At 37.4% G+C, this 72,089-nt stretch overlaps 6 protein-coding genes across 9 annotated transcripts in view; 3 read left to right on the top strand and 3 right to left on the bottom strand.

The window, feature by feature from the left end:
• The first annotated feature begins 13,197 nt into the window (after window positions 1–13,197).
• On the top strand, window positions 13,198–17,681 carry LOC108776523 (toll-like receptor 3). Its single transcript, XM_018543172.1, has 4 exons — window positions 13,198–13,222; window positions 13,343–13,443; window positions 14,893–16,559; window positions 16,623–17,681. The coding sequence occupies exons 1-4, from the start codon at window positions 13,198–13,200 to the stop codon at window positions 17,290–17,292; spliced, it is 2,463 nt and encodes an 820-aa protein (XP_018398674.1). The 3' UTR covers window positions 17,293–17,681.
• An 11,426-nt stretch (window positions 17,682–29,107) lies between these two features.
• On the bottom strand, window positions 29,108–31,211 carry Fis1 (Mitochondrial fission 1 protein). The gene is made up of 4 exons (XM_018543479.1): window positions 30,954–31,211; window positions 30,260–30,466; window positions 30,067–30,172; window positions 29,108–29,363 (listed from the first exon to the last, which is right to left on the bottom strand). The coding sequence occupies exons 1-4, from the start codon at window positions 30,996–30,998 to the stop codon at window positions 29,272–29,274; spliced, it is 450 nt and encodes a 149-aa protein (XP_018398981.1). The 5' UTR covers window positions 30,999–31,211; the 3' UTR covers window positions 29,108–29,271.
• A 1,584-nt stretch (window positions 31,212–32,795) lies between these two features.
• Window positions 32,796–35,749, bottom strand: LOC108776859 (maf-like protein CPR_2112). Of its 2 annotated transcripts, none has more exons than XM_018543592.1 (4): window positions 35,552–35,749; window positions 35,189–35,430; window positions 34,978–35,124; window positions 32,796–33,068 (listed from the first exon to the last, which is right to left on the bottom strand). In XM_018543592.1, exons 1-4 carry the CDS (start codon window positions 35,639–35,641, stop codon window positions 32,930–32,932), a joined length of 618 nt encoding a protein of 205 aa, XP_018399094.1. In that variant the 5' UTR covers window positions 35,642–35,749; the 3' UTR covers window positions 32,796–32,929. The 2 variants fall into 2 exon arrangements, with proteins under 2 accessions (XP_018399094.1, XP_018399102.1); XM_018543600.1 differs by having other exon boundaries at window positions 32,950–33,068; window positions 34,988–35,124.
• Window positions 35,750–50,316: 14,567 nt separating this feature from the next.
• On the top strand, window positions 50,317–62,517 carry CPR14 (cuticular protein 14). 3 transcript variants are annotated; one of them, XM_018543293.1, is made up of 4 exons: window positions 50,430–50,585; window positions 57,793–57,929; window positions 60,149–60,423; window positions 62,094–62,517. In XM_018543293.1, the coding sequence occupies exons 1-4, from the start codon at window positions 50,571–50,573 to the stop codon at window positions 62,096–62,098; spliced, it is 432 nt and encodes a 143-aa protein (XP_018398795.1). In that variant the 5' UTR covers window positions 50,430–50,570; the 3' UTR covers window positions 62,099–62,517. The 3 variants fall into 3 exon arrangements, with proteins under 3 accessions (XP_018398781.1, XP_018398795.1, XP_018398787.1); XM_018543279.1 differs by lacking the exon at window positions 62,094–62,517 and having other exon boundaries at window positions 50,317–50,585; window positions 60,149–60,449; XM_018543285.1 differs by lacking the exons at window positions 50,430–50,585; window positions 62,094–62,517 and adding an exon at window positions 53,421–53,450 and having other exon boundaries at window positions 60,149–60,449.
• A 2,975-nt stretch (window positions 62,518–65,492) lies between these two features.
• On the top strand, window positions 65,493–65,891 carry LOC108776513 (endocuticle structural glycoprotein SgAbd-8). The gene has a single exon (XM_018543161.1). The coding sequence runs from the start codon at window positions 65,493–65,495 to the stop codon at window positions 65,889–65,891; it is 399 nt and encodes a 132-aa protein (XP_018398663.1).
• Window positions 65,892–71,092: 5,201 nt separating this feature from the next.
• The window catches only part of LOC108776701 (endocuticle structural glycoprotein SgAbd-4), a 4,418-nt gene continuing 3,421 nt past the window's right edge, over window positions 71,093–72,089 (bottom strand). The window contains exon 2 of the mRNA XM_018543396.1: window positions 71,093–71,826. Coding sequence (XP_018398898.1) covers window positions 71,446–71,826 — 381 coding nt within the window. The 3' untranslated portion in view covers window positions 71,093–71,445. The remainder of the gene's footprint in view (window positions 71,827–72,089) is intronic.

The raw sequence follows: 72,089 nt of genomic DNA, 5'->3' as shown, positions 1-72,089 counted from the left end.
AAAATTTATACATACGAGCATTTCAATGTTGAAACGGCTTATTTCGTGACTACTATTCTCAGTTGAAATAATTAAATTTTCTTTTCTAACCGTCGCGTGACAATTTCTCGAAATAAACGATACACGTTGAATAACGCGCGCGGAGCGATTATCGATTCTCGACCATTTCGGTAATTTCGAATTTTCGCGTTCCTCTGTATTCTTTTTTTTTTCCACTGCTTGCGAGCGTTCCAATTAGCGCTCGCATTAACATCGCCGATCGGCGTGCTCGCGAACGAGCGAATGAACGAACGATACCATTCGCGTCGTAAATGTGAGAGAACGTGTAACGCGCGAAAACGATCGCAAAATCGCGTCGATAGTGGGACAGGTCGTTTCATGCACGCGGTTTCAGTACGGCGAAACGCAAAAATCGAACAAAAGTTATTTGACAGTGAGGCTTATTTCCGCGTCGTGCACCCGAAAACGGTCCCGAAGTTTCGACGTGTCGTTAGAATCGATGATCATCGACGTATCGGCGGAATCGACGGCATCCATGCGTATTGAGAGGTAAAGCCGATGCGGCGAGCCGATCGGTCGGAATTTTCAAAAGCAATCGAACGGGTTTGTTCGCCGTCGTGACCGTTAGTCCAATTGAAATTACGAATAGTAGTGAAACAAATGGATTTGGAGCGCCGCCTGCCCTTTTCGTCCTATTATTGCCGTCGAGGACGATTAATACTCTACCGGAGGAAGAAAATGGAAAACGAATACACGAGGCGCTCCATTACTGCCGAGCGAAATTTTAATGCGAGAGATCCTTTGATGAATTTGCGGTCGATTTCCCCGAAAGAGTATCTGATGGATTTGATGGCGGAGAGGACTCTCTATAGACGGAGAAGAGCGTGTTTGATGGAAAAAAAAAAATTTCGAGCCGCAACGTCGTCGGCTGTGGAAAAATTCGAGGGTGTTAGCGAATAACGAGAACGATACCTTCCCTCTTTTTTTGGATGAAATAACGATATCGGCTTGACAAAAATCACTGCAGCTTTGTCAATGCGCATTATTGTCAGAATATTATCCTAGTATTTTTTCCTGTAATTCTGTGCACGGCCTATTGTCATATTAGAGGGAAAAAAAAATTAGAAAATAAAATCGTTTCGTCGAAATTTCGGTAGAAAACATTCAAAAATTCTTTTTAGAATGTGCATTGGAATCGGACGAAAAAAATTTCAATTGAAAACGGAAGCTAAACTAAAAAATTGTCCTCGTAACGCTTTGTCAACGGAATCACGTTGGCGGAAAACGTCAAGGATTTAATCAGATACGTTAATATCGAGTATATGTTTCAATGCTCATCTGCAAGCTGATAAGCGTAATTCGTAGCGGTGGACATGTCCGAAACACACGCGGGAATTAATTCGAATGGTCGAGAGGGAGTAAATCGGATGGCGCGAAAAATTAGCCATTTTCGCGCGATCGCCGAAATTCGAGCAGGACATTCGGTGAACAGCCGACCGTCCGGTGGGACCGATTCCCGAATCAGGGACAAGGATATCATTATCCAATCGACTGGCAGGCAGAGCTCGAACCTGTCGGCGCGGTACGACTATATCATTGTGCAGTGAGTAACGCTCGGTGCACACAGTCGATATATGCATCGCTGACAGATGATTGAGCGCGACGATTGCCGGATGGATCCGAGAATGTGGAGTCGGCAGGATCGGTAAAAGCCGACCAGCGAAACATCTCGCAGCAGTTGGAGAAACACGACGGTCAACGATCGTCTATGAAATAAATTGCAGACATTTGTAAGTGATTTGCAATTTCGGAATACGATTTTGATCGTGAGTCGAAATCTGAGATTTAGTCCTAATTTTTTAGTCCTTATTTTTATCTTGAACAAAAAGAAAAATAAAAGAAAAGATCATTTTAATTTAAAAATAAATCATTTATAATTGTACACAGAAAAAAACGGTTTTACTGTAGTATTAAATTTACATTGAGAGAAATGTGTTTGTTTAGGAACAAAAAAAGAGATGACAAATGTAATGGTTTGGTTTAGGAGAACGGTCAATTATTGTTACGAATAATTTCTCATTTGTTAATGTAACAAATAATTCACGATTTACGATACAAATCAAAATAATCAGTATTGCTAGCAAATAAAAGTCTATCAAAAAGTAGGTTGGATTTTACATAAATTGCTTTTATATAAATTGCTTTTATTACTAATAATTTGTTGGAATAGCAAATTAGTATCAATACAATAAATATTAAAACAATAATTTATTGTAACTGTCTACAAATCATTTGTTAAAAGTATTGATGGCTAGTTCCATTAACAGAATCCTTTCTTTCAGTATAAATACAAATCTGAAAATAATTTTGTTGGACATCAAAATGATTACGTAAGACTTCCAAACTGATTGCTAGAATGTCGTAACCATTTCTAGCATTGTTTAAAATACCTACTATTTTGATGATCGAACAAAATTATTTTCAGATTTGTATCTAACTAAATTTTTAGATACTTCAGTAAAATCGTTTTTCCATGTATGATATATTCAAATTAATGATTATACATTCATACATCTCGCACAGTAAACAAACGGCAATTTAATGTATTGTATCGCTACGGGCACGAGCCACTTTTTGATTGTGTAATAATTTCCCCATCACCGCGTCACCGTTCGTGCTTCATCGGCCTGTTCATGACACTATCAGAATTAACGTATGTTATGCGGGATGTTCGTGGGATTATGATTTTGGAACAAGTATCGTCAATTTCGGTAATGAAGCAATAGTCACGTTGTAACGGAGAGGAGTTTTCGGCCACGACTAGGAACCGCGGGTATCGACCGGCGAGTTACGAGACAAGCCGAAAAAAATACGCAAGCGTAATTGCGAGACTTAATTGAGACGCGCGCAGGTGCGCGGGCTTCAATTAAGTGTCGCCTTTCGGACATGTACGCGATTTAATTAAATTTACAGAGGACGGTAATTTTTTAGACGACCCGTAGATGCGCCCGGGCCATTTAGAGCTGCCGCAGAGTATATGCATATTTACGCGCGAATTAAAATCGCCGGGCGGATCCGCTGAGCGTGGACGGAACTGTTATTTCTCGCGTTGCGACCGTCTAAGCCCACGCGAGACACTTTACGTAAAAGTATTACAGCACCGAGTAAAATTAAGATTAAATGTAATAAGAAGAATTATAAACGCGCGTTACGGGAAATGGAAAGATAATCTTTTGTGCTTGGTACAAACCACTCAAGGTAAAGAATTCTACACAAAAAAAAAAAACGATTTTGCTGAAGTACATATCTTAATTAGTTAAGATATAAATTTGAAAATAATTTTATTCAACTATCAAAATAATACATAAGAATTTCGATTATAACGAACAATGCTATAATAGTTTTTTCTAATCAATCTGAGCTTATTTAGATGGTTTAACAAAATTATTTTTACATTTGTATCTAGTTCAATTTTCAGCAAAACCGTTCTTTTCACGTATCTCTTTTTAGAAGAACCAAAAAGCAACATAAAATTGCGACTTTTATGAGTGTGTAGTTGCAAAATGATTACATCTGGTATAACCGAGTTCGATTAACGATTTAGTGTCACTGACCTATGTATCAAAGGTCTCTTGTGTCCTCTAACAAAAAATGACCGAGCGACATCTACATCAAAAGTTACAATAGCTCACCGCGACAGGGTAATACGCAGCGTAATATTCTCGTTCGAATTTTTGGCATAAACGCTGCAGATGCCCCGAGGGGTAGTATTCAACGCGACGGGGTGGCTCGAAGGGTCAAAGGGCGTCGTTAACGCGGTCAGCGCACTCCGGTCGCGTATCAAAGTGCTCGAAAGTTCAGCGGTTTCAGCCTCGACGGAGGATTACTCCCCGGAATTAAATAAAAAAAAAAAGAGAAAGGAATGGAGTGGAAAGAAGAAACAAACAAAAAGGTAGAGGCGCGTGGATAAAGATCGCCGCGCGAGTCTTTTATTCGTTTACACTCGGCCGTTTCGTAGCGAAAAACGGCCACAAACTCGTTTCGCGCGTACAATTCCCATTCGAAGTGCTTTGCTTTCGGCTTGTTCCGAGATTTAATTACAAAAAAAAGAAAGAAGTACGCGAAGTTTCCCGCGCATCCATTGCCTACTCGTTAGAGAAACGTGATGAAGTCAATAAGGTCCAAGATCGATCGTGCATACCGTGTTTTGAATAAGCAATACTCTTGCAATACCATTGAATCTTACGTCTACAAAATTAAACGTGTAAAAGTAAATTTTTACTCTTCGAATTAAGAGAAAAAGATCATGTTGTGCACCTAGAAAAAAGACTTGGTAATAACTATCATATGCTTTTTGTTTAGCATATTAATCTAATATTTAATTGCGTACCAAACATTGTAAGCGATGGATAATAATTAGATACATTATAAATATTTAGAAAATAAAAATAAAAAGTTTATTAATTTAATTAAATCCTAAGTTTTTGGTTATATTAATTCCGAACATTCGATTGAAATTATTTTACTCATTTGGTAACTATTACCAGACTTTCTTCAATGTAGTCATGAAGCGTGCAACTTATTATCGCTATTTAAATAAAAAGAAAGCAACGTGGTGAAAAGTCTGAAAATTGAGAATCGCTACGTTAAAAGTGGTTATATTCTAATAATAGTTATTCACAAGTCGTTCTCTCTCTTTCTCTCTCTTGCCGATTTCTGACGAATAGCTGCGAATTAGCTGAGACGAAAAAGGTGTCAGCGAACTCCTCAGAAGACCCGATCGACTTCCGCGTTATTTCCAGGTAGGATCCTATCGATCGGATCGATATCGTGGTCGTGGATCGCTCGTCTGAAAGACAGGTTCCGGCGTACGGTCGAACGCGCTCCTTCCGTCGCTCGCACGACGAAAGTAATGGCTCTTTGAATTTAGCTGGCGCAGAAAATGGAGACCCGCTCGAGGAAAAAGATAGAAATGCAAATGCCCCGTGCACTCGAGACTCGAGATGACGACGATGACGACGACGGCGACGGCAACGGCGACGAGTTCACGTTGCCGCCGCGGTAGCATCCCGTACAATTGCAGTCGTGCGCTTTTCCCGCAATATCGTCCTTTTCCACGGGGAATTTTAGGACGAGAGTAAGACGTTTATTATATATCTCCGGAAGCTCCAACATCATCACTAGGAATATCATGACAAAGATAAATATAATAATAATAGTAAAAATGATGATGATAATAATAACAACAATGATAAGATTACCAAAGAATAAAATTTATTACATATTTCTTCAAGATCTTCTTTATATGTAATACAAAATATTTTGTCAATCTAACCGCTTACGTATAAATTAATAAGATGAAACGTAAATTATAGCTTGCAGCACTAACGGTTTAATCTGCTACTAATTAGTAGCTTTAACGTAGCCTCTGGAGAGGAATATCTGCTGCCATGTTCGCAGATAAAATATCTTCTATTCCCTTGGAATATCCCCGTGCCTGGTAATGCCAAAACTGTTACGCAAAATGTTACGTAAAATTTCACTAAAACTCTCGAAGGACCGTTAGCTGCTCGGGTATCATAAATTGTTATTCTATTCTACTCGATAAATTCTGGCGAGTCACGAACGAAATTTTGCACGGTGAAAACTTCGCCTTCAGGCCTTACTGGACCACGTAAATCGCGGGTAAAGAATGGAAAAGCATCCACCCAACCACATCAAAAACTTAAGAGAGGTCAAGCCCAGTGGTAACTACGGTAGACGGATGCGAAGAAATTTATCAAATTTCTCGATGGTACCATATATCGTATTCATCAATATTGTAGTTTTTTTTACAAGCTTCTATAGGAACATGAATTTGATTTTAAACATTAAAAACTCAACTAATATTTATGCAGAAATTCTTTCTTTAAAACAAAACTAAATTATTATTGCAAAATATAATATTATAAAAACTGTAAACATGTACAAAATTAAGTTATGAAATTCAACAAATGATTTTAAATTTTAAAAACATTTAAATTCTACGAGTTGCAGGAATATAATACGTCATACCTAATACACGCTCTCAGTTCTTACGAAAAAATTCTCAAATAATAGAAAATACATACAAAATCTAAACTATAGTAGATTTAAATTCGAAACGTACCAATATCGTCGAGTATCATTTCTTTCACCATATATTTACTTAACTCATTGTTAAAGCATTTTTCTGTCGTGCATGTAGTGGAAATAAATTGCAAATAAATGGCTGTCGCAAGAAAAGCTCGGGCAAGCTTTCGCGAGGTAAAAAGTACGTGCGCGCAGGAGGAAGAGACAGAGATGCGTACTTAAACTTCAAACTTGCCTCTGGTTGCACGTTTACTCAGTTACGCCACCGACGACCAGGCCGAGCTCTCTCGTGTTCTTGGCGCCACGCAAAAAGCGAATTCCATTTCGCGCACACCCGCGCGTTTTGCACATCCGGCCCGTTTGTAAACGCGAAATCTGCGCGCTGCAAATACCGCGCGCGTCCAAGCATCGGACGAGCGCTGCCGCCCCGGGGGCGACGTCGAGCGTCGAGAGAGCGGAACGAGATTATTAACCCTCAACAGGCCAGGTTGAGGGAAAAAAATCGCGTGTGCAACACGAAATGGCGTGACAGTACCGATCACGGTATGTATGACTGATCCGTTAACGAAATGGAAAAGGATGTTGGATTGTTGCATTTTTTTTTGTCGCTAACACCCGGGTTGCGTCAAGCCGAATTGTGGGTTCCCGTAACGATTAAACCTTAAAATGATAACCTGCTTGACATACGTCGCGCGGAAGATAATAAAAACTATAGAAAAATGGTAGCGTATTTTTCTTGACAAGAGAGTTGAAATATGACATGGCTCTAGCAGTGATGAATTTTAGAAATTAATCCGGGAATAGTCATCTGATTCTTTGTTACGTAAACGATCACCTGGCGTATTTTTACACTTCATTAATATCACTATTATTATAACATATATTATTATTGACCGTTTTTCGATTTATTAATGTTTTAAAATTGCGGACGTAGATTCAATTAATTTTCTGAAAAAAAAAAAAAAAAATCAAACAAACATATTAAACAAAATAAACACGTTAAGTAGTTATTACGACATTATTTCTAAAATATAAAATTTTTAATTAATGTAACGTTTTTTTATTATTAGCTTTCGATGGAATTGTATATTTAAACATTTAAAGGTCCGTAAATAATAGTTACTAAAAAGGAAGAAAATATGTTCAATAATATCCACACAAAACAATATTTTACAAATTCACATTTTCTCGTCATCGCTGGGGTATAAAAACACCCCTATTCCCTGGTTAATTGAAGATGCGTGATTGTCGAAAGCAGATAATTTTCCCACGCGGTACTCGAATATTATAAAAAAATAGTCCACCGTTGAAAATATTTCGAAACGTAATCCGTTGCGTCATTTCGATAAAGATGACAGGGTTCTGTGGAACACATTAAGTGAGGATGTCTCGTGTTATGTATGAATACGTAATTAACGTTATGCTGCTGGGGTTGATTTTATCAACGGCCGTGGTGAAAAATCAAATACATTTTTCAAGCGGGCGCAAAGTTCGTTTACCGAGTAATTTTGAGATATGGAAGTCGTCCATTTAATGGTCGACTATCGAATGTATTTCGCACGTGTGATTAAAAGGGTTCGGCCGCAAAGCGGTTAGTAACATACGCTCGTTAAATCCGCAGCTGGCGACATCAATTTAATGGCACAAGAAAATTAACCGCTTTCACCTAATAAGATTAGGATTTATTTAATTCTTGCCGTCGTGTGTAAATCCCTTTTCGACGAAACCCTCTTCATTAACACGAACCCCTTCCGAAGTGATTACAGCTTAAAATGTTACCGAAATCAACGGTACTATTAATGATACTAATACGATACTTCTCTTATTCACCAAACGCTAATGCAAAAAGATAGTGAATAAACATTATTATGGCTTTACATGTTTTACATTATTTAATCAGTGGCATGCATGAACAAATAAAACGTAATACAAACTCCGGTCATTAGTCTTCGATATAAATTCCGTTTGCAATAGTCATAAAAAGCACACCGAGGCACAAACGCAAATCGGTAAACATTTGGAGTCGCGTTCGGATCGTCGATATAAACCTGATCGAATTAATTATGCTCCAAAGTAGAACCGCGTGTTCCAAAATCGAGGGTTTCACTGTTGGGACAAACGTGTGTGTCGTGAAAAATAAAAACGATCGTTAGGAAACGAAAGCGAGCGAGATCGGCACGATATACGAAATGTATACGAAAGTGTGTGGCTTTAGGAAATCGGAGGCTCCGGCGGACTGAGTGCGAGCACACGCCGTAGGCTGGCGGCTCGGAGCCTCCGATTTCCGGTGAAACGCCTAATCTGTATGTATGCGACGCATTTACATGAACAGAGAGGCCGAGTTCGCCGTGCGCATATCGCGGCCCATGCTAATGGACGAAAGGGTAATCTGTAATCGCTAATTACATCGAGTTAAACCCGACGTATTCACCCTGAAACGAGGGCTGGGCGTGACGTTATATTCCATCCCTCGTCTACCCCCGTTCTCGCGACTACCGCGTTTATGATTAGTGCGAGCGATAAGTCGAGATGTCTGGCGTATTCTCCCACGCCGGTTATCCGGGAACGATTAACCCTTTTCGACCCAGCGCCTCCAATTCAATTCGCATATTTTACGTCCTATCGGGATGCATAGTCGCAACGATCGGAAAATAGCCAATATTTATATTCTGTGGACTGAAGATTTGCATCGTACTTTTTATTGCTGTTTTACGTTTACATGATATTTTATTAGGGATAGGAAGTGACGCGTTACTTGTAACGTCATTACAATTTACCTTGATTTTTTAATAATAACGGTGTTTGGTAATAACTTTAAAATTTTTCACGTCAATAACGGCATGTCACGGTGTGAAAAGTGACTTTTGCAAAATAACTCGTTACCTTTTTTAATGAGTAACGTATATAATTGTAACGAGTTCCTTTTCAAGAATGACTTTTCCAATCCTGGTATTATCGTTATATATGTAATGAAAAATTGTAAAATTATTACTAAATCGTTATTATAAAAAAGTAACTGTAATGGCGCTACAAATAACACGCTACCTTCCATCCCTGTATTTTGTAGTTTACTTGCAAACGAAATACGAGGAGCCAATTTAACAAAATGTACAAACGCGACAAATACGATACGCACTTCACACTCTTTATTTTTTTTTTTCTTTATTTAGTGCAGCTGGCTAATGAGTGAGAATAGTGAAATGTCGGAACATGGAAAAAGATAACAAGTCGATTTTACATGATGCATATGCACATGGCGACACTTTCGACACCGGCGAAGATAAATTCATAAGCAACGAATGAATATTCCAAGCTCAAAAGACTCGAGCGAACGTATCTTTGAAAAAAGTAAATAAATAAACAATTTCGCGTCGCGTGGATATGTTGGTGACTGCGTTTTACCCATGCGACGGCAGTCGTTCCGCCGTGATAGAAAAAAGAATTGTCACATGATACGCTACGATATCGATCAGGTGTTTCGTTCGAGAGCCCGTATAATTCGCGTTTCTGCAGTGGCGCGAACGTCAAAAAAAAAAAAAAAATAGAAAGAAAAAGAGGGAAAAAGATAACGACAGAGCGAGATGGAAAATAGGTTGAAATGCCGCCGTAAACATTCGTATAAATAAATGTAAATCTGTCCGGTGCGCGCGCGAAAGCGCTTCGTGTATAAAGCGGACGAATAAATGTAAATCTCACTTTTCGGAAAATGGCATGCTCGAATAAAATCTTCCGGATGATATTCCGTTTCCTCCAATAAACGCGGAAGGAGAAAAGGGTGGTCGGAGAAGGAATGTGCGTGGCCGGGCTCGACGATCGGTGTAGAGTAGTTTTGCACACGTGGTAATTGATGGTTTTGCCGCACAGAGCCGGGCTGATTACGCTATGATGATAATTAACTGCGCTTATAAGCGCGTTATGGGTGCGCGTGCTGCGGCGCGGCTTCGTGCCTTCGCGGCGCGTTGATTAAAGCTCGAGTGATGCAACGCAAAAACGACTCCGGCAACTTTTAACAAAATTCCTCCAGCCGGGTGAGATCCTGGCTAAAGGAGGGAAAAACATATTTCATCTTTTCCGAGGAGAACGCGCAAACCATTTGCTAGGAATGAAGAGGAATCCGTCACGTCGGGCGATACGCTAAACTCGTTATCGACGACGATACATACCTCATATACACCCCGCGCATCCCATCGGTGTCGGCGATAGCTTTTACGGAATTCCGCCTCGTGTTTAGAAATGTAGATGGGATAAGATGCTTAACTACGGAATATAGTTGCTCAATCCATTGGGCTGAGGAAATTCTTGCGTGGAAATTCAAATGCCTATCTCATGAAATGTAAAATAGAAGTATTAAAGGAATTCGACTTAAAAAAAGATTCTTAACGGAATATTTCAGATCTGACTGGAAAAACTTTAAATACTCGTCCTCACTTTGAAGTCGATTCTTATTTAGCAAAAGTAAAGTTGGAGGGAAGCTTCACCTGAGTTCTGAGCCATCCTTAATGTTTAACGTAGAAACCTTCAAGTAAAAGTTTGATTTGTCTCAGTTGAGACAAATATGGTAACAATATTTTGCTTTGTATTGAAAAATATATATAGGAAAAGGCGCTTATTAAGTATTTAAAGAACGTGACGGTCGTAAAATATTATAAACCATTATTCGCGCGCGTATTATATAGCAAAATATCTCGTCACCTTGCAAAAAAATAGGCAAGAAAAAAATTTATCGATTTGCATACATTTGTAAGAAAACTGCCCAATTGTTGTATGCCCAGTTATAATGTTTCGCCAAGTTCAAGATTGTCCTATTAGAAAACAGTTTAAAATGTTCAGATTCTTATTTGAGAGTCTCCAGTTTAATCTTTCGATAAATAAGTAGGTTACTAGAGAAAGCACTGCATTTGGAAAACACATCTCAACAATACCAAGAATACGACTATAGCAAAGGAATATCGTATGTAAACTATGCTTTTTACTTTAAATGGATATATGATGGCATGGAGATGCGAGCGAGACCAACCAGCATGATTATTCGAGGCGGTTATTACACGTTGCTCTATTAATTTCTCCGGTTGTCTCCGCAGCAGACGATGACGTCTGAATCGGACACCGGTGTTCCGATTCCAACCGCATGTTGTCGCATACGTAATTCGCGCCTCGTGCACGCCGATGAGTCGCGTTGCTCTCCAGCTGCCAACAGCGGCCTTCCCGAGCTGCATAAATAATATCGAGACGCGGATGGTCTCTAACCTGTCGGTTCACGCGGTACTATACATTGATAGCATCACTTTGTCGATAAGTTTGTTGCAAGTTTTAAAAAGAACAATCGGGATAGAAGTAACGGAAGTTTAAAAGGCTGGAAATAGATATAAGTTCACACAGTTATTTCGATTGTCGAAAACCGTACACAGTTGGAAAATTTGTGTGTTAAATTTAACATTCCTTTCCTTATGTCTCAAAGGGTGCACCTAATTTTTATGTTAATTTAACATAAGATGAATATGATAGAAAATAACAGAAATATTATATAAAAAAATTGACAAACACATATTGACACAATTTATAAACAAATCGTAGAAGCCATATTTCTTTGATAAAATTAACATTTATAATATGTTAAATTAACACGTTCATTCTATTCATTTATCTTATATTATTTACGTTTTAAAATAGATTATTTTTACATATTTGTTCATTTACTCAGTTTATTTAAATTGTGTTATTTTAACACTAAAAAATGTTGAATGTCAATTTAACACATAATATTCGAATGAATATAATTACATTGTAGTAAATTAACACTCGGTTATGTTAAAAATTTAATATAAATTTTAGACCTGGTTAATATAAATAAAGGATATTTTTTATTGTGTGTGTAATAATATAGTGTGATGGAAGAGAACATTAGACAAATTTTTAGATAAATACTGCGCATACAGGTACACGATAATTGAAGCGAAATCGAATTGAACGAAGTAATGAGAAAAGAGAAAACGTTCATGGAAAATAATATTACAAGAAATACAACAGTGATTTATAGCAATGAACCGAAAGACTAATTGAAAATAATGAATATGTAGGTAATGCAGAGAGAGAAAGAGAGGATGGGAGAGAAAAAGAGACAGACCGAGAGAGAGAGGGGCCGACCTAGACAGAAATTTATTGTGTTCTGTGGAGAGTCCTTTGGTGCAGATTAGAGATATAGATATATTATGCTATTCTATATTATATATATTTTTAGATATATCGTAATATATTATCTAAAATGAGTGCCAAAAATGACAATAAGAAGAGAAGTGTGGAATCAAATATTCTATTATAAAAAACTGTACTGAGAAGATAAAAGAGTGTTTTCAAATTAAAAAATAAAAGGCATTATTTCTTCTTTGAAGATGCTTAAAGATTTGGATTTGCAAATTTCTGCAGATAATAATAAATCTCTCTCATAAATCTTTCTAATAAAAATGATCGATAGATAATTCCCGTTTGAAACGTACCGATTTGCCGAGGATAACAATAGTATTTGATTCTTTCTAGTAAAATCATCGATTATCCTTTTTTTTTTCATTAAAATAATAAAGAAGATAAACGACGAATGCGAAATGAGAGAGAGAGAGCACGAGGAAAAGTCTATTTGTGGCCCAAAACCTCATTAATAACGGCCGGAACTCGTGATGCTGCGTAATACGACTGAAATGAGAAATGAGTAACGGGGTCATGCGCGCGTGGAGGACGCACGGAAGTTCCGCATTCGCGGGGATCGCATAATCCTTTCCTAATGACGCGACCGTTTTTAGCTTTAATACGCGCACCGACACGCGCGGCACTGATATGCCGGCGAATATCCGGCTCGCGTATTTCGTCGCACGGATTAGCAGTCCGCGTTGAAACGTATGTAAAGTCGCGCGTTATGTACAGCGAAAGGGGACAGACTTCATGTGCTCCAGATTTGCTTTGGACCGTCCGAGAGCAAATACCTGCTGCGTCCAACTACGCTCATCCGTTTAGATTTCGACATTGAGTAACTCGGCAATTAAAGTCTCACGAATTTCTGCTCCGCTCGGCGCTCGAGAAAAGAGTGCCGAGAGTATGCACTTCCCCCGTGTCCTCGAGAGTTTGTTAAAACATTTTATGTCGTTTATGTCGCACGAAAACGGTCTCGAAAGGTAGATATATCTCTTAGATTTAGTTTTCGACGTCTGTCATGTTGACACATATATTGGTGATTTCTGAGCACTGTATATATGTGGCTTAATACGGACGTACGGAGTGCATCAGCGCCGACACTGGTTCGACGAGGCGAGGCGAGTTTTCGAAATAAATCCTTCCGTCCGCGTAAATCACGCGAGCTCTTTTTTTTTTTCTCTCGAAACGCCGTTAATATTCCCGGCATTTTCGTGCGACTGTCACGCCGGACGATCGATTTCGCTGGATTTTTAGACTTCTGTTGACCCGGATTGTTATCGCAAGAAAAATACTCTTATCAATCCGACGAATCGCGTTGCCGTGATCGCGCATGAATGATGAATCTCTAGATAAACGAGACTGAACGCAATCCATCAGATCACCAACAATCTTGATCGAATCTGCTTGATCCGCATAGAAACTCGCTTTGGTCCGCGCGAGGATTGAAACTACGTGGAGCGCGTAAAGATCGTGTTTAACCTTTCGCAAACTAAGTGAAAAAAATCAACAATGGCGAACCATGTAGGGTATCTCATATCCCATGTTATACTTCATCATAAGTATGCTAATTTAGTACGACTAGTAACTCCAGCTACATGAAACAGTAACTTGTGCGAGCGCAGTATTTTTTAAAAAGTTAGAAGTTTACATGTCTTACGGGGGTATGTCACACCCTACCTACTTCATCGAAGATTAACAATGTAGTATCGATTTCTAGTCACAAGTGAGGCACCTTGACAAAGAGAGAAGGGAAAACATCACCAGAAACGATTTCATTAAATTCGGAACATGCGAGGAACAATCTCCCAGGTTTACCCGATTGACATAGTGTGTCTATATCAGAACCCATCTGGGTCGATATCGAATTTTTCTTGTCGAGGAGAACCAGCTTTCTTTCCGTCCAAAACGACGCCGAGCGTCTTCGCCCATTTCGGGGATCAGCCATCCCGTTTAGGTTTTACGGCATACTTGGGGCCATAGTGCGCTCGGACGACGGCGTGCTCAGGCGTTTCCATCTCGAATAGAAGTTTTTACGCCCCGAGAGCTTATTATCCGCGGAACAGCCGCGAGCGCTCGTATTTCCGGATATAATTTAGCCAGTCGAGCGTTTCAGCTGCGCGCGGCAGGCTTAATTTCGCACCTACGTGCGCGATCGCGGCCAACGAAAACGGAAATAACTTCACCCTTACGTTACGAGCGTGGAGAGAGCAAGCGAGAAAGAGAATGAACGAGCGCGTTGCTGCTACTCGTCGGCCACGGCGCGGTGAGCTCCACAGAAAATAATTCAACGCTCTTGTCGTAAAACCGGCATAAATTGGGTGCGGTGTGCACCAGACGGTATCGATTCTCCGAGGCGACTGTCGACAACGTTCTACGCTAGACGGAGACTCGGGAAATTTGTCCACTGCACTCCCCCGACAGTGATTCTTGAGTGGACGAAACTCGAATAGGTCTTGAATTAACGCGCGAATTTTATTCGAAAATTATTCTCGATATATAAGAATTCAAGTGTATAACTATCGCAATATTTATTTGCTGCTTCAAATAAGACTTTTTATTATCTGAATTAATAAGAATTTCCTCGTTTATTATTTGCAGACGTCACGACGCAGCTTCACCGTCATCGGCGTTCTCCATCTGCTCGTCTTGGTTGGCCTTTTCGCCCTCAGCACGGCCGAGGCGCGGACTTTCTGTCCTACTGGCTGTACTTGCGACGATGACACCTTGGTGGTTTCCTGCGTGGGCGCCAATCTAGACGTAATTCCTATTGCGCTGAATCCAAGCATCCAGCGAATAGTGTTGAAGGAGAATCGCATCAAGATCGTGGATGCAGCAGCCTTCCAGTTCTACGGTGACCTGAAGAACGTCGATCTCTCCAGCAACCACCTGTTTACTATACCTAATGGCAGTTTTGACGCTCAACGACACCTTGTGGAGCTCCATCTGAAGCACAACAAGATCTCAGCGCTGACCGAGAAAACGTTCCAGGGTCTCAAATCCCTTACGGTGTTGAATCTGCGGGATAACTATCTGGAGATGCTGAAAAACGGCCTGTTCGCTTACTTGTCGAAGCTCGAAGAGCTTGATTTGGGTCAGAATCGCATATCGAAAGTGGAACCAGGGGCGTTTCAAAAATTAGGCACCCTTCGGGTACTGTATCTCGACGATAATCAATTGCGAACCGTTCCGTCGCCAGCCCTGGCACCATTGAATGCCCTCGCCGAGCTTCACATCGGTTGGAACGCTTTCTCATCGTTACCAGACGACGCGTTCAAAGGCCTCGAACAATTGTCGGTGCTGGACATCATGGGCGCCGGACTAGACAATATCAGCGACGGAGCGTTTCGCGGCCTGAATGCCCTCCGTACCCTGAAACTTGGTGCTAACAAACTGCGCGAAGTACCAACGAAACAGTTGGCCGTGTTGCCACGTCTTGAGGAGCTCACCTTAGGTCAGAATTTCTTCACGATTCTGCGATCAGGAGCTTTCCAAGGTCTATCAACGTTGAAGAAGCTCGACGTATCCGGCGCCAAGTTACTTACCACCGTGGAGAAGGGGGCCTTCTCGGACAACGCTAATCTGGAGACTCTTGTATTAAACAGTAACAAACGGCTGGCTGTTATGGAGGAAGGTTCTTTGGCCGGTTTACCAAATCTGAGACATCTAATGCTGCGTGACAATGCCTTTATCACATTCTCAGAGTCGCTGGTTGCTTGGAACGAACTGCGCCGTTTGGATCTCAGTGAGAATCCGTTAGTGTGTGACTGCAGTCAATTATGGCTAGCTGAGATACTCGTCCCGAGGAACTCGAGCCCGGTGATATGCGCCGAGCCGCCTGAATCCAAGAGCAAGCCCATCAAGGGCATGACCGCAGACGAGCTAGGCTGCGCCTTCTCGGATTCGCGCAAGCAGGTTCTAATAGTGACAGTGTGCACCACCGGACTAGGCCTTTTCTTTGGTCTTTTATTGCTCCTATACTATCGATATCGTAGACGCGTACGAGACGCGCTCAAAGATTACAAATGGAAGAACCGTGCGATATCACGAAAAGAGCACGAGTACCAGAAGACTTTCTCTGATGACGAGTACATTGTCCGTTCAGCACACGCCCACCATCATCACCATCATCATCAAACACCGCCGTCTCAGCCGGTGCCTACGCATCACCATCATCATCATCTTCAGCAGCTGCAGCAACAACAACAGCAACAACAGCAACATGCTCAGATAGCGGCTGGTATCAAGCCAATACCGGTGACGGAGCTGTAGCTAGAACTTCGGGCGGCGAGCCCCGGGACCGGTGGAGTCTGGTTTCTGCCTCACAGCAGCACCACCCTCGCCGAGGGCTTCACCTACATCGACGGTGAGACGGCGCGCCAGATGCGCCGCCCGGGGACGCTGCCCGTCACGAACAACGCATCCGGTCACCGCGGAGGAGGAGGTAGCGGCGGTAGTGGAGGAGGTGGAGGTAATGGAACGGGAGGAGGGCTCAGAGGCGTCATAGACGACGGTACAGCATCGCTGAGCGCAGCGTCGATCGACGGAGTCACGTCTAACAGCGCGAGATCCCATTACTCCAGTCACTCCCTGCGCCGAACGCCGCATTCGCAACCGCAACTCTCTGCCAGAGAGTCGGACGATCGGATACGAACTCTGGAGTCCGGACTTCAAAACGGAGTGCCAGTCGGTAGCCGCCATCAGTCGTCACCGCCACCGCTACCCTCCAGGCATCAGTCCAACTGCGGCCAGTCCTCGTATCCCACTCTGCCGGTCAACGGCCACGCTGCTCATCACTACCATCACCACACAAGAGAACGAGAGAAAGATAGATCGTCTGCTCGCGAAAGAAATCGTGAGCGAGACGGCGGTCCGCCGCCACCGCCTCCACCACCGCCACCGGTAACGTCGCATCGGTCTGATAAGCACAGGGAGACCCAACTGGAGATGGAGTTGCGCGACAATCTGGACATGAGCGTGATTGGCACGTACCGAGCGTAGATAATAAATCGAACGCGTTACGTTACAGATAGGCAAACAGTAAATGGGATCTGTAGTCGAGAAAAACCGTGATCGCACGATTACCGTGAACTTCTCCATTGTTTCATATGGTATGAAGAAATTGACAATTTGAAAAGATGAAGAAGACCAGTGGAGACCAATCAGAAGAAAGTTCCTTTCGTCGCGCAATACAAAAAGAATAAAAACTGTTAAAACGGGAAGAAGACTGACCATGCTGACGAAGAATATCAAGAAGCGAGACCAAAAAAAATCGCACTAAAGTGCGATTGCCATATCGTCACGATATACAATCTATTCAAGACTCCTATTCGTATACGATCGAAATATTAGTATCATCGTGGATCGGCCATTGTGGATCAATTTTACGATCAGTCGAAAGCCAATAATCGGTGCTAGAAAGACATTCGTTAGTTAATACTTTTATTTAAGTTTTTGAAGGGAAAGAATGAAGAAATTGAGCTTTTAGATATAATATTTAATCTTCTTTACGACGCGTATCGTTATTAAGAAAAAGAACTACATTAAGCAATGATTATATGAGACTTTTGTAATATAACTTGAGTAATGTAAAGAGTCTAAATATGAGTAATTCTTCGCAGATTACAGTTTTATATCTAAAATATTTTTCGAAATTTTCATTCTTCTAATTTTTTGGCCTGTAATGACGCAACAGACAAGCAAAAATAACCAATAGGCTCCTCATCGTAATCAAAAGGTGCGGATATGCTTTGCGTTTAGTATATCTGTAAAAGATGCCGCATCTTTTCCGGAACGAGATGGCATTCCGAAAATTATACACCTGGTCTATAATCCTAAGCGGTCCTTAATAAGTCCATCTTCCCGCGCGACTACTCGAAGATTAATATCCTTCTCTCTACGTCACCGTGGGGAGTCGTCTCAGAATCTCGAAGAAAAGAAGACCCAACGGACACGGAATGACTTTCGCCAGGATTTTTATCACGTTCGTCTTATCACTGATGACCGCAAGATCAGCACTGCCGATGAGTGATGCCAAACGGAAATCCCACGCGTGGATAACTCCTGGGAAAACAGGGTCGGTCCACGATCTCCTCCTTCCCTTTTCTTTCTCAGAAACGACGGGCCATCCGGCCACGTGGAGCCTGTTGTGTTCCATACGAGACATACATATACACGCGTAAAAATTCTATATGCGCGATCGACCACTTGATCGTGCTGAAGAACCGCCGAGCTCGATCGAAACTAAAGTTCGATAGTGCATCGGTCTACGCCGAGTCATTCTTGAAGTCGATCCGAGGGCGAGAGCTTAACGAGTTCGGGCTCTGAGAGAATCCAAAGATCACGATTCGAAGAACAGATGCGACTCGTTAAGATCCATCGATCACTACTCGATCGTTTTATTCCAAGCGGACGCGCAACTGAGAGTTCGTGTCGCGCGAGATGAGACATGTATCATATGCGAGAAGATTGACGTACTATAAGCAACGTAGGACGCAGCTATATAAATATATACATATACAGATATATATATAAATAAAAAAGTATATATATATATATACATAAATTATATATATATATTCTAAACGGTCGAATTATTTTCTAAATAAAAACACCAATGTACAGAGGCACGACGGAGACGGTATAGTTGAGCTAGTGTCAACGCGTCCTCGACTATCTTTAACTGTAAGAAATTTAGGTCGTCGTGGAGTTTCCGGGTACCTGCTTACTAAAGTTGAAAAAAAAAAGGAAGATAATGAAAAAAAAAAAGAGAGAGAGATTGGTAAGCGGGTATCCGCGTGCGATTTAATCCCTCGATCGTTGAAAGATTGCGGGAATGCAGAAACTATCAAAACGTTATCTGACATTGCGACGCGAATTAGCGATGTAAGGACGGTCGTTTCTTTTTTCCTCTGGTCGATATGTAAGTTAAGAGTATAAGATCGCGTTAAGGATTTAACCTTAAGAAGGTTTACGCTGTTATTAGGGAACCGCGCAGGTTTCTAAAACGCGGGTATCGTCCGTTCCCCGTTTCAACGGATGAGTGTCTTTCAGATCGTGAGGTCACGTCGATCTCTAACTGGATACCAGGGAATTCTCGCGGTAATACACTCGTGCACTGTTAGATATCAAATGAGCAGTGGTAACCCAATCTCTCGAATTGAGTAAAATTTTGTTATTTTTAACTTTCATGTGTGTCAAAATTAATTCATTTCCGTGGTTAGTTTTAAAGTAAACAACATCCACATATATTAATTATAATAAATTATAATGAATAAATTAATTATAATAATTATAATAACATAATAATAAACGTCCGTATGTGTGCAGTTAATAAATAATAAACTAAATTTGAGTAAAATTCAATATATTTTCTTGAGATATAAATTGTTTAACTTTATTGTTTTCATTAACGAAATATTAAGTAGGAACAATGGCACCTTCCAGAAATATTGACGTTAAAAATAACTCAATTGGAGTATAATTCGAATATTATGAATTTAACAGTGCAAAATTCGCGTTTATAGAAGCTCGATCTGAAATGCGGCATTTTAAAAGCTCAAGTCTTCGTTACCGAAGCGTCCGTTTCTCTCTCTCGAACGGTAAATAATTAATAGATAATTAGCGGCTAATAATTATTAATTATTAATCCACTCTGAATCTATTGAATTTATTATTACTAAATTAAACTTATCGACATTAATTGCTTTTATAATCTTCTGAATTTCGATTGTGTTCCTCGAAGGCATGCGTCTGTCAATCGCGGGACATAATGCATCCCATGAGGAGAAACCGAGAACAGAGACACGATTCGTTTCGCCGACGTCAGGGTTTGAATCCTCGAGAGGAAGGTTACATCCTCTCCCCCTCTCCCCTCCATCCGCGCTCTCCTGTCGCGGTACAGTGAGCCGAATTCCTCTGGTCCGCGCGCCGCCGAAATACTGCCATTTAATCGTCCGTGAATCGCGCGGCACCGCCGTTATATCCGCCGCGTGGGTAATTTTTCGGTCACTTTTACTTTCGATATTACACGGGGGAAAGGCAATTCCCGCGGTGATGGCGGTAGCGGCACATCGGAAATCCCGCGGCTCTGATAAATCGCGGTTGCATTAAAATGCACGGGGCGCGGCCGAGTTTAAGTTAGTTCGCCGACCGGCGGCGTAATGGCCGCAGTGGAGAGTACGAGAAAGCGAAGAGAGAAGGCTGTAAGAGAGAGAGACGAGGTGTACGGCGAAGATGTACTTTACGGAACGAGATTATTTTTCCGCCCGAGTGTACCCAGTGGAATTCCACGGTCACCCGGCCTGAGAAAGGTGACTGCACCTTGAATCGACTCCGGCGGCGGCGGCGCGATGCAGCCGCTCGCTCACTCGAATCGCTCGCTCGCTCGCTGCTGGGCGTGGAGAGAGTGACGGAATTTCAGCACACCGGTAGAATCTGCAATCTGGGTTTGGGATTTAGGCTTCGAGGGCATATAGCTTCGCGTCAACCTCGCGACACAGCGGAAATCAGACGGAAATTGAGCACCGTTTAGTATTTGCAGAAGACGCATGTTGATTTGCAATCGCGCTTCTTTCGGACGATCCTCAATCTCGGGGTAATAATGCGGGTTTGATTCCGTTCTCTTCGCAAACTTGATTCGCAAACTTAGCGAAATTATACGTTAAACGCGGAATAACGCGTGTGCTAAAAAGTCGGTAGAATAAATCTCGTCGAATAAAACACCGGACGCGATAACGATAGCGGGCCGTGATTTATCGGGGGTAAATTACAGATGCATCGAATGGCGAAGAAAGAGACACGGGTGGGAGTGAAAGTTACTATCGATAATGGAGTAACGCCGTCGTTCTCGGCGCCCCGCCGCTACCGCCGAAGGAAAATATATTACGGCTCCATTTTTAGGTATAACCGCGTAGAATTCTCTCTCTACCGTTGCGGATACGTCTGCACATGTCTCAAGGACACTCATCCTCGCTCGTAAAACCCTTTCCACCCCGTTGACGCCGATTTGACATCGGGAAATTTTATTATTTGATACGCGACGCGAATTTGTCGGATGAAAGCAGGATTTACGGTGTACGACTGCGTTCCAAGATAGAATTAAATGTGTACATTGTCACTTATCACAATTAATAGATTGGATTGGCGAAGGGAGAGCGAAATATATCTTTGTAACGAGTTTCGGCTGCCAGGTTCGAGATTCGCGAGAGCAAACTTTTCTATTGGCAATCGCTGGAAACTGTGAGATTTTTAATTTTTCCAATATCGATAATCGAACTATACGTCGATGATTTTTCCGAATAGTTCGATGGTTTTGTAAGCATTCCATGCTGTAAAAAAAAAACGGCGAAAAAAAGCGGTTGAGCGGCTCAAACTATATATATGTATATATTCTACACTACATATATATATATTCACAATAACTCTGATGTTCATGAAATATCGTTTTCGAGCGAACAGCTCTCAGAAATAAGTTCGATGCCAAATGAAACCACGTAATCTACGCGGTTCGATAGCCGGATACTATGAGAGCATCATCGATTCTGAAAAAGATTTAGACTATTATTTCCGCTCAACTTTTGACTGCCACGACGAAGAGCCACCAAACATTGTTTACTATACGATTTCTATATTTCATATCGTAACAATTTTCAATATTTTATATCGAAAGATACGTCTCGACGTACCATAAAACCGGTGTTAAAGATTACTTCAAAACTCGCAACCGTACGCGCTGCGCTCGTTTTGCAGAATAGGTTTTGCGGAACAAATGGTGGCGTAAAAAAAAAAAAAAAAAAAAAAAAGTAATCTTTTACTCTAACATAAATACAACTTTCCTTGAAAATACGATTACGTTTATACACACGCAGAAATATTGTTATATTTGTATACGTATGGAAAGATTGCAATATTACTACCCTACATCGTGGATTCGAGGATACATGTAATGCACGTTTGATGATGCGAAAGTGCTAAAGACGAGCGGGGCAGTATTTCCGGCGCTTCAACGTCGTGACATCGACAGAGAGAACTAGCGTAGGGACGTATCTAATTTCGTAAGTTCGAGAACCCACCGAAATATCCGGCGGAAACTTTGCAAATTTTCGCTCGACGTCTTTATCTTCGTTGAACTTTGCAAATCGAAGAGCTTCGCGCGACATGCGCGACCTGCGCAGTCTCGTCCAATAAGGCTCTCCCGAACGATAATCTCATTCTCTTCTGAAACGCTTATTTCGCCTTGCTCATTTCACACGAAAGACCTTTTTGTATTCTTATTTATGATAAGACACAATCTCGAGGCACGACGATACGAGAATTTTGTGCGCGTCTTTCACGAGATGCGACCCTTTTGTTCTTCCCGTGTATTTTAATAATGAAGAAAAATCGTGATCTCCCGTTTCTGTAATTTTGCAACGAATATAAAAAGAGTTTCATCGTAAATACGTGCAGATATGTTGCAATATGAACTAAAGATGTGCGAATCGAATTGAATCCAAATTTGATGTCAAGATTCGTATTGGTTCCCAATTTACAAATGCAGTTTTTATTTATAATTTTTTACCTATATTGCAACCTTATCGTCAAATTGTAAATAAATGTACATTTTATTAATTTTATATTAAATATTTAATCAAATATATGTATATACATATTTAAGAAATTTTATTTATCTATATATTAAAATTCAGCTGAACAATAATTATGTTGTTAATTGAAAATTATGTTTCAATGATTCGATTCGATTCGACGTCAAATATTTTGATTCGCGTATCTCTATATCATGACTATCAAATGTCTCACTGTAATAATAGGAGAAAATTCAGAAAATGATTGGGAAAAAAAAATACTTTATAGAAATTCTCACGAAAGTGACGGTAGCGTCTATTTTCATGTACTTATCTCTTATATGTAAATTATGACGCGTTTTCCATTTAATTCCTGCCAAATTCGTATTGCGGTATCACCGAGAATCGTTAACAGCGTGGACAGTGTGCAAGTGGCGCCTAAGTTAGAATCATTGCATATATTTTCTCACCCGTACAATCGGTCTGGGGCTTTCCCCGTGATTTGCGACCCTGGTTAACTCTAACCTGTACCGAGGCAAGCCATCGGATAAATCTCAAGTAGCGTGTTTGTAATTAAAATGCATTGTAAATGTGTTGGGGTTCAAGTATCACAGATAGTTCCGAACGGAAGAAAGAGAAAGAGAGAGAGAGAGAGAGAGAGAGTATTAAAAAGGCCGTCGCGATAGAAGCGAGACGGCGAAAAGTGTATATTTTACGATATGACCGTCATACTAAAAAATCATTACTGTAATGTTATCGTATATCGCTAGTCAGTCGACGCGTTTCGGAAGGAGAAGGAAAGCGAAACAAGGGAAGGAGCGAAGCGCGAAAAGCGAGGAGCGTTCGAACTATCGAATAAAATTAATTGAGATATTAAATTATTGTACAAAATTGGGCGCCGGTAGTTCGTAAGGCCTATTATATCGTTTTTCCATTTCGTATCGATTGCGTGTGTGACACGCGCTTGTAAAGTGATACGTATACGAGCAAGACGTATGAGGAACCGTTTTAGAAGGAATACAAGCTCAACATTTAAGCACGAAGAGAGGCGTCCGTTTACGCTCTCCATAAAAATATCGCAGTAGAAATGTTGATTGAAGCTTCCCAATAAAAATACGAATGAAAATATAAAAATCTCGAATCAATCGAAGATGCAGGACCACTTATACGTTCCGTCTCCTTCAGTATCGTAACATTCCTCGCGAAAATATTGCGTAATACGTCTATTCTATTTATAATGTCAAAGTGTATGTTCCATTCCTCTCTCTCACGTACGTCTCGCTCGTATATATTTCATTGTAACTCGACTCCCTAAATCGGCGCGACGTCAAAAGGCGCCGCGCTAACCTCTCTCGTCTCATATCTCGTCATAACACACGACTCATCCGAGTTCCTTCTGCCGTTCGAGAGATAAGCTCGAGTTCTGCCATTCGACCGCGAGCTCGCGACGCCCGTTATCGGGCGACGACAGGGTGTCGATTGACGAATTCCGCGTACTTAACGGCGCGCAATGCAATCTCTCGCCGGAGGTACCGGTGTGCAAGCACTGGCGCTTATCGACGTCTCCTCGATAAACTTAGTATCAATGCGCGTTCTGTGCCATTGTGATCGCGATTCCCGGATGTAAGTATGCATACGATAAGCTGGAGGGATTATACGCCGGTGAAAAGGCAAGCATAACGGTCGATTCTCTCTGTGACGCGACCTTTATTTATCTATGTATAGAGAAATCGGGACTCTCTTCGTAATCTTTTATTTTTTTACGCGACTGTGTGGATGTAATGGCGAGATATATCTCTTGCGAATCTTACGGACGACGAAGTCCGACTTCGAGTTTGCATCAGTCCTGTCTCACGTGTTCTTTGCGGAAGAGTGTAAAAATTAGGATACGAATGCGTTATACTTTCTTTTCCATACTAAGTATTCAAGTTCTTTAAACGTACACACGTTTCATCCAGGAAAGCAATTTCGCCCACAATGATTTCGCGAATGGTTAAACGAATTTCCCTTCGTTGATAATATCCCATGTATCGAATTTAAACGACCTAATCTTGTATTGTGATATATTATATGTATAATGTAGTATACTTGATTCGCGCTTGAGAGTCAAGCTTGAGTGGAATAGTTTTCATCGGATGAATCAGACGGTATGCACATTCCATGAGAGATCGTATATATCATTAGGGTGATATTTCGCGCTTCTCCAGGATGGCGGAACTTAAAGCTTCTTCTATCGATCGGATATCTTTAGGCGATTGTGTAATTCTTCAATCTCGTCTCCACGCACTTTAGATTCGGAAGACGATAACGTAGGAGGATTAAGATCTGTTCCGAATCGAGATTTGATCGGCGGACGAGCCGGGACACACACAAATACACACGACGTACGCACACACTACACTGTACATTCGTGTAAAGCATAGCGAAGCCTTATTGAGAAAGCAATATTCATCCTTAAACCGCTTAAAGTATTTTCAAGCTGCTAATCTATCGAGCGATTTCTTCCTACGCTAAAAGATAAAAAGGAAGAATAGGAGACGCCCTCCTTCGAGGCGAACGGAAAGGCCTCGGCGATCGCGGATCGGTTCCGCGATCGGCGTAGGTCCGAACTCGCGCAAGAGGAGGACTGGAAGCTGCGACCCACGGGGTAACGCTTGCGTTCGCGGATTGATCGCAAAAATGTCCCTTCGAATCTCCGATCATTATAAAATGGGGCAACTTTGGCCGAAATGTTGACAACGCGTCCCGAAAACGTCTCAAAGATGTCTTTAATTTTGAACGTGTGCCGTCTGGATCGATCAAATCTAGACATTTTTTTTTATTCAGGCCAAAGTTATTCCATTTTACAGCACAGTTATTGCAGCACTGAGGAAAACGAATGCTGAGATTGAAAAGTTTTCCTTGATTTTTCCGCGATTTTTTTTTTTGACGTTATTATATCGTCTCGCGAAAGAACGACCGTGTTATCGTCCGAAACGAATTACAGCGAGAGTAAAAGAAAAAGAGAACGCGGCGCGCAACTTCTGGCCCGTACGCCGACGTTAGAATTGGATTGGAAGGACAAGTTTAATTACCGAGGCGGGCTCTTCCGCGTTCGCGTAAACACGCGCGAAATTTCGTTCGCGCGTAAAAAGTGCTTCGAGACTGAAAAAGTTCAGGCTGTGCGTTCGTCTAAGGCACGTTGAAATACATCTCCCCGCGAGAAATAAGGAGGAAACAAAAAAAAAAAAGAGAGAAGAACCGCGAGCAAGTGAAAACTAAATTAAACTCTTAAGTCACCAGTACGGTGAATGAGGTACCTGTACATGAAATATCCGCGCGGCAAACGCTCGAGAGAAGCCTCTTTTTTTTTTACGCGATAGCCTCGATCGGAATTCGCGGGAGTTTTTCCGCGATAAGCCTGCATGGACGCGCGCTCTCTCTCTCTCTCTATATCTGCCCCTCTTTCCTGCCCCGAGAGTGATCCGTGTGCAAACGCGATCCGCCGTTTATTAATCGATAACCGCTCTCCTGCGTCCGAGAGCCGGCACTTCTGGCCGCAAACGGGCGCACAGTGGGACTTTTTTTTTATACATTATTAAACGGCCGCGTCGCGTTCCGGAGAAGAGCAGCGCAGGCCAGCGTAATCTCTCCGGCTCGATGGAGGGATGGTTATCACTTCGCACGCGCCGTATATCGATCATACAATCAACCGTCTCGCGGATTAACCGCGACGGTCGTCGACGTTGTTACACCGTGGGTATAAGTGGCACAGCTTCCCCCGCGACTCCGCCCCCGTCCCCGCTGTAAATACACCCCCGAGTTGTTCCCCGAGGGTGATAGACGGCCTGCATTCTCGCTGCGCTTTACCGAGCGCGAAAGTTGCGAAAAGTGCACACGAGAATTTTTTTTTTTTTTTTCCGAATAAAAGAGATTTCAAATTTAATTCGACGCGATCGAAACGATTCGTGTCCGGCTCGGTTCTCGTCAAAATTTCATGGTGAATGAGCCGAATTTCATTTCTCACACGCGTCATGTGGTAGATACGCTAATGGCTAAACGATAGCTATAGTCCGTCAGTGCTTTTGTTTTATTACAGTTATGAAGTTAGTTAATAAGCTGTATTATATATTTTTTTGCTTAAATTGTAAATTGTAAGATTTATTCAAAAATATATTATTAGATATAGACACCAACATTCGTTTTCATCAAATATGGCCTTCTTCGCTTATATGTGTATTTTTCCATCTATAAAATAAATAAATAGAGAAGTAAATAGAGAGAAATAAACAAATATCTATAAATAAATAGAGGAAAAAGTTTCTTGTTATTATTTACTTTTCTTACCCATTTTGTACATTGATTAGATGAAAAATGCACAAAACAGAGCATCGAGTCGGATTTGATTTCACCTTCCTGGATTTAAAAAAATTCACCGCACCGTTAAATTTAATTTACTTTAATTTTAAATTTACACGCGCCGTGAGAATGCGAGGCGACACGCACACACACAACACGCGTTTATCGAAATTCGCATTCGTCGCCTATACTCGATTTTCTCTTTAATTAACGAGAATCCTTTATTAAGATGTGTATCATAGATGCGAGTATGGCGCGGACGTGTCCCATTGATCTCGCTGCCTTCTTTTCGTCCGCTTTCCGGTGGAGGAGCCGATCCGATCGCGATCGTTCTGTGTAAATATTATTCGTCGCATTTGTGCGAGCACGAGAGAAAAGAAGGCGAGCGGGAAAAGGCGCGTGGCGCTCGTGTTTTTTTTTCTTTTTCTGGCATGGATAGAACAAGCGAACGTACTCCGACTCGTCGAACCGAGCGGAAAGAGGGCTGTTCTCTTTCGAGGAAGAGGGGGAGTCCCCATCCGGGCCATAACATAGGTCATTAATAATAACATAATAATAGTAATAATAATATTAATAGGGATATTCCAGCGTTATTTTGTACATAAACAACTTTATCAACGGATATTAAGAGAAGTCATCAATAAATCTATATATAAAAAAAGATGTTGAGAGATTTTCTATTATATATTTCCTCCATCTATCCCTCTTTTGATCTCAAAATTTTCAAAAGTCAATTACACAAACATAATTATGCTAATCGTAGAATTTAATCGCTGAATTCTAGATATTTCAAATGATTTATTTTATGCTGCTTATAAACCTGCGGTTTCGCACGCGTCACGTAAACGCTATTTACTGATAAGCAGGACCAAATATTTGTTACTAGGATTGCCAGAGTCAATGTTCGCATCTGTGTTTGACGGTGCATTTAACGCTAGCTGTGGCTACCTATATGATTCTGAGTTTCATATATCTAATATGGTAATCGTATTCAAACGTAAACACGAAGGGACTCAGACAGTTACATTTGGCATAACGCAGTTGCATTTGCGTAATACAAAAGATCACGGTGGATGGTAAACATACAATGCGAATCGGGCAGTCAGATTTTACGCTGAATGCGCGTTCAACGTATAGATCAGCACTTTACAAAGGAATCAAATTTCTGTTCTTCAACGTCATACGTGGTCTGAACTCGAGAATAAGGCCGCGCCATAAAATCCATTTGACGTGATTTGCGAATGAATGCGTTACATTTTCCGCGTAAATAAATCCCTGTGAGATGTCATAAATGAGAAGTGGAACGTTGCTCCATATTGCGCACAATTTCATTACGATGGGATCGTCAGGTTCCGGTAACGTCGAGTGAAGCTGTGTAATAATTCGCGTGAAAAAAGCATCATCCCCGATATAGTTTTAAACATTGACTTTTATTAAAAGGATCCAATAACAACATAAATCCACACATACAACCCTAATTATGTACAAAATTTATAATTCTTAGATATTATCATTCTGTAATTTAATTTAACACTTTGGGGTACGCTTTGGTTAAACATACGCGCGTGTAAATAAAATTTTAAATAGAAAAGATCATGCGAGATATATATATCCACGTACAATATATACATACCCACATGAGTGATATTATGCGTAACACAGCAATATAAAAAATCATATGCAGCTTTGGAATGTAAAAAAAATAATCGCATATAATTTCGATAAGTAATATTGGAAATTAAATAATTAATTTCACTATTAAAAATTCTTTTGATAAACATAAATATTTTGCACGATGTTTAAAACGCGATATAAATAATGTTAAATAATATTAAATAATATAAATTAAACAAATATCGTATTCATATGCTAGTTTTTCTTTTTGTTCTCCTTTTTTGAGATTAATAGAAAAATAACATTACAAATTACATTTATTGGATTTGGTCAACGTTCTAGTACATTTGAGACTCTCCAATCTCAAACAGCAATTATGACACTTCATTTCGCGCAAACACATTACATCACAATTGTAACTGCATAATCACGATTCTAATAGTTCTTTTAGGGGTAATTCTCTCTAATTTTTTTTTGCCATCGCGATGCCCAGGCCTAGAATACTTGCAACACCGATAATAACACCTCCCGCAACAGCCATACCCATAAGGCCCTCTGCAAAAAAAAACAAACAAACGGGATTCAATGCCAATTTCAATCACGAAAATATTGATTAAGCTTCTTAGATGAAGCAAGTTTAACATGTTAGTTGATGCGGTTAGTATAGCGAATCGTTAAAAGGAGAACAGTACGACATATATGACAGTACGATGTGGTATTAAATACGGGTTTTTCGTCTCGTCGGTATAAATTTTTATTACTTATTATACAGAATATACAGGTGTGGAATACTAGAGATAAAGGCAATGCAAAAAATACAAGCAACGGTTATTAACAAAATAATCAAATCTATGCTAAAGCTTTTAATTTGTATATCGCGAGATATGAAATGAAATATCTACTATCAGAAGAAATTAGGAGATTTAACAACCATAAAATTGAAAAAATGAAAATCTCTACAGAAGATTATGGAAGAGGTTATATACATTAAAAGAGATTGTGCTGCAAAAACATGCAGAAGATTAGCTATTTTTGCCAAAGTTAATGAGTTTTGGATTAATATGAATCATAAAGACACAAAATCATTAAGTGGAATCTATATAAAATTTAGCAATCCAGGAAAACAGAAAGATTAGCAGAAACAACCAGAAATAGTACGATTGCGTAAGAAAATCACAGAAATCTCTCAGCGATAATGCTCCTAGATAGATTACAAGCTTTATTCTCTTAAGTCGATAAAAAGTTATAAAAGGGAAACCTTTTTCCATCTTCTTCCTTATTAACGATTCCAAATGTTGCACTTGTACATTTGCAGGTTCAATCTGAAGGAATGCTCTGACGTACGAGAGTGCCTTGGAATATTCCTGGAAAGAGACATCAATGATCAAACATCGAGATCGCTTTATAATACAAAGTGCTTGATACATTAATTCATGATTTACATATTTTACCTTTATTCTAGCATTTCCAATTGCCAAATAATACAGGCAATCGCGTCTCTCCGTATCGTGATTGTTATAAAGATCCTCCAGCAGCAATATTCCTTTTCTAATGTCCGCTGAATATTTGCTTCTCACAAGGCACCAGGCATATTCGAATTGTGCTTTTTGCGTAACGTACGACGAATGCAACTGCTCATGGTATACCGTTTCGAATTTCTAAAATGGAATTAACGACAGTTATCACAAAGTGATGCAACACTCGTGTACATACTCTGGACTACATTTCCCGATCGGTGAGTCATCCCGACTTCGTCTCGACCCACAAATCACGAATGTCAAACTAATTACGATTTGTTCGTGAAATAAAAAGAGTACGATGTACGTTTTTCAGAAGAGAACGTTATGTATGTCATCGAGTAATCTGCTTCGCTGATGAAATTATTAAAAATCCGTAAAAAATACGTATTGAAATTCTACGCAAAGCGAGTCGCCTGAATGAATAAAAAAAAAATATGACACAAACAAAATGTATCGCGCAAATATACGTAAATATAAATAAGTACCACGTAACCTAACCTAACTTTTCGCACGTACGTCGTTGTTGCAGCTGTACAAGGAGAGATCGAGACAGGTAAGCGCGAGAAACAATGTCGGAATGACCGTGATATCGGCAAAACAAGAATTATCCTACGGGCATATTTACCTTCAAATCCTCGGAAGAGACAACTTCGTTCAAAACGTCCTCCATTTCTTTTCCAGACTAACGCACGTAAACGGCGCGCACTTTGTCACACACATACACACGCGCGTACACACCGAGAGGAGACGATTGTGCTACGTATGCGTGTAAAGTTCCACCGCGATTCCCCGATTCTTGGAACGCGGTTGCAAGTTGCAGGTGCGAGAGTGCAAGATGACCTGACTCATCGCAATTCGCAAGAGGCATAAAAATGCGTGATCTACTAGCTCGATACGGCGTCTCAGATGGCGCGGTTTATGAATCTTAAAAAAACGAAAATCGACGGCATACAGAAAAATATCATTCTATTGTTAAAAAAGTTAATTGCTCAATTTACGCCCTTCCTTTAATAAAGAATATTTTCTTGATAATAATCCTAAAATATAATTATTACAAATTTAGAAAACTCATTAATGTAAATAATAACAAATAACGGCTTAAAGCTTAAATAATTAAAAATGAATCATAAAAGAAAGGGGTACAATTAAAATACATGAATTTTATTTTTGTGAATTAATGTTAATGTATTTTAATTGGCCCTTGTTTTATGATTGATTTTACTCATTTATGTGTACTCAAAACAAACATTTATTTTCTTTTGAAAAATATTTTATAAAATCCGAAACGATTTTATATAATAAGTAAATCAAATTTATTTTAATTTAATAACCATGATTGAAGTATTAAGCTTACTAGAACTCAGAATACATTTCGAATAAATTTGGTGCTTGTGATGAACATATGACAGATTTACGGATAAATTAATTTTTGAAATACTTGAAACAAGTGATTATTATTTGCGTTACAGTATGTATTTTTCTGTGTATAACGTAATACGCAAATTGCATATTCCACAAATTCGTCCAATTTCGAAAAAGCGCTTTAACTAAAAAGTAAAATTATAAATTAACGTTTTTATTTGTTATTTTAAAAAAGATAATTAATCGTATTTATTTAATCGTATTAACACGTAATTGGAACATATGACGCTGGAATATTTCTATAGTGATACTCGGATTTTTCTGATTTTAATAATAATAATATAATAATTTGGCATAATTTTTTATGTATCAATTTTATTTTTATTATATTATATTTTTTATTTAATTTTTATTATATTTATGCTAAGTTTAAGTATCAATTTTTTATGTAGTTAAAAATTTTAAAACTTTTAAAACTGTGATAGTAAAAAACTTTAATAAATCCTAAAAACCCATATGTTTCTTTAGCATTACGAAAAATAAAATATGTTCTTACAGGGGTTAATCATATTTATATAATTATATTTCGAAAGACGATTTTATAAATCGGCACCTTTCATATTTATATCTCTTCAATATATTTTCATATAGGAATTAAACGTTTGTTATATACGATTTGAATATTATTCATTTAAAAAATAGGAATACTCTTTTAAGAAAAAGTACAGAGTTGCTCGTACAATAGTATTTTAAATACGTTTAATACAACACACCCTCGTTTTCTTAAATAACGAATGGTTATAGATAATTTCACTAAAATACATTTTAGATATGAATTAAAATAAAATTTAATTTGTTTTAAAATACGACGCTTACAAATGTGAATATCTATTTTTCGAACTTGTGTGGAAAAATTTGGCATCCGTATGAATGAAACGGAGAAAGTTTCGCCGAATGAATATACAGCCTATATGGTGGTTAATTTAATTACGATGCCAACGAGTGATCCGCTTTGTGTCTTTGACAGCGCGCGATATGATCATGAATGTTAATGAGCACGATATCAATATTAACGCAGGTTTAAATGTATGCCCATTAAGCCGCAACGTTCGGACTATTAAATACACAAATAGGGAAATTCATAAATTTATGAGGCTTTTAGCGTAATAAAATTTATTCACGTAGAGACGACGGTACAATAGTTCAGGTACTGATGGGCACAGCGCGATATTCAACTAACTACACGTTGGAGAACATTTGGTTCAGTTGCTTGGCCAACGAATACAGCGGCAGGCCCGTTATGGTGTAATAATCACCATCTATTTTTTCGATCAGGCAACCCCCTATACCCTGAAGACCGTAGCCTCCTGCTTTATCCCTGAAATAATATCTCGCTTGAATGCAAAGACTAATCGCAACAATCGAAATGCAATATTGCAAAATTTAGAGTGTTTACCGAAATCTTGTAAAAGAATTTCCTGAGAACGTCTGGATTTTCTAGATATTTAGGGAATGCTTAACATGACGTCTGAACTCTGAGATCGATGTTTTATATCGACTTACACACATGCGATTTACAAAACATCAACACGTTACTACATACTACTACATCAATATCGCATGCACATGCAATTTTTTTATAGCAAAGCTCCTAGATTCATTTCTAGAAGCACAGTATTGTTTTTTTTTATATAATCCCTAGTCCAGGTAAAACTTGTTGCCTACGTTTTATCAATCAAATGCAACAATTTTTATATGTATTACTTTTACAGAAATTTTTTAATATCTTTCTCGAGAATAAATTAGACATTAATTAAAGTGACATCTAAACATTAAATAAAAATAGACATTATTAATACAGTCTAAAATCCATATGAAAAATTAAAAATTAAAAAATTACAATTTTTTGATATCGACTTCTGGTATTGACTAGGGATAGCATATGTTTTATACACATAAAAGTTATATACTTTGTACGTTTAAAATTTTTATATATAATACATAAAGCTATTAGAAGTTAATGCCAGAAATCGAACAAAATTGTAATTTTCCAATTTCTTTTCGTTTTTCATATGGAATCTGAATTATAAAAATAATACATATAAAAATCATACATTGTATTTGATTAATAAAACAGATGACGCCAGCATCTTCTTAAAATCCTAGGATTAAAGAATTTTAAATTATTGTTTGCAACTTTGAAATAAATTGAAATGCAAGTAAAGCAAACAAATTATATATTGTAATTTATTAGTAGTATAGAAAACAGAGATTCTACAAGATTACATTTTTTCTTTTCTATAATTGAAGTTGCAAAATCTATAGGATAAGAACACACACAGAAAAACATCACTCTTACAAAGAAAAGTGATTTACTCAATTTACTTTTTTTTCTTTAAAATAATGATTATCTTTAGCAAAGAATATTTTCTTGATAATGATCAAGAATATTTTTTTCTTAATAATAATCATAAGAGATATATCTATTACAAATTTTAGAAAACTTATTAATATGTAATCATAACAAAGATTTATTTTTTAGAGGCTATAAAATTGATTTAAGAAATGACTTTATATAATAGGCAAATCAAATTTGTTTTAATTTAATAATCTTAAAGTATCACATTTATTAGAATTCAGAATATAATTGTGATGAACTCAAATAAATTTGCAGATGTATGAACTTTTGAATTATTCTGAAATAAGTAATTATTTATTTATGTATAGTAATGTCTTAAAATGTTAATGTGGCTCTCACTGGTTTGTGACAGCTTAATTTTAAATTTAAGAATTAACTGTGAATATCAACCAGAATAGTATTATATATCTTAAGGTGTTATATTTAAAACGATTTTGAAGTAAAAATGAAATATCAATACTGACCTATGTATATGTGAGTGTAAATGAGCTACTTTCTTCTACTGTGTATTGTCTTCTAACTCTTCTTTTTTTTATAAAAATGTATAAGGTACATAAGAATGTACATAAATGTACGCGTGTGTATGTTTATTTAATGCTAACCGATTGTTTTTTATATTTGTTCAGTAAAATTGTTTTATCAAGTAAATTGAAAAAATAATGAAGGAGTGTTTTAAAAAATGACAGAATTTACATTTAAAAGTAAAATTTTGAAAATTTCTCTGAATGCTGATAAAATTCTGTGACAATCCCTGATTTTCAAAGGTAAAAGTGAAATTCCTTAATAATTTCAAGTTTTTTTTTCAGATTTTGATAGTAAACACTCTGAATATTGCAATGCAATATGGCAATGCATAAGCTACACTCACATAGGCTCACCAGTTTTAATATACTCTCTGATTTGTTTCTCCGATATATCTCCAAACTTTACTTTGGCAGCCTCATAAAACTGGAGTTCGCTCTTTGGTGTTTTCAGACACACGCCAGTGTAGACAATGTGTTGTTTATTCGCTAAGCTAAGAAAGATGCATTGCATACTACGTATATTATATGAATAATCCAGAGAATAAGAGTTATTACCTGGACAACATCTGAAAAGCTTCCACTTCGCTACGAGGCTTTCCATAAATGACGTCGCCCATTGTCACCATGGTGTCTCCTCCTATTATCAGAGACGGTGGCACCAGATCCCCTTTTAGGCGCTCATACACTTCGTGTACCTTGTACTTGGCTATGTCCTGAACATATTCCCCATGTCCTTTATACTTGGACCTGTCAAGCTTTTCATCATAGAGGGACGGCACCACTTCTGCGTTTATGCGCTGGATGAATATTTATTCACGTTAATGCGATTAACAGTCTACCCGAACGATTATTGCGCAATCATCTAGATCCATCGTTTACAGAGCGCTTAAAAAAATGATTCTCTGCACGATTGTTTACCAAGTGTCTCATTATGTCTTGCCGTCTCGGGGAACCGCTGGCCAAGATCGTCCTACCGCTTGCCAGGACTTGGACAGTCGATTCCAACATCCTGCGCGACGTGTGCGACACGAAAGTTCAGTGATTATTGTTAATGACACCTGCTACAACGCAAAAAAAACACCTCGCGAAACATCTGATCGCAACACACGTGGTGAGCAGAACGCACGAACGTAAATACATTAACGGAGCGGCCGGCGCCTGTCGGTAAACGTGAACCCTTGCGAGCCGCTTTACATTTTGATAATGCCGCAGAGGGCGCTGCAGTCAAAGAGAAAAGTGCACTCTTGTTCTTCAAAATAGTGGCTTTTTTTACTTTACTATACAGAGTATTTAAAAATTTGCGAATTAAAATATATCATAATAACAAAATTTTCAAAAAATTAAGAAAAAGTGTTTGTGTACATTTTACTTTAATAATTTTGGGATATACAGATTTAAATATAGCCAATTATAGATACCTACAAATTACATTCAGATCACGGCTACCTGTCCATGAATTGCGCGTGCGATACACTGAGAAAAAGGTACTTAAAAAATTTATTTATGAGAAATATATTATATTTATGTCACTAAAAAAATTTATTTAAATATTTAATATTTAAATAGGGCGAAATAAAGCGCAAAGCCATCTATTTTATTTTTTACAATTAATGAGATATATTTTACAGGAATATATATTTCATCACAATTAAATTTCTTATAACTAATAAATATCGAAAACATCATAAGTAATATTTGCTTCGTAATACTTGATTGACGTTTTTCTCACAATCAGTGCAGTGTATTAATAGATAAGCATGCACTTCAGTCAATACTTAAATAACGCAGTCTGTCTATAAACATAATTATTCATAATTAGCTATACATAGATATATTTGTATTCCTATTATTTCACAAACTACTGAAATAAAAATTTACAAATAACTTCTCCCTTCATTTTTTTTTTTGAAAACTAATTATATTTTAATTCACGAATTTCTGGATGTCCTGCATGAGTATATCATTGCGTAATAAATTTTAGCGTCAGAATTAATTTTAATACATCTAGGTTTGTCAGTTTACAGTTGAGATACGTATAAATAACACAGTATATATATTCGAGCATAATAAATTTTGTATAATAAAAGAATCAATTACTGGAATATTTAAGTAATTGTATATATACTTAAATATTGAAAGTTGAGTTTGTGCATTAAAGTATACGTATCTTTTTAAACATTCAATGCAATCATTTCAAAATTGATGGAATTATATAACTAATTGGAATCAATTTTATATCAATTAATCGTGTTATTTAAAATTAATATTAATTATATATTATATATAAAATTATATATAATATCAAAATTTTAATTATACTTTAAAACCATATTAATTATATACAAAATATGTTTTAGATTGACAGAATTATTTCTCAGTATTTAAATAAATTAAAGTTTTGATGTTAATTTTTTAACGCTTTGTCTGCAATCTTTTTTGTTTTAACTCATGCAGCACAAAGTCAAAAATTATATAATGTAAGACATCTTAAAAACATCTTTATTATATCTTTCATAAAAAAAAGTCTTTAAATATCTTTAAGACGTATTATACATTTTATGTCTCGTTTTTTAATATACATATTGTCTGCAAAGTTTATTATTATTCCAGATTTTTCAAAAAAAGTGGAAAAACTCAAGGTTACTGTTCAACCTCTCTATTACATCACCAAATAGTTCCTAACTCAAATGTTATTTAATAAGAATTGAAATTTGAGCAAAAAATAAGGATGAAATTTGTAATTGAATTTTCCTTATGCTATGAAAGACTTATATTGCGGAAAGCTATTAACCCTAAGTAAAAGAAAGGAAGTAGCATTAAACATAAACATTTATAAATAATATCTATAAATATCCATAAATAGAGCAATGTAGTTCGCCAGTTCTCTGCTATATTATTTACTCCATCATTATCATTGACATCAATCTTCCTTTCTTTATTCCTTTCTCCAAGGCAAGATCAAAAACATTGTTTTGCTCGATTAGAAAGAGTACTGAATTCCGCATAAAAGATTACTACGTCGATTGTTCACAGATTGTATAAATGCATTTATATGTCGTGTATACACACACAAACATATCCAGATTATATATATAAATTATAGATATATAGTACATATAAGTATATGTATAATATAATATATGCATTCTTATACTTAATTCAGAAGATAAATGCGTGCTATAATCTGGTGCACGTTTGAAAATATAACGGCGTTAGAAGGAGAACTCTTCTCCAGGCGCAACTCAAGCCAGACTCTAATACATCGTAATCGGTAAATTACGTAAATGCCGCATGCCATGAACGAACCTAAAGGTCAGTCAGTCCGAGGTCTTACATAATCGCAAGGCGAAAGGTTGACCCATCTTTGAGCAGCCTTCCAGTTGAACAAAGATTTAGCGGAATTCTTTTTTTTTTTGCATGTCATTCGCGATCGTGTTCTACCTTTAACCGATTATTTGGTGATCTAATTGCTCGTATGAAAAGAAAACCTTGCAAGAGATACTGCAGCTTTATATTTCAGCGAGAATATATAATCTTTCGAGAAGAGGATAAATAAATAGCTATGACATTTTAATTTTTAACAGATTAATTTGCGATAATGTTCGTGAAATATGATACGGAGTTCTTTAACAATCACTCATTCTTTCATTGAGAGATTCTAGATATATAGATAAATGGATAAATAGATAGATAGATAATGGAGATGTTTATTCCAGGGCAAATCTTTTTAAAAAATAACAAATAAAACAAAAGTAAAAATCGATAACAAAAAAAATACAAAATAAGACAATACATAAAACCAAAATACAAAATAAAACAATAAAGATAGAGAATTATGAATAAAGTCAAATAGAAATAACAGAGAGAGAGAGAGAGAGAGAAAATTTCGTTATAATTTCGCTGAAATAGCATTGCATCGGGTATCGACAGATTTGTTTAATTACATTTGTTTTCCGAAATTCGGTTTACACACCGTTCTGCTAGAATAAATATCCAACGATTATGTATTCGCAATTATTCGTTCGGTTGAAAATCAACAAACGTACACGTCCGTCTGCGGTAAACAATTCTTGTAAACAAGTAATCGCTTTAATTTAATATAATGCGAATACAAGCAAGTAATAAACGGCGCAGGGTCAAGTTTACTAATGAGTGCACGTGGCGAGCGGCCTGCCGGTGTTATTTATGAGATAATTGCTGCTTAGAGCCGAGCGAGGATGAAATATCACTTTGTTATCCCTTCGATCGGCGGCGGGTCTTCAGCTTGATCTGCAATAATTGACAATCGCGTTTATGTAACCGGCTGCAACCGGGCATATCTGAAATCTCGAATGATAATCGACGCACGATGATGATTATCGCGTGAGTATTTGTAGGTGCGAGCCTCAGTATAATTATTAATGTTTCAAGCTGGCACGACGTATTGTCATATGTAAATGAAGTGTACTTATGATTGGTAGATAAAAGAATAAAAATATTTTCAGATTATAATGTCCCCCAGGGACTTGAAGAATGGGAAAAACAATGTAAACGAAATCACGCGATGTTTACACGATCTTCTTCTGTAGATATTGAATAATTCTTATGAAAATGTTGTTTTGTGCGCAAAACCCTATTAGATTCCGTCTCTTTATATTCTTGTCTCGAAGGATTAGAAAGGAGCATGCGTTAGGATTATTACTTCGCGATGTAATAAATAACGTGCATCTTTTAATGCGCTTTTAATAGAAACATAAACAAAAAAAAAATAAAATTATAAAATTATTATATTCTCAACATATTTATGTATGTATTTGAAAAGTAGTGCTTGGTTAATGATGTTCACTCCCCGTAATCAACTTTTCCATGTAAATCTTATTTCCCCGGACACTAAACGCATAATTAATTAAAGATTCGGATAAAAATTCGGTCGACTGTGCGGAATATAATGAGCGAGAGGGGCAGCAAATCAAATCGCAGGTGTTAGAAAGGAGAAACACAAAATACATAATTCACTTGCGTGCAAAGTGCATCAGTTATTTATGCCGAAGCTATAAGCCGTGAACAGGATATCGCGCAAACCAGTTATTAAAAGCACTTTACGCGGCCGTACTTCTTCTCGCTTTTTGATCAAGTCGCTTCGGCGCGGATGGCTTGGCATGTTTATTTATATGTATGTATCTCGGCCGACATTCATGAAATATCCGAGCCCGGTTCAACCCTCGCGTGGCAGGTGTACGCGATGTACACCGAATATCACCGAGGATTACGTCATTGGGGTAACTCACACGAAGGACGTTTAACGAATATCCAAGAGCGGTCGAATAAATCGAATAATCTGGGACGAAGTAGTTTATGAGAACTCGGCAGAACACGTACCAGTTTCTTAAACGCAAATTTCTCTCTCGACTTACCGTATAATCGATCTTTTTCACGAGAAATTTTATCCTAATAATTTAAAATGCAAGCAACGTGAATCAACATCTTTAATTAACTTCATATATCAGATGTTTGAAGAAATATAGCCTTGGCGATAAATACAAAGTAACCCCACAAATTAACGTAAACGTAATACTGTTTGAACGAAAAATAAATTTAAAACAATTGAAACAAATTAAAAACAGTTTTATTGAAAAATAATATTTATTTTTATAATAATTTTGATATTTTATTAGCCTTCTAAGAGGACTAACAATTTTTCAATAAAACTGCTTTTTAATTTCTTTTTCTTTAGAACGCAACGTTTACGTCAATTCCTCCTTTAGCTTTTATTACCGTTTTTTCCAAGAAAATACAATAAATCGAGGATGCAGCTTTATACTTAAAGTCAAAGCTGTATGTTAATTAAAAAAATGTTTTAATTTCAATTGACCGGTTCAAAATTCATTCTACATATTATAATAATCGAAGTTTTGTCGCAGAATATAATATGGCATGCGCTTATCAGCGTTCTTTAGAAGATTTTTTTAAACAACATGCAGCTAACTGTAAATTATCATATGAATTGATGCATAAATAACTGTGGGAGGATTCACACATGTGGCTGAAATGCGTGCCTGTCTAAGCAGTAAAATTAACGAGTTGGCCAACAGATAAAATTACTAGCGCAGACTTCCACTTTTACGCGTCGAATGAGAAGTGGCTTTTGCGCCGTAAAAAGTTTTCAGCGATCAAAACTGATGTGAGTGGTAATTGCAAGGATTATATATTACAGTACGCTTGTCGCGAATTATGCAACGATATTAGGCGCTTCTCGAGGTGGCAGAGGAGTGGCCGCCGGTCATGAACCGGCCAGCTGTCGATGTCACTTCGGTCGCGCGACTATTTTTGCACGATTATATTAAAATAATTACAAAGGCATATATACACGCGAGAGAGGTAAAAAAAAAAAAAAAGAGACATAAAGAGAAAATCTCGGTCATTGGCCCAATCGAGCGCGACATGGCTTAATTCGACAAATGTTGCAACGCGCACGGGTCGTGTAAATTTTTTGTGTAAATTCACCAGCTGAAATTTATTCGACGCGTTCCGCTGTGAAAATCCGTTAAACTGTCATAAGTGTCCGCGCGAGCTGCAGCGAGCACGGTAATCATGCCGGGGCTGACGTTATTAAATGCGATTGCGCAAGAAACCGCGCGCGAGAAGCCGCTCCAAAGGACGCGCGCATTATGACACCGCGGCATGTAACGCGGCCTCTATGGTACCCCCGGCTACGTCACGCCTGCGGAGTGCCTGTGGTTTTGTATTACATGTAATACGCCTGCACACGATCATCAGGGACGTACCTCGATTCGAATCCCGATCCCGAATCACTTTTCTCTTTGCTCATTTTTGATCGCGATGCTGCGTCTCCAGTAATGAGACCCTGCTTCGATCTGTTATACTAGAATAGCGGATTGATCAGAAAATTCTGTTCGTCTCTCATATACCTATTTCTACCAATGTAGATTAACTCTTCGGTTTAATTTATTTTTGTTTTATCTTAAAAGAAAAGAATAATTTTGCCAAATTATTTAAAAATTTAACTAAATACAGATCTGAAAATAATTTTGTTGGACTATCAAAATAATTATGCAGAACGCTCAAGCAATACTACCAAAAATTTTGATAATCTAACAAGCTTGATGAGCGCCCTACATCGTTATTTTGACGCGTTCCAACAAAATTAGATACTTCAATAAACTTTCATTTTTTTTTATGTAATTCTAAAAATTAGAAAAGGTAAATTAAACTAAAATTTAAATCAATCTACATTGGTAATAAAAATGGCAATAAACAGAGATTTACGCATGTAATAATTAAACCAATTGCTTCTTTTACAATTTGAACGCGAAATAGGTAAAGAAATATTGAAATTGTTCATTTAGGCTTTCACAATGATTATAAGGACAATTTTTTGATTACTTTTATATAATCTTACATTGTCACATTGTCAAACCTTTTTTATTGCAGTAATAATTAAATGTCTAGATAACGGAAACATCCGCATTACGATGTATCCGCGCGATTATTAATAACGCAATCCGATATCGATGTCTTTCTATCGTCGAAGGAGGAAGCGATCATTCACGGCATACATCTTCTAGACACCTGTATTTAATTAATTCAATTGTCATTACTGTTTTATCACCTGACATTGTACATACAGTAATTTAAAAAGACGGACTTCCTGCATTCCCGCACGAATGTCTTGCCTGCCGTATACATGGAAAAACGTCTTTACCTCGAATTCTTTTTATTCAACTCGCAATAGGTGTTTGCGCCTTGTCATGGAAAAATTAACCGACATGATATTACGTAGTGCATATTACTATTTGTAGCCTATAGCGAGAAATACCGGTGTACGTTTATAACATCCTAGTTAAGGCAAGCTCCGTTGCAAATCAATCGGAAAATCTACAACTTTGAAATGAAGCAAAGGTGCGTATATATCCTTGGTAATAATTCTTACAAAATTCTTCAGTTTCTTCCATGGCAATAATTCATATTGTCAAGGAGTAAGTGAAGAATCTTGTCTGCACTGGCATTTATGTAATATAAAAAAAATAATCTCTCAAAAAGAGAGAGAGAGAGAGAGAGAGAGAGAAAGAGAGATACCTCCAACACATACGCTTGTACCAAATATTGACGCGGCGCGCTCGACGCGGGCTTAAAGTTAAGAGCACTTGGTATAACAATCGGATCGCCGTCAGAGGATGGCATATCCTCGTTCCTTCATTTGCATGTCGATTCTCTGAGAGTCTAATCCCGTCGCGGGATTGAAGCTGCCGCTTCGTTAGCTCGATCCTGCGATACGCGTGTACGACACGCGTGTACACACGTATGTTATACCCACACGGCATCCCTTGTAAGTATGGTACACGCGCGACTTACGTGACCGTCTCGTCTTCTCAGCTGACTCCTCTCGATTTGCGGCACGGCGATTCGTTCGCGTGTGCATGTGCATAGTCCCGACCGAGTAATACCACGGGGGACGACGAGGCTACCACCCATCGGAATGCAAATTGTGACTTTAAACGTTGCGCCGATAGTAGAGTCGGCCTGAAATGTTTCAACGGTCGCGCCACAGCTGCACGTTTTTTCACGATGGATTATGCATCTCGTCTCCTACGAGGTGCATCTCATCTCCTACGAGGAACGCCTTTCATTTTCCCTCCATCGACATTCTTGCCAAAGTTCTTCCAACGATCTCGCATTATCCGCGTTGGATTTTTGTATCGCTGACACTGATACCGCGATTAACATAATCTACGTGTGAACTTGTATGTATATACTATTAGTATTTTGAATTTTAGTCAACTTGGGATATCAGTTATTAAATAATTTTTATACACAAAGGTATACCCTAGTAAACTCTAGAGAGAAACGAAAAATAATTTTATTTTAATTTTTATGATATATATAAAAACATAAAAAAATATATAATGCGTAAATACTCTTTATGCACCTATATTTTTGACACAAGATGAAATATTTATGAAAAGTTTAAACGTTTTTTACAAATGTATATTTGCAAATTGAGAAAAATGTTATTAACTTTTATACACGATGATTTTTCGGTCCTTTACTAGACAATATATAGATTATGCATGTCTTGGATCAATTTTCATTATTTACAAGAGTATACAAAAATTGTTAATTAATTCTTACATACTTTAATATTTTTGAAAATTTTTGAAAAGTTGTGTATTCAAAAAAATTATATATAAAAATGTCATAACTTATTATAATTACTTGATTGACACGATTGACCTCACAATTGATGACGCAAATGTATCTAAGAATTATCTAACTATATCAGTAACATTTTAATGACATTAATTATCTTCAATTGTATATAACAAATCGTGAAATAAAAATTATATATTTTTATTATAAGCTTATAAAGAAATGGGGGATAAATAAAAATAGGTTGTTCTCAGTAAACAAAATCTCTGATTTTAAAATACAAGAATGATTCATCCGATATTATTGCAAAAAAGATCACTTATTAATTCATGATGCGTCTTAGGTTTCTGTCTGCCAACATTATATATCTACATATATATATATATGTATATATACATACTTACATATACGAAACGTGACCTGTGCGAATATCCATTTTGAAGGACCTGTACAAAATGCTCGGTGGAGCTTGACTCGTATTCGCGAGTTTATTAAATAGTAAGGATCATTCTCGCGCATACCTTTCCTTTAGGAGATCTCGATTTATTTCTCGTTTTTCTTACCAGCATCCCCGACGGAACAGGAATGCTCGTCGATTTAAACAGCCGGGTGCAATCTTAATTAGAATTTTTCAGGGGGATTTATGTCTCAATCGCATTCCCAGCGCGCCTTCACGATTGAAATGTGTCGGCGAGATGAAACTGATTGATACCAGAGGATAACTATTTTAATCGTTTGCTCATCGCCGTTGACACCGAATGAAGATTCGATGAAACATTATTCACTAAAAACGCATTGATCTTCTAATCTTGTTGCTGAAGAGGCTATGTCACCCACAATTTTTCTTGGTTGTCAACGTAGATAAATCGAAGATCTATTAATCTTCCAATTTTGAAAGCTCCATTCACTCTTCTTTTATTGTGAGCCGCTCAGTTTCGCCCATGACATTCTATCCTCCACGTGGACAAGATCGCCGATGTTGATACAAGCAGGTCTGATAAGAACGAGGCGGGACAATCGCCACGCGCGGCTTGAAGAACAAATCCTTTCAAGCCTTAAAGGCAGATCCTGTCCCAGCGTGCTCGGACAAATCGCCTTCCGAGAGAGATCGCGCGCGGTATCCTCGTGATGCCGCGTCACACGAATGACACGACGTAAATGTCGATGTATGACCGTGGAGGCTCACGAGAAAGGTACGTTCGACATGAAGATTAATAAAAGGGATTGCGTCGCGCGAGCATCTCGCTCGAGCTACTCGATGATCACCTCCGTTCGAAGGGCGAGGTGAACGATCTTATCTTTCAGCAGCCATTATATTGTTAAATTCATTATGTCATATTATATTTTTTGAGTTTTTTAATTTGAGTTACCTTTAATCACTTTTAATCATTTCTATAGGTCGTCATTGTTTCTACTCAATGTTATGTTACAGGTACGTTTATTTCAGTGCTGGAATTTACTTGTAAATTTCAGTCGATTTTCAGCTTGTTTTTTTATCCCAACTCAAGCTGAAAATTGGCTAAAAGTTACAAATAAATCTTAGCACTGTTTATTCTATGCATTTAGGCTGTGGCCTACCACAAATTTGATTTTTAATTATTTAAGCTCCTTCTAGTAAACATTTGGTAGGTGACTTAACTTGTTAGGTTACATCTCGGTTTTGACGATTTGACTTAAAATAGGCCGCCTGTTTGATAAACGCATGTTATTTGACCTAAAGACTTAGGTACTAATTTTTTAAGGCTTACTAAGAAAACTAATTTTCTCGCTAAGATAAAAGTACAACAGCTTATGAAGGCGTAACCTGAAACAGCGCTGAGTCCGCAAAAATACTTTAGAGTACTTATGATTAGGGTTGCCAGGTGCCCGGGATTTCCGGAAAGAGCCCGGAATTCGTCGGCCGACTTCATGTCGAATAATTAAAGTTTTATGTTCTTGAAATGCATAATTGTAACAAAAACTCAGAAAAAAATATATTTTTAAGTCACTTCTCGTGAAACGTCGAGATATTTAAAGTAAAGATTTATATAACGAAATTATGTAATTTACGCTCTTACGAGCATGTTACACATGTGCTTTATGCGTTCTGGTATCATTGGTATACCTTCATTTAAATTAAAGTAATTTTTATATTTTTAAAAGTAGAAAGAGACGAATATAAAACATTAGGATGTATAGTACCCTGGAAAGTTTTTTTTTTCTAAATAATATCAGAAAAAAACTTTCAAAATACTTCCTAGTTTTCAAATCGCCTTTTTATCTTAAAAAAAAATTTCAGTTTAAAGCATTAGAAAATGATCACAATTTATGTACGTCACAGTTTATATGGTACTATTAATTGATACGAGATTTAATTCAAATGTTTCAATAATCTATTTATCGATTATTACCTCAGACGTCTCCTGAACATGTTCATTTTAGATATAAAATTCTATTCACATGCGGTGTAAACAGTTGATGCCTATAGACTTTCCTGAATGACGGTGTAAATCACGTTGCGCATATATACATATGTTATGTCTCCTGATGTGAACGTAGCCTGTAATTAAATTAATTAAAACAATTTAGCGCAAGAGATGTTATTAAATTTGACTCAGTCGTTTAATTTAATATTTAATTCAGTTTATTACATTTACACTTATAAGAGAACCTCTTTTAAAGTGTTAAATTACAAATCTGAATGGGTCAATTGACATTTTGGTACACATGAAATAAATAACAAAATGTTATTTAAGTCAAAGGATACCTCGATATCTAGCAGCGTAGACGCCGTGGAAAAATGTAAAACGCCGTTCCGTACGCGTTAATTATTCATGCGAGATTACGAAAAATGATAAGGACACGTAGTATACCAAGGCTGCTGCAGCGGAGGCGTTCATTCTGGGCCTCGTGGCACTGAATGAGTGGAAATTACGCAAAGCGCGCGCGGTATTGCTAGGGTACTTGCTTTGATATACCGCACAATATCTGCGGGCGTGTCGGTTGTTTCGACGTTATCCGCTTGTTGCGTGTACCCGCGAAACCGATGGTTCGATGCCACTCGACACGTGACTGATAAGCGGCTGTAACACCTGTCCGAGGGAACGTAGTAGCTTCTGTGTTGCAGCATCGAAATTGGCGATCCCTACGGTTCTTAAATTTTCAAGAGAGAGTCAGTCCCGTGTGTTTTTTCCCGCGACTGTTAGATAAGTGAAACTCCAGCGTAATCTAATTTTGATAAGCGCGGAAATAAAAGTAGGTATATTTCCCAATAGAATAAGAAACTTCTGTTCAATTACGTTCTCGCGCAAGCAACAGTTTTAAATTTAAACTTTATTTCTCTCTCTCTCTCTCTCTCTCTCTCTCTTCTTATGACTTTCTGCTTCAGTCGTTACGACGCTACCAGGAAAAAGAACCGGACCAATTCGAATAAGGAATTAAGTAGCGCGCGAGAAGTCGATGACGATCAGTGAGTCGCTCGAATTCTCGAGTCTTCGCGTCGTTATAAAATGTCAAAAGCGAGAGCGCAAATCTTGCTCGAAAATTCTCAAGTGAAAAGGGCGCGGCTACCGTATAAGTAAAAAGTGCTTAATTATACGAACGATAAAAGTCTGGCTGATTGCACATTCCAGAATCGAATAGTCACTCTCGCTCGCGATCGCGAGATTGCGGCTTTTCGAGACGTAGCTGGGAAGATCATAAGGAATGCGTCGCGTAACGATCAACGTAATTCGTTTCAAGGACCGTGTATACTGGTGAGATAAAAATGAATTGCAACGAATAAAACCGCTGGCAATTCGCGAAAATTGTAAATCACGACTTTTTGGAGCGGCGATGGCAAATGTCAGGGTTGAACGAATGGTTTTGAAGTCAACTATCGTCGTGTCAAGATAGAGGGGCACACAGATTTATTGAGTCTTTGTTCTTTATAAAAAAAGTTAACGTAAGAAAAACATAATAAAATAAATATTTAATAATAATACATAAAATATAAAAACATTAAAAAAATTTTAAATATAGAAATATAAAATAAATGTTTTTCATTTTATAATAGAAAAGATGAAATATCGATATTGTTTTATGTATTTTTTCTTAAAAAAAAAAAAAACCCAGAATAAACTGATGCAAGAAAATTTTACATTGTAAAGATAATTTATTGCAAACTTTTTGTATTTATTACGTATGTAATAAATCGTAATTCAAGTAATGTTTAATAAATAAGTTAACTAAATTCAAGTAATATGTTTAATAAATAAGTTAACATTTTTCAAAAATTTTTTTAATTCTTAAAAAGAAGAAATTAAAAAGAAATTTATATTTTTTACTTAAAAAACATTTTTTATATATCTTGAAGTTTGATTTTCATACTTTTATATTTAGCAACAATTATTAGAATTGTTTTTAATTTAAAAAGCATGCAATACGATAACACAATTTTACTGCGAAACGAAACGACTATGGTCAATTTCAGCGAATTGTTATGCAAACAGTTAGCAATTCTTTGCGATTTGTCGTTTTTTCTTATTGTGCTTCTCTTAATAAATCCACTCACGTATTTACGATCTGGTGATAATTGTAAAAGTCGAAAGTAGCCGATAGCGATCACAAAGGTCAACGCGTGGTTCAACATTGGACGCGTTTACATTACATTAAGGAAAGAAACGGGAAACATTTTATACGTAAACGGCCGCATCCGTACAACGAAGCTGTGAAGAATCCGATTTCCAAGAATATTGACACGTGCGCGTTGAAGCGCAACATGCGGTACTGCGCAATAATCTTTTGATTTCTACGATTCCTGAAAACGGCAAACTGTTATTGCCGTACTCTCTTTCAACACGATAACGATGTCGTAAATGCAACTTGAAAACTTCTCCTATGCACGGGTCAGCTCGGTTCAAAACGAATGAATTATCCATCTTACTCTCTCTCTCTCTATATATATATATATATACACACACACACAGAGAAAGAATCACTTCCTAAGAATGTTTGTTATCAATTTTGTAACAGATTCATAAGAAAGATATAATTTACTATAACGATAGGAACAGAAATATATTATCTAAAATTAAATAATATAATGCTTATATTTATTATATTTCTATCACTGTTGTAAATTATACTATATTTATTTAACAAACGATTTTGATAACAATCAGTACAATATAACGCGTTAATAAGTGTTTATATTTTATATATTCTACCTATTTTACTGTATATCTGTTAATTACTTTGCCTAATTTTCCTTCTTCTAAAAAACATTATATGTTTATATAATCAGCTTATAAGTAATATAAGTAATAACTTTTATATAAAGAATATATAAAGTTATAACTTATATATGTAAAATCTCTGTACAAGTTACAACTTATATATATTTTACATATATAAGTTATTATTTCATAAATTATTTGATAATACTTTATGCCAATTACTTTCTTACTCGATTAATATTAGTCTTATTCTTTCTATATTGTTAATATTTTATACGAGAATTACTTATAAATTATAAATAAGGATATTTATAATTTTTGAATTTATAAGAGAAAGAAAATATAGATAAAGCTTACTCAACAAACAAATAGAATAAAATAGATGAAATATATACGTATAAATACTTGCAATGCATTACAGTGATTGTTATCTCAAAATCGTTTATAAATATATACGCAGAATATATGTACATATAGATATAGAAACAGGTAAACACAAAATACATATATTCGTCGCGAAGAAATATACGCGCCGACCGTGTTAGGATTATCATTTGTAGGTGGAATTCAACAAGCGGCTTATCAACGACTAGACACGCGCGCATAAAGTATGCGCTTCCCGCGTGCATGCATTACCCTGACGTGCTATCTCGCTACGTGTCGTGGCGTTATGAATGGCGCGAGGAAATCGCTTCCACGACGCGACGCTACGCCGATGTAGCCGTAATCGACCTAGACATTGCGTCCCTACACGTACTTCAGGCGCAATGCGCTTTGCTCCACTTCGCGGAATCGCGATTGTACAATCGTTACGCGTCACGCGAGTCTATCGTTATTTCCGTAGAAGCGATATCAATTTATGACGATACTATATTTTTAATAACTGAGATTTTTCATGCACGAAGTGTCAGTCTGGTCGCCGGATGTTTTTTTAGTGGAGAAATCAGATCAACTTTCCTTTATTATGTCTACATGCGTATAACGTTTTAAATAAGTAATAATAATGTAACGCGCGCGCCTCTAAAAAGTCCCAACTGAGATGTTTCTGAAATAATACAGTTATAATGTACTGTCTTGTTTGGATATGCAATTAATTGATAAAAAATACTTCCGATTAATGAGCAATTGCAATTGCTTCATGCTTTGCTCTTTTCCTCCCCTTTTGCCCCCTTTCTCCCCCTTTGTCTTTCTGGTTTTTTGGAGAACACGGGCCGGATGTCCGATCAAGAAGCATACCGGAATCGATCCGGGCCGTTCATGTGCATGCGACGTGCGGAGGAGGGGGCGGGAGGTGGGGATCGATGAGCTGGAGAAGAGAAGAGGGAACGGATGATGAAGGAAGATAGAGAAAAAACCGTACGGAGTCTCCACTCCTGATTCATCCCAAGCATTTTTCCGAAGATGCACTGGTCAGAAGAAGAAGTGTATTGTGAAGAGAGGGCAGGGATGACCCCTTTCACTGCACCACGTTGGCACCGTCGCGTATATAAAGAGCCGAAGCGTCTTACGAAGAAGCACAAGTACTACCACCAACCCATCTGCATCTCAGGCAAAGCTCCTCTTCATCGTCTCGGTGCCCGTGTGACAGAGAGATTATGTATACTATTAAGGTAGGTAACGCGTATATTACTCGCAGAGTGCCGCGAGTTGGGTCCGGTATCGTTGTCGCGAGCGAGCCTTCCTTCGCGAGAATAGAGACGTAGAGAGTGCAAAAGAGGAGAGAAAGGCAAAGAGAGAGAGAGAGAGAGAGAGAGAGAACATGAGGGAACTTTTGCCTCGAAAATTTCAACTCATCCATCTTACACGAAAATGCGTCCGCGAGGCGACGTTAGGTAACGACGAATGTCAGGTCCCTCGGGTGAGGAGACGTCCTGCAGTCATGAGATTAGTTTAAGTCGCGACGTGTGTGTGTGTGTGTGTGTGTGTGTCAGACTAGACTAGATGCCTTCGAACTCACGCGCGATTTGTCGACGGCGATATGGGATGACATTTTGACGAGACGTCCAAGAGTTACGCAAATCTCATTGCACATCTTTCACGTTATGTATTTGTATATATAATTGACGGCGCTCCGTCGAGATATCGTTTTACAATCGGGTTAAGTCTGGCCGCGATAAACTATCAATTACTAATTAATTGGACGCTATAACATAGCTAAGTTTAAAAATGTTGCGCGTATCTTGTAACTTGTATCTCTCAGGGAAAAGAAATTGGTTTTCAGGGCAATAGATAAAGACAGATATTGAGTATTATGATATATACGGTATATATGAGAGAATATATCTCTTGTCTTCTAGTTAAAGCTTGATATCTGCTTAAAAAAATTTGCAACAGTTCAAAAAGATGCTTAACAATCGAATGTTCTACATAGCTAAATTTAAAAATGTTGCACGTCGTATTTCATAACGTATATCGCTCAGGATAAAAAATTGAATGACGCATTCATACGCTATTTCCGAGGTGATAAGAGAAAACAGATATCGCGTATTATTGATACGAGAAAAGTATCTCTTGTCTTCTCGTTAAAACTTGATATCTGCTTATAAAGTGTTGCAATAGTTCAATAAGGTGCTTAAAAATTGTCAGCGTTTTCTCTCTTAAGTGACTTTTTTTTGCTCTACGTATAAATGCATGTCTTCTTTCAACGTTTTTGAAGCAAATCATAATGCACGGTCAGTAATTCGTAATCTGAAAGACGTCACGGACGATTAGAGTGATGAGATTTTATTTCGCGTTGCGCGCGAATCGCAAGCTTATCGGTAATGAAGAACGTTAAATCGCCCTTTTAGCGTATTATTATATAAGAAAGAGACACCACCGTGTTTCCCACTTTTTTTCCTTTTCGCATCTCGCCCGTGCTTGTCGCGCTCGGAGGAATAAATTTAAACGATCCACCCCTCGGCTCGCGCATCCGATATCAGCGGAATTTTTCACGAGGAGTCGTTCGCGGAAACGAACCGATAAACTTTGCGCGACTTCGGCAATTTTTCCGGCTCCGCGCGCTCTCGTATATATATTAGTAAATATGAAATACGCCGTGTGCGCTATCAAGTAAATCGTATCGCGCACGAGGACAGATCGTGCGTCGGGGAGAGAAAAATTTCTTAAAACCCGGGGATCGCTGTATCGCAAATTCAAAAATGCGCCGTGCGTCTCATATAAGTTACATTTCAGAAAACGCGTGCGTCTTTTCCTTTCTTCCTCTTTCTTCTCATCATCTCTCTCTCTCTCTCTCTCTTTCTTTTTCGCGCGTCGCTACTGGAATATTATTACCTCTCCAGTTTGAAGATATAGAATTTTGTTACAGAGAGAAGTTTCAAAATTCAATACAACATTTCTACGCTCGAGAATGGAGGCAAAAGCGGAAATACGTTTTTACGAATTTGCGCTCGATCGAAGTGCAAATCATATTCTTATCTTGCATTTAACGCTTAAGTCCAATTTTGTCTGACGGGATCATATGACGTGTGAAAACGTTTAAAATTGGAATCAGACGGTCGAATTTAGTCTGATATGATCTAATAATTGGTGATAATGGGAGTCGGTATTCTCCTCGTAATTTTGCATACATTAAGCCGATTGAATTAAATAGCGTACGTTATAAAAGATTTATTTAAAATAAGAAAGTAGATAAAAACATATTCGTCATATCGCGATTATGTCATCTCATTATGCCACTTGCCGCGCTTACGTCTCCTTATGTACGTTTCTTCATCCTTTTGCAACGTTCGCCATTGCTTCTTTGCCGTCTAATTCGCGATTCCATGTTATTTCTGATGATTCTGTCTTATGCTGTAATAACTTTAATGTTCCCAATAGCCACCTCTACATTACTTATTCTTTACAATGTTTCAAAATGCATGTATCATTATTAAATTGACGTTTAATGAAATTTGTACCCGTAATATTACCACAGCTCTATAATTTATGATTGCAGTTCAAATCCGACAAATCAAATCAACGCACGGTTTGTAAAACTGAGAAATGTACTTAGAAACGTTAAAATTGTAAAAAAAATTACGGAATATTATTAAGCACTAAAATCCGTTTCTCTTGACCGAATATAAGTTTCTCTCTCTTATTTGACTTGAAAGGATTGCTTCGTAACACTGTAAACTGTAAGACTGCACCGGCTATCGTCAAGCGACGCAACAATAATTCACCAGCCATTTACATATATAATGAATTTGACTTATCTTTCACGAAGTGTGATGCAATATGTGGCGCACGCATGCCGAATAAATGCAGAATTTTATTGTGAATATAATTGCATTGTAACAAATGGGACACTTGACAAACGTTACGTCACACAACGCCTCCTTGGCGACACCTTTTTCTTCACAAATGATAATTGCCGGCGTATTCTTGGAGTTTCGGTACGCGTATGTACATTACGGTCTGTGCCGTCAAGAAAAAGAAATGACTCGGCAGCTACTGGCACGGTGCGTTATTGGTTAATCATGATTGCTTTAATGGTTAGTACGTTATAAGATTTGTATAAAACAGTATTTTGCGTTTTTAAATTTGCATTAAAATGTATGTTTAGTGAATGCAATATTCAATGAATGTAATAACTAAAATATATTATCTTAATAATATAAACAAAAGAAATAGAAAATTGTATTGTTTGGATGCATAAAAATATTTGTATATAATCGATAAATTTCTTCTAAGATCATAAACATTCATTGACGTGCAGTATTTTTTTTTTTATTTAAAACAGAACGTTATTATATATGTACTTTTCAATTATAATCTTTAAAAAACACTTTTTTTTTATAAATAAGACGTTTAAAAGATATCTTCCCGTACATATATAAATTCTTTTGCACTCATTGGATATGTTTTATATTCGTTGTAAATTATAAAATTTTCCAGAGCGACTAGTAAAAAAAAAATTCGAAGATTACATTTAACACGATACTTTGAGATTTCCAGTTGCATATGCTATAACAGTTACGTGCGTAAATGGTGTGGAGATTTTTCAAGGCGGATACGCATTTAATACGTTATGCAGCGGAAGCGCATATCCGTATAATCTCGCATAGTGTGGAGAACGTCATTGAATCGGATTTCTCAATGTCAGCTCACCGAGTAAAGGCATATCGATTTCCGCGGTAATCTTCAATGAAGGCAGCGCGCCGCAGAAAAATCACCGTCTCATATCTCGCTAATCATATTTCATTACCATCGCGTAACACAATCGGCTATACCGCGAGATTATTTTCAAATTACAGCACCATCCGCGCTATACGAATGCTTACGAAAGGCAAATCCTGATTACTGTCGTTACTACGTAACCAAGCACACTGTAAAGATCAACATTGTTAGCAATCTCGAATATACCGTCCTGGAGGCAAACGCGAAATTCCGATCTGCTCTTCGATTTTCAAATAAAATTCAAGCATATATTTATACGAAATTTTCACAGACGTGAGTGGAAAGTTTGAGAGGCGTTTTTGCCCCTCGAATCTGTCTCGTCAATGAAAAAGGTTCGAACGGAATTCTATTTACAGCTGCGTTAGAGAACCTTCTTGGAAAGTACTCGATTTTCATCTTGAATTCGCTTCGTACATGATATACATAACTTCGACGTTTGCTATCGAATGATAAACGACATCGAGAGAACGGCTATCGATCTCGTAAACGATCTTGTCGTTAAACGCTTAAATCGGCTGACGAGGCACTCAACGTCGGACGCGCATTTCGAACGAGCGTGCATTTCTTGCGCGATTCTTGCGACTTTATGCCAGAAGGCAAGAAGCTGCCTTCGTTCCCCTCCCGTTTTCATAATTCGCCGCGTTATTGCACGTTGCACATAAACCAAAGTGCTTCAACACAACGACGTCGTCGTTGCACGATAATTCTCGCCGCGTCTTGCTTTTAACCACGGAGATTTTCCGCGCATACTGTCGTTTTCCTGATCGCTTAATAACGATGCCGATCAATTAGCATTTCAGATTCGTTTGCTGAGATAATCATTACGTGAGCACGAGGCGTGAAACAATCCAGCGGCATTCGCGCAACCGGTCGAAAAGAGAGGAAAAAATAGAGAAGATGATCTTGCTCGAGCCTCTCAGCGCCTCGGGATGCATCGTAACGATCATTAACAACGTCGACCTTCTGCCTCCCTCGAAATTACGTGTATTGAGAGGCAATTAGCAGTTCTCCGGTTGGCCGGTTAACGGGAAAGCAAATGTCGATTCTCGATATAAGCACGTTTGCATAAGTAGTTTTCTCGACGAAAGTTCGTGGCCGCAAAAGCAGACTCATTCCCCTGTATACTCGTCGAAAGTATCGATCTTCCTCAATTGGGGGATGGAGAATATGAAAGGATTATAAGCTTTATTTTACGAAACTCCTGGATAGCGGTTTTAATTATCCTTTCGAGATACTTGCAGAAGACCCTAATCTCAAATTCAATCGTGATTTCCCTCAAAGACGGGCAAAAAAAGGGGATCGATTATAACTTCGTAGATTTGAACGAACAGTCTTTGGATAGAACGTTATAAAAATTGTGGTGGTTGAGAGATGGATTGATAGCCTTTCCCCCTGCTTATATTACGTTCGCGAATGCATCGGTAATTTTCTATCGCTTGCGATTAACGCGAGCAATGCTGCACGAAAATCATGGTCCATTGTAAATTGCACATGACAGCTTCGTTAAATCCAACGAGCTTTGCTCTTTAATCGCTCGTTGCTCGATTAACGGGAAATCAATCGAAACGATCCCCGTGATGCGCGTTTCATCGCGTGACATTCGCGTGTTTAAATTGAAATTCAAAAATCTGGCTTGTGCGGCCGAAATCCGCAGAGCTAACTATTATTAATTGGAATTAACTGGGCAAGTTCGAAATTAGCGAATCCGCTTCGAACGCTGGAAAAACGATATCCCTAGCGTGCAAAACGATTATAGTTTGCTTCATTATATTTCCTCATAAATTGATTATTTTACACATATATGTAAAAGCAATGAATCAGACGTATTTAGAATAAAATTACATACAGAATTATTATTCTAACTTGTAACTTTGATCGTAGTTGGAACTTCTTCTTACTTAGTTAAATGTACATGTTTTAACAATAAATTTCAGAATAAGATAAACAATATAAATATCGCTTTTAACCAAGGAAGAACAAACTCCAATTATAACCGAAGTTTGAAATTGGAATAATAATTCATATATGTATAAATTTTATTTTAAGTACATTTTATGTTAGATAATTTATTGCTTTTATATGTTTTTATCATATTTTAACAAGAAGTTTTGTAAAATGATATTTTTTAATGATAAATTTGGTAGTTCTTGTCAAAATATAAGTTCTCTATTTTATATTGTTACAGTTATATAATAATATAAGCATTATATTTTTAAACAATTTTATATAAGAATATCGTTATACATGCAATTCTTTAATCGTAAATTTTTAAATTATATAAATTCTGTTTTACTTTTTTAACAAGTAAAGCATCAGAAGAGCAGCGAACAAATTAAAACCCGTTGACATTTGTAACACGATATAATTTTGCACATTTTTAAATGTTTTAACAAGGAGTTTTTTGTATTGTAACATTTCAATCATAGATTTAGCAATTAAATTTATCACTTCTTGTCCAAATGTACGTATTCTATTTTATATTATTACAGTTATACTATAAGTATTCCATTTTAAAGTTTTTAGAACGCTTAGACAATCTTGCGTAAAAATACTGTAATACATGCATTTTTTAATCGTGAATTTTTTAATTATAAATTTCGTTTTACTTTTCAATGAGTGAAGCATTAAAAAAGCGACGAACAAATTGAAACCCGTTGACATTTGTAACACGATGATTTCTGCTCTTCACTCCCCACTCTCCCTCCCCCGCGGTTGGATTGAAGCCTGATGAAGTTCGTGAATGAAATTATACGTTCACTCCGCGTTCATGAGAAAAACGGGCGCGTTGCTCGGCACCACTTTCGTCCTGTCATTACATACCGTATTTCATAATGTCATTTGAAACTGATGTAACCGTGCCGTGCAGTTTCTAAGCATTATCGTCCTTAGTTGCCCTTTGCAACCGTGCCTCGCACACGTATACAACACGTGCGAGTGCACGGTTGACCCAGTTCACGTTGTACTTTCACGAATTCTATGAATATTCGAGCAAGCCGAAAGGTTTGGCGATGTTGAGCACCGCCACGCTATTGTCCGCAGGATTGTCGCCGCGGATCGTCCCCGTGTATTCTCACAATACGCGTAAACTGGAAAACACGTCGGGATTCGACCTCGACTATCGTCGATCATTTTCGTGCCCAGGAAATTGGAAGGGACCCGCAAAAGATTTCACTACTAATAATCATATCGCTGGAAATTATGTGCTCCGCGTTGAACGTTATAATCGAACGGGTTACATTTTTTTTTCAATTCTATCGTTTCTTACAAAAATCCCATGGTCTCCATTGCGGCGCGTCATGATTGGGGAACCGTGCGGGGATTACTCGTCCAACGCGATAATAAAACCACGCGCCTCGCACGTTTACGCTCCGGTCAGTATTGGGACATTAAAGTGACATTACGCGCGCAGCGTGGTAACAGCAGCTAGATTTTCCACGCTCACGAAATACGAGTTGAAATTCCGTGAGTTCTAGCTGTGAATTTCGTAGCATCACTTTATCTCGCTTATATACAGCTGCAAATGCGATTTTTTTTAATTCTAAAAATAAAATATCCTATTCTAGAATTAAATAATTTTCATTTCACATATTTGTAATATCTATTATTGATGCAGTATTATTTATATTTCACATCGATATATGAAATGATTGTTGACAGGTGTTGGTGGCGGTCGTACTTTGTACGACAGGCACATTGAGCGCACCCCAAAGAGTACCACCAGGTGGCTCGGAAAAAGATGCGGTAATTACATCTCAGCAGCTCGAAGTCAACTTCGACGGCAACTATGTCAACAAGTAAGTTATGATATTACTTGTTACATTCTTGATACATACTTTAATGCTACTTTAATAGGGGAAAGTTGTCGAAGGCGTTGCTTAAATCATATCTCATTATTTTATATATTACTTGACATATAGGCAATATATTTAATAATAAAGTTACAAAATAAATGATAAATGAGTAATATAGAAAAAAATTTAACAAATTACATCTTATTTTGTGCTTGCTATGGAAATACTTCAAAAAATCAGATACCCTTGCTTAATGTTAATTTTTGATTAATTTGTGCAGCTATATGATAATGTAATTATATTATTTTATTTTAAATTTGCATGTTTCCAGAAAAGAAAAAATTTTAAATTGGCTAATGACAAATGACAGTTAAACAGCTGTTTGTCCATGAGTCACCACGTATGATCACTAACATTATCTACGTATGACTTATGAAGACAGACAGCTATTTAATCATAATGTGTAATTAGCTAATTTTAAACCTTTATATCTTAAACACTACTGTTTGAAAGTAGAAATGGCAAATACTTTTATAACTTATTTTTTTGAGAACTTTCTTACAATATACAATTTAAACGTCCAGTTATCTAAATTGTACTTTTTTTTGCAGCACGTTATAAAAAACCATAGAGAAACTTATAACAAATTTATTTATTATTAGAAAAAGATTAAATAATAGGTACCTGAAACATCAAGCTACAAAATGTTCATTTGAGTTCATAAATCAATACCAAATGTAAAATATTAATATATAATAAAGAATTACTTGAGTAGTGCGCATTCCATAACTCTCCCTTAATTCTCCGTTTATAAGAAAAATCGTGCTATCATCGACGAAATCGCCGTCATTAGTGAATCAGTGACTTCGCGAAAAATTCTTTTGTAACGTAAACATTCCGCGCTACCCACGCAAATATTCATATCCTTTTCGCCTACCGATCACATACGAGGAAGACAATCGATACGGAGATGGTAGACAGGTACCTCCATACATCAGATATCTGATGACACCAGTTTATCGGCGCGCTGCCAATTGTTGCCCACGACAATCTACCTTCTGCATAACTTCATTGTTATGCGCGAGTGGGAGTATTCGCTACTGTGCCGAGGACTCATCTCCTTCGATCGTTTCTCTTTTTCGTACCATCTAATACCATCCGAGGCCGCATGACGCCTCTTGAATCTGCATGCGAATTGTGAATGCATTCATCAATCGATCGCTGAAACGATCGCCGATGACAGCAGAATTTGGTTTGTTCTCGTCCATCACTCTAATTGAGCTGTCAAACTATGAACTGTATTCGCAGAGTATCTTGTTTCAGCAGTAAAGATATACATTTTGATAGATCATTTAAATTACTAAAGTTATGTTTTATTATATTAAATAATAAAATTTTATGTATTATTTTTTAATAATAATTACTTAATTTTTTTATATACATTATTACTATTATTATTATAAACTTTTTTTTAGTACATTTTTTATTTGTATTCAAATATTTAATGTGCAATAAAGTACTTAATTTTATTACTGTTTTATTATTACTATGTTTATATTTTTTTATATTAAATTTTATAGATTTATTATTTAACTTTAAAATTTTATGTAACTACACACAAATAATCAAGAATCTTAGATTTATGTTTCTACATATTTTGTTTGTGTTGCTTCTTAAATTTTATTTTTTATTCCTTTAAAATTTTTTCTTACATATACGCGTACTTGTTAGTACCGCATAAAAAGTTATAAAGAGTTATACTGAAAAAAGTAGACCAATTAATGCGAGAAAGTAAATACGTACAAACCGCAGTTGAATCTAATAAGTTAAATTTATCAAAGTTCTCAGGTTTTACAGCAATGACATTCACATACATTATTATATACAACAAACGCTATTATTACCATCAATAGACATCGGAAACGAACAGCTGCTATTTGATGTGCTAATATCATCACAAGTGATTTAAATACTTCGAGAACAAAATTTGGACAGACCCTCTGAAAAAAAGATCGCACATTAGCTTAAATAACGGAAAGATAATAACGAGATTCGCGAACAGCTGATGTGAACGGAAGAGATTGTATAATAAATAAACTTGTTCCAGAGAATGTTCTTTTTAATAACACGATTTTACCGCTGCTTACTTACATAATTTCCAGTTTAATTAAAAATATTTGTTTGTTGTTTATTATTATGTCACACGATCATTTATCCCGCAGCTTTGAGACGAGCAATGGGATCAGCCATCAGGAATCGGGCCAGCCAAAACAAGTGGAACAAGAGACGCCAGTAGTCTCGCAGGGTGCGGATAAGTACACAGCACCGGACGGCCAACAGGTCAGCATCAATTGGATAGCGGACGAGAATGGTTTCCAAGTGCAGGGCTCCCACATCCCCACGGCGCCGCCCATTCCGCCGGAAATCCTAAGGGCGCTGGAATGGAACGCCGCTCACCCCGAGGAAGACGACGGCGGTCAGCGACCACCAGGAAGAGGTGAGAATTGTCGTACCGTTAAATAATGAAAACTCTTGAAACTCGTGTTTGCGTCGCAGTGTCCGAATTACGCGATCGACACAAAAAAGACACTTTGAGATTTGTAAACGTTAAATGAAATTTTTTTTTCTTAACATCTGACCACGATTTAATGTGACACTAAACGGCTAAATGGAATTTTTCTCAATTTCAAAAGCAAAAATAAACATATAAACTTTTTGTTTAATGTGAGAAATATGCGAAATTGCGAAACATGCTCGCACGAGGTCAATGTACAAGATTTATCGCGAGCTCGAGAATACAATTAGGGGAGATTAATAATCAAGTGTGCGACTTCAAAAGGCACAGTGTTTGAAACAGCGTTTCTACCCCCCGAGGGATATCACTCGCGTGACCGCATCGCGCCGTACGGCAGAAATGAAGTTTCTTTGTGTCTCAACCGGAGGTTTAATTAATTTCGTAATTGGAAGAAGCGCCTTCGTCTAAAGTGGACGGTTAAACAGGGCGGTTTTTCTTTTTCGTTTCGCTCGCTAAAATTCCGCCGTGCGATTCTTCTGCGTAAAGAGAAACGGCTGACCGAAATAACCGAATTACCGCACGACGGAAGACACATGACTTCCGGGGGATAAGCCGGATGGCAAAAAAGTCGCAGCAGATTCCGCCGTGAAATTGATTTATGTCGGACGATTCCGATCGTCGTTTCTCTCGCGACCCGTTTTGATCAAGCAGCCATTTAAATTTCCCTGTGCGTTAAGCAACGCCTCGTCCTCTGTGTTTCCGACAAACAGCTGAGGGAAGAGTAGGGGTAAATCAGTTTACTCAATCGCAGTTTGGCGGCCGGCAGTAGCTCACCGAGACTCGCTGCGGCATCGTTTAATTCACTTTGGTCCTGAACTCGAAATTGAAATTGGCCCGAATACGGACGCACCGGTGAACCGAAAATATCTTTGTGGCGACCGTGTACTGGGAACGAAAACAATTTCGGCGCACGTTAACCGCTTTTACGGAGTAAAATCTGGTTATTTCGCTTACGGGGGCATACGTACTGTTGAAGACTTCTATATTTCCTTGATAAATGAAAGTTCCGAACTTCATATATGAAGAAACGAATCCTCTCTTGAGGATAGCGTAAAGTTACTATAGTCGCAACAAAGAAAGTCCCTGCGAGCGTCCCTGTAACGTAAACCTAAATTTCATTCCGCGGGTATCATTGTCTATTTGTCTTAAAACTACGATATATAAAAACAACACTTAAAAAGAAAGTAGTAAGAAGTAAGCAATAAATGAATCAGCATTTTGGATTTATTAGCGTTTACGTTATTGCTTTGCATTTTCTATTGTGATTGTATCCATTTATTTTATTTCCGTATACATTTTATTATGTTACATTTTTCTGTGTTCAAGGGACTTTCCATTTTATCTTGTGTTTTTATTAATTTCTTTTGAAGATATTTTAATTTTATGTTGCCGATTTAATTTACCAAAATACTCGGTTTTTATTATTATTTTACTGTCACGATTTCTTTGTCTACACATGCACAGAGTACACATAATAAGGCGTCTTTCGGTAATTGTGTTATTACTGGCTACCGTATACTGCCAACTCTCTGTAACGCTACGTTAAATATTTCAGGCATCGTTCCTCACACAGTCTCCCTTCTCTGTTGCAGGTTAATCAGCCCAACTTTACCTCAAACGTGACCTGATTCCGAGCCAGCTTGCCATGGACAGAACCGACCCCGAGCTTTCGAAACGCAAACACAAATAAAAATAAATATAGTGTGGTATATTAATTAATCTAGGATACAAACGTAACACGAAGACAAGGCATGAGACACCGGTCTATAATAAGCTATGTACTCCCGAGATGATTCTTTATCTTACCTTGTATAGATGAAAAATAAAGCGCACTGTTCAGCAGTTCACCGAGGCAGAGAGATGCCCCGTGCCCAGATGCACGCGCGCCGTCTCCGCACGCAAGAAACGAGAACGACACGCGCGTGCGAACCATTTACGCGTGCGTCCGAACGTTAATAGTATATATGTATACTTAACTTGTGATTTTTGTATATAAATAAAAGCGTTTTGCCCAAGTTGGAAATATCTTATTGTAACTATCGTTGCTTCCCTTGTTTCCCCCACTTTATCCACTGCTATCCTCTTTCTTCCGAAAAGATTAATAATAATAAAATTAATAATATTACTTGCTATTTTAATAATAATATAACAATTAATTTTTTTTGCTAAACCGAAATCAATTACATTTCTATAAATGTTACATATTACTTTTTGTATCTATTAGCAGACTGCGATAACATTTGAATTTGAATTACTTTCTATAACTACGTCTTTCTTACAATCTTGTATTAGAACTTTTCCTATGGATTTATTTTCTTTCTCTTATCGTATGTATAGTAATATCGTAGAGAAACTTTGAGAGAGAAAATGGCGCAAGCGCGCTCTTGCTTTGAAATGATTCTTGAACCACTTTCAATCGCGCAAACTATTTTCTGGCTCTTTATTTTTTACGAGAACGTGCGTTCTCCAACGCGCGTCCTCCAATGAGGACGCTCGTTTTCCAGTCTGTTATTTAGATATCGGGCCTTTAGAATTGCGTGCGAGCGGATAATTTTACGAGGAGAAGTTCTCGCGTTTTACAAACGATATGCTTCATATTGGCCGTAAAACGACATAAGTACAAGCGAATGCTAAATAATAGCCAGTGTGCGAGCGCGCGCGCGCTTTTACGGCATAAAAATGTTTCCTTTTCATGCCGCTGGCTCTCGCCACAGAAAGGTTAAAAACTGCAAGTACGTCTTCGGCATCGCGCCGTTATTATGCAATTTTGCCTCGTGCAGATTTTCAATCTGCCCATCCTCCGGAGTAAATGTTACATCGTCGGGCGCAAGTAAGTCTGGCATACCTGCCAACGAACCTCACTTCAACAATGAGTGTTAAATAAAAAAATTAATAACTTGAATCGAGGTACTATTATATCGCAGTGAGTGTCACGGGAAAACTTCGGTTTTAACGACTCTTCCACGAAATACATATCACTACGATGCGTATCCTGTTACGGGTATCAGGTACATTTATGGCAACTGACAAGGTAATTCAATAGTGAGTAATGAAACTGCATTACGCAAGCGATCGAAGAAAACCACTAAAATGAAATGTCCAGTAAACGTGACATAATTCTTTCTGTGTAATAACACATCGCATTTACCTACACCATTTCGATAATAAATAGCTTTCGATTATCTCGCTTTCGTCGAGGCTTTCGTCAAGCTCTTGTGTGTTTTTCGTCGTAATTCAAATGTGTGCTGCGCACATTTGCATAATTAAACGTTTATTCAAAAATCAAATAGATTTCAAATATTACAATTACATTGTTTTAAATGTTTAACATTGCAAATCGTTTTTATCATTGCGGAAGATAATCCTTTTATAAGATAAATTCATTTCAAAGAATAAACGATTAATGATATATTCGATATCTTTCATTAGAATTAGAATCGGTTATCGATTAAAATTGAGAATTGATGAGCAACTTTAAAGTAGTTTTCCAAATATATACTTTGCTATTTCAATGATCTATGTGAAATTTACATACTTGTCTGAAAAAGTTTCTATAAACGTTAAAATTAATTAAGCTTTAACACCTGAATCTTTTTTTGGATTATAGCATTTTTAGAAAGGAAAAACGAAAAATCAAAGGAAAAATATGAATTGATTTTAAAATAGTATTTTTGAAAACAGCGCTTGATAGTTTTGTATAATAAAATAAATATGTGAAAAATATATCTCAATAAATGCAAATAAATTTTTAAGAGACTTAGCGGCATATATCACTTAACGCTTAATAAAAGACGCGGTTATAAAAGGATATAAATGACCACAAGAAAGCTAGATGTGCACGAAAATTGCAACAAAAGAACTATAGGGATAAACGAGCTAACGACCCATCGTACGTCGCAACTGTCGGGCGTTAACGATAAAAAATCATCCGAGTGCAATGCACATCGATCGCGAAAGGAATCCCGAGGAAAAACGAGTGGGTATACAACGTACGTTTCAAAGGTTAAAACACTACGTGCATTTGCAACGTACTTGAACTCCGTGTCTATTTATGCATCTTTGTATGGAAACTCTCTTAAACAACTGCGGTGTGTTTAACTTTGTTTAATTCTTATTTAAAAATTATAAAATATTTAAGAAAATTTTGGACAATTTACGCTATAATATTACGTACAAGATTCCGCTCACGTGCTGTTTGCAATGTCTATCCTTGCTCATCGCAAAAAATAATCGTCGCGTTTAAAACGTTAGTGATAAATCAATGATAACGAGATAAATTAAGAGCGATGAAAACGCAGCGACAGAAGAGCAGAACTTCTGATTTCGGGGATCGTGATATAAACGGATATAAAAGCTTACGGGTATAATAAAAGAGTTTCCTTTGCGGTATGCATCGGTCTATAATAAAGGTTCGAACCGGTATCATCGTGGCATTTGAAGTAATACGCCGATAGCACAGGGCACTGCTATCTATAAAAGGAGGACGCAGTGGATAAACGCTCGTCAGTAGTACCGTGCACGCAATATCTGAAAAACGAAGCAGTTGAGGTAAGAGTCTCGCAGAATCGCTTGTCAGTCAAATCTCAAACGCTGTACTACAACCGTCGTTCTTTTATAGTATAATTCAATAAGCTTCAACAAATTTCAAAATTATTTGGACTTCTCATTTACCGTTGAATTACACAGCTCTATATACACAGCTCTTTTACATGAAAATTCTATATGCTGGATAAATACTGAATAAATGAAATTCGTAAATCTCCGTAGGTCACAAAGGGAAAATTTATAATTCTCGTGTTTCATTTCTAGTATTGCGTTTATAAATTCTTTTTATTACTTAATAAATTTTGTTGCTTGGAAAGCAATGTAGATCAAAGGTTGTAGTAGAAATTTTAATATCTACAAATTTTTATAAATCACAAACAAAGCAAATGAACGGTCAGTAATCAGACGTTAGACGAATTTCTAATCTATTTTCGTTCATATCCAGGATGAATCCGCAAGTAATTATCTTGATGAGCCTGGCGGCGGTAATATCAGCGGCAAATGAGCCGATAGCCATAGTCAGGCAGGAACAGGACATCAGCCCGGACGGTAGCTATTTTCTGAAATGGGAGAGCGCCAACGGGATTACCTTCGAGGAGCAGGGCGTTCAGAAGAATTCTGGCCAGAAGGACAAGGAAGCTGAGGAGGTACACGGCAAAGCGTCGTGGACCGCGCCCGACGGACAGAGAATTAATCTCGACTGGCAAGCAGACGAGAATGGCGCTGTTTTCCAAGGAGCGCATCTACCGACTCCGCCACCCCCGCCGGCAATTCCGCCTGCCATCCAGCGAGCCCTCGACTGGATAGCCGCTCATCCCTACCAGGAGGAGAGAAACAAAGTGTAACTGATGCAGTTCTTGCTACAGACAACGTTGAAGATTCATACTTCACTTGCATATGTTTAGCTTGACATCGAATGTAAAAAGATAAGTTTGTATAAAAATGTTATATGCCGAAGGAATATGTGATTTAATTCCCAATTTCTCATCAACCGCACCTTTGTCGTATAATAAAATTACGTTGTTTTAAGTGTACCCTCAACGTGCGGATCAATTACTATAATTGTGATATCAAATCGTGTTTAGGATAAATGCGATATTGAAAGATTTGTTTAGGGAGATATACTCAGTTATAAAATCGACAAAGTATTAATAACAATTGTAATATGTATTATGAGATCATTAAGACATAAACGCTATTAATTACATTAAAACATATCGTGTTGTCATGTTTACTTCAGTCGCAATCCCGTTTAGCTATAATTTAAACGATTCTATCAATCTGATTAACGACAGACAGATATGCAGAGAAAGAGAGAGACAGAGTTATTTGTTTAAGAGTAGAAAATTTTGTAATAAGTTAATAAAAACCTAAAAATATTCATTTATATTTAACAACATATAAGTATACAAATTCATGAATGTAAATTTATTCAATGACCTCGAATGTGTGTAAAAATAACTATTACAACATCGTGAAAAAATTCTAATTCTATAATCGGGTATTTATTTTTAGCTTATTGTCAGTGAAAGGATCTTTTTAATTAATAGTAAATTACTGCCTCGTAACAACACTTTTTTTTAAACATTGGAAGGAAAGTAAATATTTGTTCTTTCGAGACGCGTACGGCAGCTTTCTTCGCCTACTTTGTTAAAGAATTGGCAAAAATTCCGAGAGTCGCTACTTGACGTGAGACTAGCAAATTCACTTAAGTTAAATGTGGACAGACGGCTAAGCGATAATAGAAAAATCGGGGTCAAAAATGGTCATGGCGGCGAAGGAGAAAGACAAATTGTTATATAAGCGAATGATAGCGAGAGTTCTTGCTGCCGACTAACATCGTTTTCTTGATGCCTGATTGTGAGATAATTCGGCGAGACAGTTCGAGCAACAGGGCAATTACGTTAATGGTAAAATGCGAATTGGTTTTCATATTTGTATATTCTCTTTCATTAAGTTCTTACACGTTCTTGGTAATCTAATTGGTTTTTATATATATTTCCAATAATTTGATAATGTTATACAAAAGCGAATTAAATTAATAATCGATTCAAGAAGAAATTCGGAAAGTGCTATGCAATATATCTCTATATAGTTTAATATAAAATTATTTAACGAATACAATATAAACAGTTTATACTGTATTATGCATATATGTTATCACACAGCATTTATGCATTAATTGGTGTTCCGCACTGTTACTCGCCAAAATTAAATATGTAAATATAAATAGATTAATTACTCTCCTTCTCCAGCCTTTCTGTTTTTCTGTTCTCTTTTCACTTTATTTTATCCAGTTCTTTTTTTTTTACATTTAAAATGATTATAGTTGTCAAAGTGAACATACGCATAAACAAACACAGATTGCTCATTCTGCGGAAATATTCACGTACACCAATTATAATGTTAAATTGTTTACAGAGGCGCGTATATATGTATATATGTATTTCGCCCGTACGCCACCGCGTTTAATTTGATAATTAATACCAAGCGGTCGCTTCATAATTCAGTTATAAATTCCGCGAATCATGTTTCTTGATTGCGGTAGCAATTTCGATTCGACGGCACGATCATAATCGGTATTTGTTGAATCGTGAGTGCAAATAAGACTGCGATAGATGGAATTAATCGAGGCCGGATAATCGAATTTATGGTACTATTAATAAACATTATGAGTCGCCGGCGATATCACGCCGATGTATCGCCGATACACGCATCCTAATGCGCATTCAGATTAATATTTTGACAAATGCGAAATTGTTATAATATTTATGAATTATAGAAGTACCGGTAGCACGCCAGCAGTTACGTTTCATGCTATACAAGTATACTACGTGACATATATACCGGAAGAGACACGTTTTGGCACACTTTCTCTAACCGCGGATAATAAAGCTTCGTGCTGTAAGAAGAATGCAGTTATGCCGACAGAATAGTAAGTCAACAATTAAATAATTTTCTTGAAGCAATTTAAACGTGCAACAATTTTAACTTAAGAACATTTACGTAAGATCTATCTTTTTATACAAGATCTCTTTGTTTGGATTTGATCACACGATATTGTTCCTTTACTGCAAAAATGACAAAAAATGTAATTTTCGAATTATTATGATAAATGAAATAAGTAAAGAGTATTTTATAAATTATCAAAGATAAACTAATTTAATTTCAAAATACAAAAATACATATATACAGGACATATAAGAGTCAAAAAAAAATATTATGTGTCTATTTTAAAAAATTATTAATAAAAAGATTAAATAATATTATAGGCCTACATGTTTCAGGTTTTATATCAAGCCCTCTTCAGATACAAAAATATTATTATGCAAAAATTATAACTAAAAAGTTGTTGATTTTTGAGAAATACAGATGAATGTTAAAACAGAAACACGGAAATTGCTCGTGCGATTGGTTGACTAAATGCGAAAATTTCTCATTGTTCTCAAAGTTGAAAAATTGAAAAAATTAAGTCAATGATGAAATGTTCGTCAACAGTTAAATTTAAATAGTGATTTAAAGTCAAAAGAAAGTAAAAGAATAATATCACAATAAGTGTGCATAACGTCCGATGTATAAAATTGAAATAAAAAAACAAGTATGTAATATTGAAAACGGTAAAAGGTATAAAATTATCAAAATCACTGCTAATGATTAAAAACGTCTAACTGTCACGATGAACAAAACTGATGTAATAATGACTGTAATAATGACTGTAATAATGACCTATAATATTATTTAATTGTTTTATCATTAATTTTTTAAAATAGACACATTATATAATTTTTCTTTTTTTTTTCTTTGACTCTTATATACCCTATGTAGGTACATATATGTGTATTTTTGTATTTTGAATATTAAGAGTCTAGTACTATTTCATCCATTTTTTAAAATTTAATTTCACAATTAGTCCGTTAAAAATTTGTACAGTTCTTAAGGTTTTCATAAAATTAATCATAAAATCCAAAAGATCATAAAATTTATATAAGAGTGAGATATTTTGATCTAATGGTTTTTTTAAATAAATGGACAATTTTCTATAAAGATACATTTAGAGTTAAAATAGTCTTGATAATCGATATTTGAAGAAAAATTATTTTATCTTTTGATTTTTGTTATTTCAGTAAATCAAGGTAAACACAAATTATCGATGATATTTAGAATTATGACATTTTTTATAATTTTGTAAGATAATCCTAATAACCACAACTCAAAAAGATTAAAAACTATTTTCTCTTCTTTTTTTAAATTCAATCTTAATAATTCTTTAAAGTAAGAGAGAACGATATTGTTACTTGAGATCGAAGATTTGCGAATAAGAATTGTAGTCTTTTTATCAAATTTTGTAGTGATGTAAAAGTTTTATCAACTAATTCTTAGTCGAAAGGAGCTACACTTTTGGGGAAAATAATTTAAAGCTTGTATACGATTTGTTTCCTTTTCCTCTCTCTACGGGAATAAACTTTGAAAGATTTAACCTCGCGCGAGCTTGCGCCGGGAAGATTTATATAAGTTGCTGTTACGTGATGCTGTAACAAATTTAGAACACGACTCACGTCGTGTTAAACGGCAATATATGACGAATATCGTGGCGCCTGCGGTGAAAGTTCAACGACGCTACGAGTATAATTAGTTCCGGTTTCTCCACCCTCGCGAAGCTGTCGGATGTCAACGTCAATGTGTCGAATCGGATCTCTAAGTCGATCTTTTCGAAAGTCGCCGGATAGATGACTGGCTCGCGAAAACGACATCGCGCGAAGATCTATCCACGATATCAGCATGACGTGTTAACTCTCGATATCAGGGAAATGCGATGTATATCGCTGTTTGATCATTAGAAGAGATGAAAGTGGCCGAGAAAAAAAATGCGTTAGCACTGATTCGTATCTCCCATATCTTAGACGTGACATGGAGTGACAGTGCCTTTGGAGATTCGATTGCTCTCTACATTGTTCCTTTTTAGATAACCGATCTCTTTGTATGGCTGAAGGTTCGAGTGTCAGTAATAACGTAAATCGCACAAGATGAAAAGAGTGAAGAGGAGAATGTGTCAGAGCTAATTTATATTTGTCATGTACCAGCGCGGAATGACGGCCCGTCTAGATCATTGAGAAAGGAACATTTTTATTAATCTCCGATTACCACAGTGAGGTTGCATGACCTATTCGAGAGCGGATTGTTTATAAAAAAAAAAAAAGATATTGAAAAATATAAATTAAACTGCTGTTCACGAAATCGCTTATTGTTAGATAAATTATAACGCTGTATGTATTTATGATTTAAGATTTATCTGACCCTACTGCAACAGTTATTTTACCCAAGTCTGATCGTCGCAAGTTTATATAAGGATTAAATTTAATTAGATTGTTACTCAGTGCCATGAAGACGTGAATCTTTATTAACGCGCGAGTGGTTAAGAGTAAACAAGGCTCATCGAGATGTCTAGTGCAATTCTCGTTGCACCAAACGCAATCAAAGTTACCGACGGTCCCCATATGACGCGCGTTACATAAGGCGCATGTCTTTGTCCACTCCACGTGATTGATTAATGATAGCGAGCAAGGTCTGCTGTAATAAAGACGCGCGCGGCAGCTGTGTTTACAGCGATGTAATATCTTACAGTAATAGTCGCGCGACTTTCTACCGTAAATCAGTCCGACGTAATTGCGACGGCCGACGTCTATTATATCCAGGATGCTCAAATACAGGATTCACTTTAAGTTCATCTTTAGTCACACGATGGATTGTACGTTCCGGAAACAACCGATTCGATGCGAGCACATTGAAGGGCATCTTCGATCAAGGATTAATCCAATCAGGGATTAATCCAATCAAGGATTAATTTTGTTACGCGTGTGGTAAGGAAATGAATTAATTTGCAGAACGGAGATGGAGAGAGAGAGAGAGAGAGATAAAAAGATGAATAAATACGCGCAACTACCAACCGCAAATTTTCCTTCCTGTAACGCTCGCGAATCTGCAGCAGAATTTCGCGCACAATTTCGAGTGTTTCGCCAAGGGAATCAGGCCTATATTAATAGCGACGTTTCTCCTAAGATGCAACGTTTATTCTCTTAATGCACCGTGACACAATTACAAAGTCAGTTACAAAGTCGTGGTACATATGTGTCTCTTTGAATATATATTAATACAATATAATATAATATATTAAAATACGCATGTGTGTATAATATCGTGTACAATAAATATTTACAACAATTTGAACCAGAGTAGTCCGTGTTCGTTTCAAGGGCGAGGACGACAACGCGGGGTGACAACACTCGTCGTCTGGCGTTCACCGTGTGTTCATTATCGTGGATCGTCTTCCATTCTCGTGGCGGAATAATTACTCGTGGAGGTCGTGAGATCACATGCTGGACGGCGGCGCCGGTCGCTGTTTTACACCTGGTTCTCATCATCCTTGGACGGATGCGCCGCGTTCCACTCGAGGGCCTTCAGTATTAGCGGCGGGATTTCCGGCGTAGTGGGTAGATGAGCGCCCACCGGTTGAAAACCGTTCTTGTCGGCCACGTACGTCAAGGAGATCGCCTGGCCGTCGTCGCTCGAGTAGCTGAAGCCGCCCTCCGCCTTCATCGCCTCGTTCTCGCTGCCGGCATCCTCCAGGTGGCCCTCCTCTTCGGCTTTGATTCCGTTACCGGATTCGTAGCTCCACTTGTACGACCCATCCGGGTTAGGACCCTCTTGATTTTGGCTGACGATCGGTATCGGCTCGTCGGCAGGTGCTGCCACGGTGCAGGCTGCCAATGCGATCAAGATTATCTGATAAAACGAAAAAGTATTGTTAAATAATCAATAATATAAAAATGAGATTATATGAAAGAGAAATGCAGTTATCGATAAGAAAATTGATATTTAAAAAAAATATAATTTTGTTTTATAATTAAAATGTGTTTGGGGAGACGCTATTAGCGCTAATTGCATCATTCTACCTTCATCGTTCATTAGATGTAAAACAAGGATAAAATGACACAAATAGTGGTGATAATGGCTTCTCGAACACGCCCTAAGCGCCATAGCAATAA

This window comes from Cyphomyrmex costatus, unplaced genomic scaffold (genome assembly GCF_001594065.2).
Source record: "Cyphomyrmex costatus isolate MS0001 unplaced genomic scaffold, Ccosl1.0 scaffold112, whole genome shotgun sequence".
NCBI classification, from domain to species: domain Eukaryota; kingdom Metazoa; phylum Arthropoda; class Insecta; order Hymenoptera; family Formicidae; genus Cyphomyrmex; species Cyphomyrmex costatus.
The sequence above is the reverse complement of the archived record's forward strand: the minus strand, read 5'-3'. Positions and strand labels throughout refer to the sequence as shown.

Excerpts from the sequence above, each read along its gene's own strand:
- CPR14 (XM_018543279.1), top strand. Across the intron at positions 57,930-60,148 it reads GACGGCAACTATGTCAACAA|CTTTGAGACGAGCAATGGGA; the intron begins GTAAGTTATGAT and ends TTTATCCCGCAG.
- Fis1 (XM_018543479.1), bottom strand. The coding sequence starts at position 30,998 with ATGGAGGACGTTTTGAACGAAGTTGTCTCTTCCGAGGATTTGAAG. Across the intron at positions 30,467-30,953 it reads TCTCTTCCGAGGATTTGAAG|AAATTCGAAACGGTATACCA; the intron begins GTAAATATGCCC and ends ATTCCATTTTAG. Across the intron at positions 29,364-30,066 it reads AAGGAAGAAGATGGAAAAAG|AGGGCCTTATGGGTATGGCT; the intron begins GTTTCCCTTTTA and ends TTTTTTTTGCAG.
- LOC108776513 (XM_018543161.1), top strand. The coding sequence starts at position 65,493 with ATGAATCCGCAAGTAATTATCTTGATGAGCCTGGCGGCGGTAATATCA.
- LOC108776523 (XM_018543172.1), top strand. The coding sequence starts at position 13,198 with ATGCACTTCCCCCGTGTCCTCGAGA. Across the intron at positions 13,444-14,892 it reads AAATAAATCCTTCCGTCCGC|ACGTCACGACGCAGCTTCAC; the intron begins GTAAATCACGCG and ends TATTATTTGCAG. Across the intron at positions 16,560-16,622 it reads CCAATACCGGTGACGGAGCT|CACCACCCTCGCCGAGGGCT; the intron begins GTAGCTAGAACT and ends GCCTCACAGCAG.
- LOC108776859 (XM_018543592.1), bottom strand. The coding sequence starts at position 35,641 with ATGTTGGAATCGACTGTCCAAGTCCTGGCAAGCGGTAGGACGATCTTG. Across the intron at positions 35,431-35,551 it reads AAGACATAATGAGACACTTG|CGCATAAACGCAGAAGTGGT; the intron begins GTAAACAATCGT and ends ATATTCATCCAG. Across the intron at positions 35,125-35,188 it reads GCTTTTCAGATGTTGTCCAG|CTTAGCGAATAAACAACACA; the intron begins GTAATAACTCTT and ends CATCTTTCTTAG.